Genomic DNA, 72,089 nt, shown 5'->3' with positions numbered 1-72,089 from the left:
ACTGCTTTGAGCTACCATACGCGGCCTTTATACAAACTATGGTACCGCGGCTCTCGTATAAGTGGTTGGATGTGCTTTCGATAAAGTTTTGGGAGAGTTACAGGCAAACGTGACTGGGCGCGTTGACGTTCCCGATACAGCTCAGACACGCAATAAAACAGGGACACCTGTAGCGGGCGATGAATTAATTGCTTGCACTGTGCCCACAAGACGCGAGGGAGACGAGAGCAGGGGAAGCCGGTCATCGGATTCAAAAGGTGAGCGTAATCAGATGTGTATTAAGGGGGACGACCGGGGATTATCGGGGTCGTATTACATGAGAGAGAGGCTAAGAAATATAACTGAGCCACATACAACCGTTGTGATGTCTAAATGGGGTTCAGTGACTACCGCCAAGAACTCTTGGCAAAGCCGTGAGAAGCGGGAGACCGAAAGTCGGTTTTACACTATGCCCGATAGAAACACTGTGAAAGTGGGGGCACGATGTAGATGAGCTCAGGACGGTATGACCACTGAGGCCGAGCTCATTGGCGCTTGCTTAATTTAGTACAAGCGAGCTGTGATGCACTGTTATTTGGTTAAGCGTAGTGCACGTAGAATTATTTTCCTTCTCACTCGAGACTAGACCGAGAGTGAATGGCGGTCTCGGGGAAGGTTTTAGGACTATGTGGCATCTGGGGTATAAACTAGATGGCTTAAATAAATAGGCATCAGATAGCCATCAAGAGTAACTACTCCTCTTTCTTTCTTCCTTTTCCCGTATATATGGCACTACGGACGCAGCCACGACTAAACAATACCCCTTGATCCAAGAAAAAGAAACATATATAAGTGCATGGTGATATTAACACAGTGGGGAATCTTAAAGTAGTTGTGAACTTTTAATAGACCAACTAGTTTATTAGACTGGGGATTTGAGCATGGAAATAATATTGAACCCTTTTCAATAGGTGGTTTTAATTAGAAGAAACTTGATAAGAAGTCTTACGCCCAGTGGGGAACAGAATGAAATGAATTGCAGTGTCATGATGATAAAATGTACTCCAGGTTAAAAATATTTCCTGGTAATGGCCCCCATGAGGGGGCTTATTTATGAGCCCTTGCGTCACTTTTGCGCCGCCGGTGCGTCCCTTTTTGTGACGCACCAGCGGCGTAAAAAATTAGCCTTGTTGCATCATATTTACAAAGTGATGCATTTAGGTAGATGCGTCACTTTGTAAACTCCTGCACTACATTATACCTGCGTCAGGTATAATGTATGCAGAGTGGGCGTTTCCATGTAAGTAAGCATCGTAGAAGTGACGCAGTGAAATCTACGAGATTTCAGTGCGCCACTTCTAGGGTAAAAATGTGTCAATATCTTACGCCTGCCTCACAGCAGGCGTAAGACTGACGCAGGCCCTTTCACATGGGGCTTGCCCCACGTGAAAGGACACATTGCTGGAGTTGCGTCACTTTTGTGACACACTCCAGCAATGCGTCACTTCTGCACCTACAGATACGTCAGGAATACTGACGTATCTGTAACTCCTTGCGATATGATGCGTCATACTGTAAATATGATGCATCAATCGTGTCGCAAGGAGGGCGCACTGAGAAATGACGCATCGCTGCTTTCACGCAGCGATGCCAGTGGCTAGGTAGGGGGGGGGGGGGGCGGTCCGCCCCAGGCGGCACAATTTTGGGGGCGTCCACGAAGCACTGGTGGATCGTTGCGGCGGCCTTTATCATTTATTTGGGGACACTGTGTCCACAAATTATAAAGGCAGCCACGGCCACAACGGGCCACCAGTGCCGCGTGCGGCCCAGTTTGAAAGTGCGTGCTGCGTGCTGCACGCACCTGACCTGCTGACTGTTGCTTACTGCTAGTGCGCCAGCGGCCAGCGGCAGTAACCCAGTACTTCCAAAATTACGGCCACGACGTCCCACGTTTGTATTTGCTGAGCTCAAATTACTCAAGGTGGGTAGTCATACCTTTACTAATTAGGCCATAACTTACACATAGTAGTACACAGTGCTGCTTGGTATCACAAAATGTTTACAATATGACTAGGCTGCCATATATGATGTAGTTTTGCCCAATGTGGCTTAATGTTGGCCAGTATGACGCCCTACAGCCCAATATAATACAGCACTACACAATATGACACAGTAAGAGCTTTTAATGCACTGTGCTGCCTATTATCAGACAATATTGTGCAGTATGACACAGTAGTGCCTAATGTTACAATTTGCAGTCTATTACAAAACTCGCAATGTAGAAAACCTGTTGGACCCACAAAGAACAGAGGGTAGAAGTGGAAAGAGAGCCCTTTGGAATGCTCACTCCCTGTGTAACTGTAAGTGTGTGTGCTATGTTTCCTCCTGTCCCCCTGTGAGTCTGTTAGTGTTACCTCTTCATATTTGTAAGTGCAATAATGCTCACCCTGCCTCTATATGTGTATGTGGACATTGGGGTCTGCATAGTTCTGTGTTTGAATGTCAGAGTTTTGGCCCTGTGTGTGTATTCACCATACATATAGGTGTGGGTGTGGCAGTGTATATGAGGGATGCATATCTGACACTTTGCTATTTTGTATACGCTGACTGTAGGTGAGTTACCGTTCACCATGCATGTCGGTGAGTTAACTAATGACTTGTTCTAACACGTAAACTTTAATGAGACAAATGAGAGCTGGCTGAGACATTTTGGAATTTTTCAAACATTAAAACATAGAGAGCACATTTGTCACAAGTGAAATCAGTGTCTTTTGCTTCTCATGTTTTCCAGTTTTTTTTATTTGTCTATGGAAATCAGGTCACCAGATGCTGCTTGACTCTAAGCCACCACGACACAATACTCCTATCCTAACCTATAGATTTTGCGAATTATTATATTGAGCCAAACAGGACAACAATTTCTCAAATGTATGGATGATAAAAGACCGGGCTAGAGCATTGTTTCTTAAAACTAAACTCTCAACATTGAGACACTTAATGTAAACCTCCAAGATAGTGATTATATCTGTAAAAGACTCCTGTGTGAATAGAAATGGCTAACGTGAGACTCTGTCTTTGTGAAATTCTCTGTGATACTTCCCCTCTCTGAGATGCTGCCAGTTTGAGACTCTTAAATCGTGATGCTGTTATCTGCCTTTATGGGATTCGTTGTCAGTCTGGGACTCTGCCTGCGTGAGATTCGTGCGTATGAGTACAACACTTTTCATATATATCTGTCTCTGTGAGTATGATTGTGTGTTCTGGAGGTAGAGACAGGCTTTACCTGAAGGTGACTCTTGTATGAGGCACTTAACTTGTGTGACACTGTGTTTAAGAGGTGTGAGACTTTGTTCTTGCAAGAGTCTCAGTGTAATACAGTGGCGTAGCTAGGGGGGGCGGTGGGGGTGGTCTGTCCCAGGCGGCACAATTTTGGTGGCGTCCGCGCAGCACTGGTGGCCCGTTGCGGCCCCCTTTATCATTTATTTGGCAACAGCAGCCACGCCCGCAACGGGCCACCAGTGCCGCGCGCGGCCTAATTTGAAAGTGCGTGCTCCGTGCTGCGCGCTGCGTGCACCTGCCCTGCTGACTGTTGTTTACTGCTAGTGCGCCAGCGGCCAGCAGCAGTCACCCAGTGCTTCCAAAATTGCGGCCACGACGTCCCGCGTTTGTATTTGCTGAGCTCAGCTCTTAACTGTTGGCCCGCAGGTCTGTCCCAGCCTCCAGGGCCATCAATCAATCTTGTAGTGCGCGAGCGCTACCAATGACGGCCCTTGCGACATTAAATGGTTTAAATATTTTGGCCAGCCCTGCCCTCGCTATGAGAACGACGTAGCAGTCACGTGCTTCACCGCAACGCGTTCTCGCGCTCATTCTGGCCTGGAGCAGTCGTTGCAGTGCTGTTCTCCGGGCGATTTGCTGGCTCTGGAGACTGGTGTGGCTGTTGATTTAAGTTCAAACCAACCACCCCTGCCTGGCGTAGAGACCCTGGAGCGAGTCACGAGTGAGGTGGGGATATTTAGTGAGTGGCAGAGTGGCAGCATAGCTGCCAACAGGGCTTTAAGTGGAATGAAAAAACTGGGGGGTCTCTCAAAGGGGGGTTGCCAATTTAGTTAAGGGTGTGGATTTAAAACACTAACGCTAAAAATCTGTGTTTAGCATTGTGTGCCGCCTGACTTGTATTTTGCTGTTTCTGTCATTGCATCCAGATATGTGATACAACAAGTAACATCATACCTAGAACCAGGCCCGGTTCTAGAGGGTGGGCCAGGCCCACCCAAGGATTGCCCTGGCCCACCCTAGGCCATTGTGAACTGGAAAATGTGCGTTTTTCATCCTAATGTCTCACAGTGCCTTGAAGCCCCAGTGTGCCCTGCTGTGTTGTTTTATTTAATTATTACCCATTGCCATGCTCTAGTCTCAGGCCTGGGGACAGGTGTGAAATCAGCAGGGATAATAGCTGCTATGATGTGCAAATGAACCGCACAGCCATCCTGAACACTTTCACTCACACTAAAGAGGCTGCCGGCTCCAATCACAAGGTACCAGGGAGTAGCAAAAAGTGATATGACAGAAACGCTTTGCAAAGGATTTCCTTTTCTCAAAAAGGTTAGTGAAAATTTGTTTATAATTAGCATATACATTTACTCAGGTTTTTAAAAAATGTCTTCCTACTCTGAGGCCATTACTAACTTGCAGTATTACATTAAAATAAATTAATTAATGGAAAAAGTAAAAATAAAAAGTTTTATCTTTCTATTGGCTAAATGAAAAGACATTCTACTCATCATTAATTCGCACCACAATAATTTGTGTGTCGATTGTTACAAGTGATAGAATGATTCCTTGAGCAGGGACCTATGGGCGGGGCCACTTGAATTATGTGATTGTGCAGGCGTGGCATTTTTCGCATAGCTATGGATTTGCCGCATTTGCCGCATAATCCATTTTCTTCTGCATAATCTGCAGATTTTTAAAGAGGTTGTTTTTAGCTCAAATGGTTCAAAAGTTATAAAATTGCATTGACATGTGGTGGCGCTGAGTGGAAGGTTCTTTCCTAAGGTTGACTGGTCACCTTCTGATTGCTTAAATCAACTAACACACATCTGTGCACATCATCAATAGTCTCTTTTATCCATGTGCATTATGCATGTAAGGACACGACTTCTTAATCCAAAGGAATCACGTAGTGTAGACAACTTCCACCTTCTGATTGCTTATTGCTATATTCAGGTGTTAAACTGGTCCCAATGAAGTGCAAACTCTGTCTAGTGTTAGCAAGCGTAAAAATATCAAAATAATGAACTAATACATCCCATAATGTGATGCATTATGCTGCATAGTTTGCTTTTTCTTGTTACACAATTTAGTCAACATTGCTACATAATTTGACCCATGCTTCAGCCTGAATTTTCTGCATCTACATTTTAAAGTTGTGACAAGCAAAGTCCTTCCCCTTTCCCAAAGCTAGAAGGGCAACAGAGAAAGCGAAGTCAGTAGCTCTTTGGGTGGTAGTTATTGTCTTAAAAATGTCATGTATGTGCATGTAACTTGCATGATCGAGGTAACCATTAGCGGCAATACTACGTGTCTCTCGGATGTCTTTCAAGTGCTTGCCGTCCTTTTTCCCCAGCACCCCCTTCCCCCACCAGGGGCGGCAATCTGAGGGATAGCCCCGGGCACCACAACCTCTAGCTACGCCCCTTAGTGATGAGTCATTTCTCATGAATGAGGCCCGTGGTGTTTATCCTTGGCCTACAGGGTAGTTTTAAATATTGCTCATCTTTGGCACCAAGTGAAGATCAGTGAAAGGCAATCCTTGACGGCCTGAATAGGTAATATCCTTTAAAATCATTTTTGTGAGTATTAATTAGATGTGAGATTCTGTAATTATCATGTACGGATCCCTAAATAGCCTGTCTGCTATACTCAGCAGATTTCAAACTTGGGATTAAATACCCCTTAACAGATTCGGAGGATTCTCACAGATGTGCATTTGCACGGGTGAGTCGCAATAATGATATATGATTGAAAGCGGGATGAAAGATAGAATGATGGTTCTTACAGTGATTGAGTGAATGGTTGGAGCATTACAAAGAATATTGAGAAGACAAAAGAATATGACGTCATAATCACATAGCTGTGATACAACGTGTATTTACATAGTATGAAGTATCTGTTTATTAACATTATGTGGTTTTGTGATTACTGGTTTAATGCGCGGATAGTGAATTGATTGTGTCATAGTGAATTGATTATGTCATTGATTATTGTTTTTAATTCTTTCATTGTTCATTGCTTTATGAATTTAAATTGAGATGCAGTTTTTCACAAAAAAAATTTGTAGAAAAGATAGTAAATAAAAAGAATGTTTCGCTTTTATCTTGTATTAGGTGAGACTAAAACCGTTTTTAAGAAGAAACGCGTCAACACTTCACTTACTGTTAAATTTGGAAGGTTCAACAGTTTTCTGGTGACAGGGAATTAAGATCTATGCCCTCTGCTGTGCTAAGAAAATCCAAATTAACATCCACAAAACATAGGGGCAGATTTACAAGCCCCGTGCGCCACTTTTGCGCCGCCGCTGCGTCACTTCTGTGACGCAGTGGCGGCGTAAAAGTAGCTCCATGCTGCGACGGATTTACAATGTGACGCATCTAGGGAGATGCGTCACGTTGTAAAGCCCTGCGCCACATTAAACCTGCGTCAGGTTTAATTTATGCAGGGTGGGCATTCCGTCGGAAAAAGCTTCGGAAAAGTGACGCAGTGAAATCTACAAGATTTCACTGAGTCACTTTTTCGACGCCGCTGCGTCAAAACCCTGCGCCTGTTTGAAGCAGGCGTAAGGCATGACGCAGCATGTTAGGTATGGGCAGCCCCTGAGCATTGCTGGAGTTGTGTCGCGCTTGCGACACAACTCCAGCAATGCACTGCCCTTACTCCATCAGATGCGTCACGCATCTGTTTATCCTTGCTCCACAATGCGCCGCATTGTAAATGTGACGCATCTGTGGAGGCGCAAGGGTAAACTTGCGTGCCGCATCTTACCTGGCACATCCCTGCTGATATGCAGGGATGCGCCAGTCCTTGCAAATCTGCCCCAAAGTTTATTGTCTATGTCTTTTCTCCTGGAGGACTGTTGTAGCCAGATGATATGGATAATAGTCTTTTTTCTTTGTAAGTGCTTTAATATGCTGGGAATGGCACAAGAGGTGCGTTGGATGTGAATGTAACTTTGAGGCGCTATTGGCCTTCATATCGATTGAAACCAAAGGGAAAACTTTTTCTTTTATTCTATGATAAGAAAACAAACCCCAACACGGAAAAAGTTGCGATGGGCCCATCCACGATAAAAAAGGCTTCAAAAATCTCCCCAGGTTTGCAATTTACACAGGTCAGGCGGGAAAAACTATAAAAGTGAAAAAAAACAACATAAGACAAACCCCAACGAAGCACAATGGAAACAGAAGGAGTAAGTCCAGGGGACAACCAGACCCCCCCAAGCACCCTGGTGGAACAGCCTAGGACATCGGGGGTCAGGGAAGGCCAAGGAGAAGAAGTGTAGGAAGAAGTGATTCAGTCCGCAGAAAAACATGATCCTGATAACGGAGGTGGTAGAACACCATCAACAACTGTTCATCACCTCCACTGTGTCATTGGCAACTAAAAAAGGAATATGGCAGTCCATTGTGGACAAGGTGAACGCAGTCGGAATGCGGAAGAGGATAATAGAACTTCTGGCGGATATCACCAACTCCTGCGAATACCTCGCCCTCTCAATTTGCAATAACTCCACCAAACTGTGCAACCTGCACATCTATTACCACCCCACAGGCATGAACGACTCCTTCACTGACCTCCTCATGGAACTTCCCACAGCAAAGAGTTCCTCCAACGCTAAAGACATTTTCCTCAGTGATTTCAACCTACACTGGAATGACCCCAAGGATCCTCATGTCAACGCCATTAAAGACCTCCTGACCGATCAAGCCCTGACCCAATCTTGTTTACTCCCAACTCACTCGAAAGGGGCCACTCTTGACTGGCTTATCTCTAGGGAAGCAACGGTCAAGCTTATCTCTATAGACCCCTGTGACTGGTCTGACCACCACACCATTGCCTTCCTACTACCTAGCACCCACAAGACAAGGGCTCCACAGCCGGTGCTTCCTAAACGCTGGGTTAGAGACACTAAGAACCTAGACCACAAGGAACTCGAGGCTCGATGCATATCTGACGTCCCCCTCGCATATCACAACGGTCAGTGACCTCACAATCACTATTCTGCAACTATGCCAACATTCTGGATGACCTAGCCCCACTAAAACTAAAAAGAACTTAAATCAAAGATAGAAACCCCTGGTTCACTGGATCCCTTAACATTGAGAGGAGATCCCTGCGACAATCCAAAAGAATCTGGAGACAGCACCCCTCTGCCGCTCATCTAAAACTTCTCCACCATGCCAGAAATACATACAGCAAGAATATCCTCATCTCCAAAAAATTATTCTTCAGATCGGAACTGGGGAACGCTCAGAACAGGCCCCACAAACTCTTCAAACTGTTCAAACACCAATCCAACAAACTGGCCAAAACATCGAATGAAAACCCCAAGTCGCTAATTTCATTTGCGGAATTCTCCTCATTTTTTGCAGACAAAATTAAAACCTTAAAAAACAAACTTAGTTCCGCCTCATACGCTCTACCCCCCCTGGCCTGCCTCCTCTACCTACGCCGCCCCAACAGGCTTCACCTAAGAATCAAGCACACTGGACCGACTTCACACTCTACGACGAAGACTCTCTCTCCAAAATCCTATCTACCTTAAACCCCAACAACCATTTCAACAACCCGCTCCCCTCTAACTGCCTAGCTACCGTTGCCCAATCCATTATTCCTAGCTGAATTGCGATAATTAACGCCTCCCTCCGGCATGGATCAATTCCTGACTCTCTGAAAGTGGGCAAAGTCCTCCCAATTCTGGAAAAGCAGTCTCTGGATCCAGCCTCCCCTAACAATTTCAGACATATTTCCAACATCCCTCTCTTTGCTAAAGTACTGGAGAAGTATGTGCAACTGCAGCTAAGTCTTCACATCAACAACTTCCACCTACTCGATGACTTCCAATCTGGATTCAGACCGGGACACAGCACTGAAACCACTATGCTCCACAACGTCGATGATGCCCTCCAAGCCATTGACCAAGTCAAAACCTGTCTCCTAATCCTACTAGATCTATTCTCGGCCTTCAACACGGTCCACCATGGGAAGCTACTCAAACGTCTCAAACTCAAGATGAGACTAGATGGCCCCGTCCTTGAATGGTTTAGATCCTTCCTCCAAAACCGATCTCAGAAATTCCTAATCAACGGCAACCTGTAAGCTCACTCTTCAGTCAGGGTTGGAGTCCCTCAAGGTTCAACGCTGTCCCCCACCTTCTTCAACATTTATTTAGAACCACTTGCCAAAGTCCTTCGCACCGCAAATATATCCTACCATATGTACGCTGATGACACTCAGATCTACATCAATATCTCATCTCTCGAGGATGTTCTCTCCCTGAATGAGGCCCTGAAGCAGATCGTCCAATGGCTCTCCTCCAATCAACTCAAACTCAATGCAAACAAAACAGAATTTCTTCTAATTTCCCCTCCAAAAACCGACCCTGAGATTCATATATGGAGTAAGGCCATCACAGCCTTAAATTGTCCACCGACCATTGTGGACTCAGCCAAATCACTGGGAATAACCTTGGATTGCAACTTGAACATGCGAGACCACATCAACTCGAAGGCCAAATCTGCCCGATTCCACCTGAGCTACCTATGGAAACTGAAACCCTTCCTTGACGCTCCCGACCTAAAAATGGCAGTCCAAGCACTAATCATTTCTAGAATGGAATATGGCTGTTCCACCCTCTCTGGTTTACCCAAGATCTCCCTAGAACCCTTAAAAGCCTGCCTCAATGCGGCCGCCAGACTACTTACCGGCACAAGGAAATTTTATCACATTTCTCCACACCAGAAAGTGCTGAACTGGCTTCCTCTCGAGGCCAGAATTAATCTTTAGCTGGCATGCATCACGCACAAGGCATTACACTCAAACTCCCCTGCATATCTTGCACAGAAACTTGTGATATCTGGAGGAATCAGAAACTCATGGTCCGCCAGAAACCTCCTACTCCAGCCTGCACGCTTTCGAAAAAAAAAATATATAATTGGAAGTTCGCTGGGGCTGCGCCAAGAATATGGAACTCGGTCCCACCGGCCATCAGAAAAATCCCCTCTCTTGCACGTTTCAAAAAGGAGGCCAAATCCTTCCTTATGAGCAAATTCCCCGTCTAAAACCCTGTCCTTCAACGTCCACAGAGGCTACTGCCTCCTTCTATCGACCTCTCGCCCCAACAAGAAACCTGGGACCTGTCTTCAGCAACTGTAATGTTAACTGTACTTTCTGTCCTTCCATCCCCCTTGTACTCAGCATCCCCCACCCTCCCAATCTATGGTATACTCGTGTGATTCCATGCCTTTTGTACAAATCTATTACTATGTAAAGCGCTCCGATACCCTAACGGGTCAAGTTTGTGCTCTATAAAACACAAAAATAAAATAAAATAGGCACAGAAGTCAAAGGCACACGCCATGAAAGGGAGAAGGGGCAGCAAAATCAGAGCAGGAGGGCCGACGCACACAAAATGCTGCACACGCAGTTGAGGCCTTCGCCATTTGTAATGAGACAACTGTTAGGTCAGTAAAATACAGCAATTATTAGGCACATTGGGCCCGTCGGGGCTCTGAGCCCCGGCACCACTGCACCTTCTGCACCAATGGTAGCCACGCCCCTGGTTTTTAAGGGGATACGGGGCAGAGGCTGTGGTTTCGGTTAGGCTGTCGGTGGGGTGCATGGTTGCTGGACATGGGGTCACGGGTGGGTTGCTCGGAGGCGTGGTGCTTCAGTGGTAGGCTGGGTTGGTCTCAGGGATGTGGGGAGTCAGCAAGGGTCGAGGTCCATTGCAAAAGAAGTCTGATGGATTCAAGGATGGGGGAAGGAAGGTCCGGACCTGGCTGACACAATGACCGCGTCCGGCTTGTCCCATCAAAGCCCTGGCAGCTCCCGGAGCCCCCGCCAGGAGAGAAGGAATAGCCCTGGGAAGAAGACTCCCCTCACCGCCAACACCAGCACCATGGTTGCCGCACCAGTCGAAGGAGGCGGGGGTAGGGAGTAACTAAGAGGGTGACTTGGGAGATGTAGAAGAATGGGAGCAGAGGGCTATAGAAACACAAGAGGGGAAGGAGAGAGAGGGATACAAAGATTAGAGCAGAGATAGGAAGTGGGAGGGGGAAGGGAAAGGGGTGAAGGGTTTAGAGGAGAGGAAGAATGGAAATGTGCAAATGTGGAAAGAGGGTGTGAAAGGAGAGATAGGAATGGAGTGAGGTTTAGAGGAGAGCGGGAGGATGAGATAGAACGGAGGAGAGGGAGTCTGGGAGAGTCGCAGGGTGTCGCAGTCCCATACAAGGAGTGTTAGCTCCTCTGTCTCATGCCCCTCGGACCCCTGCACCTCCTCAGCCCCTCTGGATCTCAGGCAGCCTCGGTCAGGTGCAGGGGCGGGAGGGGGCGTGCCTTTCTTTACAGTGCTCAGCGCACCCCCGGGCCAGCCACTGCGGCAGAGAGCTGGGAAGGCGTGCGAGGGCAGTGGAAACGGGGAGAAGCTCCGGGCAAGGAGACGGACGGCTCCGGTTTGACAACTTGTATTTTTGTTACGTTACCAGTAGTTAAAAATTAAAAAACTTGAAGTGCAGCGGGGCATTTTACGCAAAAAAATCCGATAAGAGGTAACTGCTCTGCACTGCTCTCACCTGTTTTCGCGATAGTCACAGACCACCACTCACAAAGGTTGATGTTGAGGCAATACCTTTATGTGTAACATCCCTACAAAAAGGACTTGTACCAAGCAACCTTGTGCCCAGCGTTATTCCCTAAGAGCCCTCCTCAACAACACAAGACGCCTGCAGTTTGTACACATATATTTTAATTTCTATGTGCTCACTTTGAGTTTAGTTTAAAAAAAATACTACTTTATGAAAGAGGTAGGAAAAAAATAATTGCAGCCTGTGCCACGCTGTCAGCCCGCGCGACTGCTGAAGCCGGGAGCAGTAGGGTTGCAGGTCGTAGCATCGCTCTTGCTTCCTTGGTACGGTTCTCCCTAAAAACATACTGCCTGTCCATCATCGCGTGGGGCGTAGCCTGTGTCACAGAGGGTGTGTGGCCTGGGCTGCGGTATGCAGCGCTGCCCTCAGACGAAGAAAGTTTCATTTAAAACAACTCTCAGCCCCGGAGCGTGTAAGGATGACCTGGAGCCGCTGCTACAGAGCAGGACAGAGCCGGCCGCCCTGGCACCTCCCCGGAGCCATGAAAGGCTGATCCAACTTTCCCTTTAAGGACCGGAGGAACCCCTTTAAAAGTGCCACAACACAGCCGAGAGAGGAGCGCCGAAGCAGCATTGTAAGACAAGCACTGGTGCCCACACTTGCACTCTCTGCCTGCCGCGCGTGCACTGTGACAGTGTGTGGCTGCACACGAAAGTTCACGTCTGGTGCAAACTTGTACACGGAGGCTTGGGTCGTCCATGTGAGGTCCTTGGCAAAAAAAAACAAGCGCGCGCCTCAGCAGCAGGGGAGGGGGCATGCAGGATTTCCTAGCGGGAGCGTGCAACCATATGGCACCGCGCGCTCCCACTAGGAAATTGTCACATGTGCACGCGTTGCCATTGCAAGCAATGCAAAGCGTGCACGAGTTTGCTGGGAAAGCTGTGGCGATGGCATTAGGTCTCTCTCTATGCAGCGCATGCGCGCTGCGTAGGTGAGACTTAAAAAGTACATATCCCCATCACATTGTAGAGGGAAATACAAAGCCTCCTCCAGAGCTGTCCGACACTTTCTTCTCTGATGTCGAAGAGGACCACCAGACATTCAACCACAAAGCCATCCTACAGCTCGTGGACGGCCTCCGCTGCATACCTCCAGATGCAAGGTAGCCCAGCTGCCACGAAGAGACCCAACCCCCTGCACACACCACACAGCAGCCAGAACCCACCACCAGGGCTGCCTCCCAGGACCCACACAATCACCACATGGCCTTCCAAGGGCATGTACTGGTGTGCCAGGAGCAGCTGGCTAACAGGTGTGGGTGGGGTTTGACAATATGGCAGACAAACTAGATGCCATACGTGGGTGTCTGTGTCCCATCTGGGACCTCTCACAGTCGCTAACAGACACCCACAGTTCACTCCATGCCCTCCAACGAACCATGGCCGACATTGCTGGAGTCCTGACTTGGGGGCAAGCACAACTGTCTAGTCCGAGTGGCTCCAGTGATGTCGCCCGGGAGTTAGGACACATGCGGAGGTTGATGGAGAACATAGAGCTGACGCAGGCGGAAAGAGCGTCAGCCACAGCTGCACACCAGCGAAAGGTAGCTGGGTTCCAAAATAACATGAAGATCCTCCTCATGGCATTGCTTCAACAAGTCCTGGCGCTGATGTCTGCTGGTGCTACCACCACATCCACATCTCTGCCCCCTGAGGTGTCACTGCCACAGACTGCTTGAACCAGAACACCACCGCCCGCGTGTGAGGCACCTGAAACAGCAGTGGATAAAGATGTGGATTAATATGACCTCCTGGTAAGAAAAAACAAGTAGCAATGATCTCCGCCATTTGGACTGTTGCTGCCTAGTTCTGCCCTCTGCATCATCACTCTTCACTGTCCCCGATACGCTCAGCGACACTTACCTTTGACCTCGACATGGACTGCCATATTCCGATTGGTCACCAATGACAGAGCATACAGGCTGCGGACTGAGCTGTTCCCCATCCGTTGGACTGGTCATTCCCTGAAGGACTCTGGCTGGCCCTCCATGGCCCAAAAATGCAAAGTGGGGTTTGCATGGCCCTGTACTGTTCCTGTTACAACTCTCCACTGAATGTGCATTAAAAATCATTCACACAGATGTGTCATGTTCACGATCTTTCACGCGTGGAAGTATGGATGTATGTAGGGTCAGTGATTTCCCCTTACGTCCATGTTGATCATATTGAGGGACTTGAGTCACAGGGTGACACATTGCCGATTGCGGTCCGGGTGGCGGTAGCACCACAACAGGGACACCCGCATTAGTTACTTCCTCATTCAGCTCAGGACGGAACCACGCCCAGAGCCCCGGGGTCATTGTTCACACCCTTACGCTGGACTGGCATACGCCAGGCCAGGCCAGCCCACTCCGCTTACGCTTACAGGGGGGACGACAAAGCTACATGTCCCAGGTCTTCCTTGTAGTGATCTGCTGATCACAGTTCTAGTTGTCAGCATGCCACAGCCACTCCCTCATGGCTGGTTTACACCCACACCACACCCATCCAGCACAGGCGTCAACGGACATGTGACCCTGCTAATAAAAAGGCCCGGGCGCACCTGGTGGATGCCATTTCCACTCTCTATCTGGGTGTGTTTGTGTGCATATTAGCCGTGCATGGGGGCCTATGGTGTTACCACCTCGCATTCCCCAGGGTCGGAGCTTACATGATGGCGTCCGCAGCATGATACCCAATCATGGAGGGTCCATGACTTGCGGGTCAAAGACTTGGTGGCACCGGACACACTGCGGCTGGCACAGGCACACCCCCACGGGACGGTGACTTGCTGTGCACTGAGGTTGGGGCACCTTAAGTGCTGAGCGGGTTTGCAGCCTGCAATGATGCCCCATCCTGGCGGTCCAGACTGGTAAGGGTTTGTGTGAGCCCTGCTGGACGGCAGTGTAGCGGCCAGCTCGTGTGTACCGCCACGTGGCTTTGCCTTGTGGTTCACAGAGTTAGTGACACCTAAAGGGCTGAGCGGGTGTGCAGCCTGCGATGATGCCCTGTGCCCTGATATGTACTCGGCCATTGCAAAATCAAGACCAAGAATCAAGTGTGTGACCTTGTGGTTGCCAAGGTCTCGTCCAAAGATGACTCTGTGATTCTCATATTTCCAACCTTACATGCATGTTGAGTGTTGTACTTTTGCGACAGAAGGCGATTTGATTGGTTCGTGATTTTGTAAGGTTGCTGTCACGTATCTTTTTCATGGGGGGCTATGTGGTGGTGGCGGCCCTAGGTGTGGTGGCGGTGGGTTTTATGGCCCTCTTTGGTGTACGAGCTGCATGATCGTTGGCTCCATGGAATCTGTTGCTCTTCATGGGTGACTCTGGGCTGGGCTCCCTTTCGTGGTGCAGGTTGTCTTGACTTTACACCAGGTCAGATCAGGTGTTAACTTCCTGGTGCTAATTCTCCTTATCGCCTGTTTTGTGATCTCTTCACCGATCTTTCTGGTCATTGTGAATGTTGTGAAGTGGTGTGTTCGCTGCTTTTTGCACGTTAATGCCTACTCTGCATCTCATTAGCGTTAGTTGCTGGGGTCATCAGTGGCAGTGTTTTTTCTGGCTCCTTTCACGAGTAAACTGGTGATATGTGCTATTTGCACCAGCTTGTGAATGGTGCAATAGATTTATCGCCACTTTGGCTGAGATAAAGTGCTGTTAACTCAGCAATAAGTGCTTGAGAATATACCCCCTAGTGTCCAGTGATTGGTTAGTTCTATGACCCGCCCTGTAAAATCCTCTATTCTCTCCAGAAGTAAAAACCTGTGCCTCGGATGGAAGTTGTGGTCCAGCTACAGGTGGTCCGCTCGACCCCCAAGCTGTCCAGGCAACATACTGCCGGTTTATGCTGCCTGTGGTGGCCGGGGTGCACTTGGGTACTGGAGGTCTCTGGCACTGCAGAGGGGGCTTCACCAGTAGGAGGCACCCGCAGCACAGCCCGTGGGCAAGGTAAGTGATGGTGCCTTGATATTTAAGAAGAGGATGGGTGCACGAGCAGTGATTTTTCTGATTCTTTTGAGCAAAGGAAATAGCGTTGGCCATGGGTACTTAGGCTGCAGGATTTTACGTTTGTGTAGGAGTTTTGTGTGGTGTTACATACAGGTGGGTAGATTTACAATGAAAGTGACTCAGTGCATTATGCAAGTCATTTGGCTGCACAGCACTGAGTCACTTTCAAAGCACTGGGATGCGACATATTTACAACAATATGTCCCATCTCTATGCTTCCCCCAGTGCTAGCGCACAAACTGCAGCAAAGCGCAGACGTAGGCACCCTTTACACCATGGTGCAAGGTGGCCTGCGTCGTGGTGAGATTGTTTTTGTGCAGGAAGTGGCACCTTCCTGCACAAAAACAATCACTACAGGCATTTTCCTCTTTCAATGCGTGCTGTAGAATGCAGCATGCATCGCAAGAGATAATAACAAGGAAAATGACAAAAAAAAATCTCCTCTGGAGGCGTAGCATTCACACGCATTTCCAGATTGATGATTCCTGGTAAATCTGGAAATGTGTCTCGTTCCATGAGTGTTGCATGGGAACACCCACAGCAACACTCATGGAATGCCCCTTTCACCCAAAGTGCTGCATGTAAACGGGCCATATTTACAAGGACAGGAAAAGACATGCAGGGTGGCTTTTCCTGTCCCGTAAATATAGAGCAGTAAGTTACGCCACCAGTATGTCACAAAAAGTGACGTACTGGTGGCGCAGGGAGCTTTTAAATCTGCCCCTGGATTTCTATCACTCTTTGATACCTTTTGTTTGGCCGAGAAAAATGGATACCCTTTTTGATGTGCGTGGTCACATGAAAGTGGCAAAGATATATTAACACAAAGAAAATCGCTAATAGAGGTGGGTGAGCCGTGTGGCATGAGGTGGGCACCGCAAGGGGAGATTAGGTAGCGAAAGCAGGGGAACCTAAGATAGAGCTGGGCTTGTAGTGTAAGGAAGGGCAGCTGAACGAAAAGAGTTCTGCTAATCAGCAGGTAAACCCTGAAATCCGTCCATAAACACAGGGGCAGATTTACAAGACCGGTAAGCCACTTTGCACCACCGTTGCATCACTTCTGTGACTTAACAGCGGCATAAAGCCAGCGCTATGCTACGGGGTATTTACAATGTGACGCATCTAGGGAGATGTGTCACTTTATAAAGCCCTGCGCCACATGAAACCTGTGTCAGGTTTCAAGTGGGTGTTCCGGAGAAGTGGGGGGTTGTTACGGTGCAGGAACACCTCGCAAAAGTGGCATTTCACTTTGTCCCTTCTCCGACCCTTCTCCGACCCTGCTGCGTGAAAACCATGCGCCTGCTAGAAGTAAGCGTAAGGCTTGATGCACCATGATGAACATAGGAAGGGTTGGAACAGTACTGGAGTTGCGTCGCGCCGAAGACGCAACTCCAGCCGCACCAACTGAGTCGGAGGAGGTATCGCCATAATCCACAAGAGCACCATCAAGGTCTCCACAAACACCGACGACACCCAAACCACCGCCGAACACATGCACTTCAAGATCCACACGGACCCCAAGACCACCCTCAGAGGCTCTCTCATCTACAGACCACCCGGCCCACGTCCCCAATTCTGCAACTCCATCGCCGATTTCATCAGCACGCACTCACTGACCTCCACCGACTACATCCTGCTCGGCGATCTGAACTACCATCTGGAAAACAACAACGACAGCAACTCCTCCACCCTGGTCGACAACCTCGCCACCCTCGGACTGAAACAGATCGTCACAATCCCGACCCACATCGCCGGCCACACGCTCGATGCCATCTTCTCTTCCAGCCCACACATTGCCTTCAGCCACGCTTCCGAGCTCACCTGGACCGACCACCACTGCGTCCACTTCACCTTCCAGAAACGCGTCACACACCACCGCACCCCACAGATCCCCCGCCGACGCTGGGGCAAAGTCACCAAGTACCTACTAGAAACACACCTCACACTCAACCCACCGACCAGCCCCACCGACCCCGAGGATGGGGCCCGCACCCTCAGACTCTGGATGGAAGACTGCGCCAATACCTTAGCACCAGTGAGACAACCCACCGATAGAGACACCAGCCAGCTGGTTCACCCCGGAACTCCTGGCCTCCAAGCGCACCTGCCGGAAACTTGAAAACATCTGGCTCAGCGATAGAACACCCGCCAACCGCGCAGCCCACAAAGACACCATTCGCAACCATCACCACCTCATCAGGACCACCAAAAGAGCCTCATTCAAAGACCGCCTCAACAACAACGCCCACAACAGCAAAGAGCTCTTCAACATCATGAAAGAACTCTCCAATCCTAGCTCCTGCACCAACGACATTCCGCCTTCACAAGCCCTGTGCGACACCCTCGCTGCCTTCTTCCACCGCAAGATCACCGATATCCACAACCGCTTCAACCATCGGCTGAACCCTACGGACAGCCCCACGACGAACCCCACTGACCACGAACTTCTGACCACATGGACCAATGTGAGCACCAAAGACATAATCAAGACCATGAGCACCATCCACTCAGGCTCCCCGTCTGATCCTCTTCCCCACCATATCGTCAACAAAGCCAAAAGCCTCATCGCACCCCACCTGCGTAACATCATCAACCTCACCTTCGAAACCGCTACCTTCCCTGAGAGCTGGAAGCAAGCCGAGATCAACGCCCTACTAAAGAAACCCAAGGCGGACCGGAGCGACCTCAAGAACTTCCGGCCCATCTCCCTGCTCCCGTTCTCAGCGAAAGTCATCGAAAAAATCGTCAACACCCAGCTCACCTGCTACCTAGAAGACAACAGCATCCTGGACCCCTCCCAGTCAGGCTTCCGCAGTAACCACAGCACAGAGACCGCCCTCATTGCCGCCACAGACGACATCAGAATCCTACTCGACAACGGCGAGACAGCAGCGCTCATCCTCCTGGACCTCTCCGCCGCCTTCGACACCGTCTGCCACCACACACTACGCACACGCCTCCACGACGCAGGGATCCGAGACAAGGCCCTGGATTGGACCACCTCCTTCCTCTCCGACAGAACCCAGAGAGTCCGCCTCCCCCCGTTCCAATCCGGAACCACCAAAACCATCTGCGGCGTCCCGCAGGGATCCTCCCTCAGCCCGACGCTGTTCAACGTCTACATGGCTCCCCTCGCTCGCATCGCCAGACTACAAGACCTTAACATAATCTCCTACGCTGACGACACCCAGCTGATCCTCTCTCTCACCAAGGAGCCCCTAACCGCCAAATCCAACCTGCACCAGGGTCTGAAGGCCGTCGCCGATTGGATGGAGGCTAGCCGGCTCAAGCTGAACAGGGAGAAGATGGATATCCTCATCGCCCTCTCATCAAAAGACTCCAAAGAATCCAGAACGTCCCTGCACGCTTGATCCTAGAAGCCCCACGCCGAGACCACATCACCCCGCACCTGAGAGACCTGCACTGGCTCCCCGTCGACAAAAGAATCACATTCAAACTCATGACCTACGCACACAAGGCGCTCCACAAGACTGGCCCAGCCTATGTCAACAGCAGACTCTCCTTCTACGCACCCAACAGGAAACTCCACTCCGCCGACCTGTCCATGGCCACCGCCCCGCGCATCCACAGAACCAATTCCGTGGGCAGATCCTTCTCCCACCGCGCCGTCAAGACCTGGAACACCCTCCCCCTCCACCTACGACAGACAGCAGACCTCCCGGCCTTCAGAAGACTGCTCAAGACCAGGGGCCTCATTTATGAGAAATGACGCATCGCTGCGTGAAAGCAGCGATGCGTCACTTCTCAGTGCGAACACATTGCCACATTCCTGATGCGTCATATTTAATGTATGACGCATCATGTCGCAAGGAGTTACAGATACGTCAGTATTTCTGACGTATCTGTAGGCGCAAAAGTGACGCATTGCTGGAGTATGTCACAAAAGTGACGCATCTCCAGCAATGCGTCCTTTCACATGGGGCAAGCCCCATGTGAAAGAGCCTGCGTCAGTCTTACGCCTGCTGTGAGGCAGGCGCAAGATTTTGGCGCAACGACGTCCTAAAAGTGACGCAGTGAAATCTCATAGATTTCACTGCGTCACTTCTACAACCCTTCCTTGCGTCAATATGCCCCCCTTGCATACATTATACCTGGCGCAGGTATAATGTGGCGCAGGGGTTTACAGAGTGACGCATCTACCTAGATGCATCACTTTGTAAATATGGCGCAACAAGGTGCATTTTTTACGCCACTGGTGCGTCACAAAAAGTGACGCACCGGCGGCGTAAAAGTGACGCATGGCCTCATAAATGAGGCCCCTGGCTCTTCGACCACTAGCTGCAGCTCCTCCCCCCCCAGCGCCTTGAGACCCTAGCAGGTTAGTAGTGCGCTTTACAAATCCCCTGATTGATTGATTGACGCAACTCCAGCACTGCGCCATTCTTACCTCAGCAGATGCGACACGCATTTGTTTATCCTTGCGCTATGATGCACCGCATTGTAAATAATGTGCATCTGTGGTGGCGCAAGGGTAAACTTGTGTAAGGCAGCTGTCCTGGAGCATCACTTCTGATGTGAAACATTCTTTGACTGTTTTATATATATCTTCTCTGATATGTCAACGCGCTACATGTTTCAACCTGTTTTCATTAATTTACTAACATTTTATTCAATCGTGGAACTAAAGTTCCCTTCCTTCTTCTAAGAGTCATTTAACTTATATTCAGTGGCCCACATGCATCATTGTTACATTTTGCACTTCCTAATTTGCGAAAAATAGGGAATCGCAAATTAAGAAGTGCAAAATGCTATGCATCATTATTTTCGGTATTCATTTGTGATTCAGTAAAAATCGCAATTTTTACCGAATCCCAAATGAATACCGAATTCTTAAGTTAATTTTCGCAATTCCCATTGATTCCTATGGGCCAAAAGGCCCATAGGAGTGAATGGGAAGGCATCAGCAAATTGCGAGTGGCACTTTGAAAATTTCATGGGTGCAGGGGGTGGGTTCGCATCATGTTTCACACACACATGTCCTAAGGACATGTGTGTGTGAAACATGAATGTTGAAAAAAAAACATTTTCAGCATTTTAAACACTTTTTCCAAATTTATCAAGTGGTTCAACCACTCGGTAAATTTGGCACCCTAATTGCGAATTTGCACTTGTAAAAGTAATGATGCATTGCTTTTAAGAAATCGCACATCTGCGACTTCTTAAAAGCACCCGCAATTTTAGAACTCGCAAAAATGTTACGAATTCTAAAATTGCTTCATGCATCCCAAAAAGCACTTTTGCATTCGCAAACGGCCGATTTTAAGGAATCGCACCGTTTGCGACTACAAAAATGCTTGATGCATGTGGGCCACTGTCTTTTAGACCTACATAGGTCTCCAAAAATTGCACATTCTGGTCTTCAGCCGCCACACGCAGTGCAGCTGAAGCCAACAACACAAAGTCAAATAAATGTGCAAACTAGAGTTGTAGAACAGACCTCAACTGATTAGACCTAATTGTACTAAAGAACTAACCGATCTCTGGAAAACATCTCATCTGATTAGTCTCTTATGAATCTTAGAGTGACTCTACGGAGTTAAGGGAGATAGATGCAGAAGGATGATTATCCTACTGTACAGAATATGAAGATATTAACGTCTAATTGATGCAAAGTGAAATGTGTTTAATTAGATGCAAAGGGTTATTCATCCTTCCAATGCATTATGGGCAGCCGGATATCCGTTCACAGTTCGTCACGATACAGGAAGTGCTCCGCCTAGCGTTGCTCCGGGATAAACAAAGCAGGCGTGGTGACGTCACAGCGCTCCCCCGTCAGGCGTCTCTAGTTGTCCCTGTGTGGCTCGGACGCCGGCTGGAGTGGGACACCTAGTGTCGACGTGCGGTACTGCACCCTGGTATCCTGTGGAGCCTTTGACCTCACTTCTCAGGAGCAAAGCATCACAGAATCTATACTGTTTACATAATGCAGCCCGACCTCTGACCCCAAGATAAAAACACAGACAAAATATTGCACCACTCACAGGTACTTTAAAAACTGAAGGCCTCATTTATGAAAAGTGACGCATCGCTGCGAGAAAACAGCGATGCGTCACTTTTCATTGCGCCCTCCTTGCGACACCAATGATGCGTCATATTCACAGTATGACACATCATGTCGCAAGGAGTTACAGATACGTCAGGAGTTCTGATGTATCTTTAGACGCAAAAATGACGCAGGCGTAAGATATTGACGCATTTGCGTCCTAGAAGTGGCGCAGTGAAATGACCCTTACTTGCGTCGGAACGCCCCCTTGCATACATTATACCTGGCAAAGGTATAATGTGGCGCACAGGTTTACAAAGTGAGATGCGTCACTTTGTAAATATGGTGCAAAAAGGCAAATTTTTTACCCTGCTGGTGCGTCGCAAATACTGACGCAGCGGCAGTGCAAAAGTGACGCAAGGGCTCATATATAAGCCCCTGAGCATGTCGACAAAGTCTCTACAAATATTTTATATTTTATATTTTGACATCTCATCTATCACCACACGAACAAGCATTAGCAAAGCCAATAGGTCTGACCTAACCTTTGTGTTTTTGCCATGTTGTACACCAGCGTGGCTGCTGTTCAGCATGGCTACAAGTTAGTGGTGTAAAGGTAAGTGGATTACAGTAGTGTTGCTCAGTGTCGTGGAGTGACATAGAGTGGAGAGGAGGGCTTTGGAGTGTCGGCAAGTAGAGTGGTGTTTGTAGAGTGCTGTGTAGTGGAGTAGAGTGAAGGGGCGTACCAAGTAGGGGTGTACAGTGAAGTAGAGTGAAGGGGAGTACCAAGTAGGGGTGTACAGTGGAGTAGAGTGAAGGGGCGTACCAAGTAGGGGTGTACAGTGAAGTAGAGTGAAGGGGCATACCAAGTAGGGATGTACAGTGGAGTAGAGTGAAGGGGCGTACCAAGTGGGGGTGTACAGTGGAGTAGAGTGAAGGGGCGTACCAAGTAGGGGGGTACAGTGAAGTAGAGTGAAGGGGCGTACCAAGTAGGGGTGTACAGTGGAGTAGAGTGAAGGGGCGTACCAAGTAGGGGTGTACAGTGGAGTAGAGTGAAGGGGCGTACCAAGTAGGGGTGTACAGTGAAGTAGAGTGAAGGGGCATACCAAGTAGGGATGTACAGTGGAGTAGAGTGAAGGGGCGTACCAAGTAGGGGTGTACAGTGGAGTAGAGTGAAGGGGCATACCAAGTAGGGGTGTACAGTGAAGTAGAGTGAAGGGGCGTACCAAGTAGGGGTGTACAGTGAAGTAGAGTGAAGGCGCGTACCAAGTAGGGGTGTATAGTGGAGTAGAGTGAAGGGGCGTACCAAGTAGGGGTGTACAATGGAGTTGAGTGGAGTGAAGTGACGTGGAATGGCATAGAGGGAGTTGCATAAACTGGAGTGCTGTAGACTGGAGTGCCGTAGAGTGGCATGGCACAGAGTGGAGTAGAGGGTAGTGGCATAGAGTAGCGTGGCGTATAGTGTTGGGGCATACAGTCAAGTATGGAGAATGAAAAGACTGTAATGAAGAAGGAGATGATGTGTCAGAGATGCAGATGGAGGAATTCAGAAGTATGTTGTGAGATAAAGGTCGCAGGTGTCTAACAATGAGAGACTACAGAAGAAAGTGGTGTGAAGGGGAGAACAGGAGTGAGTGTGACACTCTAGGAAATGCCCACGCCCCAGACCTTAGTTATGGCTTAACTAAGGGGAAATTTGGAAAGACTGCCACCAGGAAATTCACCAAATGAACATGGGCGAAGGTAATCCCTGGTGGTAAAATGCCTTCATGTAGGGGCACAAAACCAAGCGCGAATCCACACTGCACCACCTGCCCATACTCATTAGGGGGCATATTTTCAAGGGCCATATCACCGCTTTGGCTGGACTTTTTCCCGCTAAAGCGGCAATATTTTTATCGCCCTATTAGCAAGCTGTCGCTAACAGCAGTTAGCGACAGCTTATAGGCGATAGCTACAGGTTTGGGGCCCGCTTGACATGTCAGCGATATTTATCGCTAATGACATGCAAAGGGGCATACCCAAACTGTTAGTGACTGAAAACAGTCACTAACACAGCTATCGCATATTAGCAAGGCAGGCTAAGCTATTAAAAAATTCGCGCTATGCGCGAATATCGCTATAACCTAACACCTGCTCAGACCAGGACTTAACCTGTTTATCCAATGGGAGGTGGATAATCAGGTTAAGTCCCCATTAGTGTTAATGTCTGATTCATGCATTGAGCCGCTATCACCGGAAATTTTATTGCAATGGAGATAAACGTTGCTAATAGCACTTTATCTCAGAGATAATTTCCGGCGATAGGCGGTGATAAAAAAAAAGGCGCTAAGCGCATTTAGCAAGAAATATCGCTACTCCTTGATAATATGCCCCCAGGTTCCATCCCTTCCCAGATCTAACCTCCATGGACTGCTGCATGCATGCTCACCTTCATTATATAAGTCTTTCTACCTAGGAAATATTTACACGCATTGAACACCTCATATCCTTTTCTTCTTTCTTTAATTGGGTAATACAGGCACAAAAGTCACAGAAGCAAGACACCTTTTAAGGAAAATCTTTTCTGAATCTGAATAATGTTTTCCGAGCTCAAGTAACGATTGTAGTGCAGGTTTTTTCATTGCATTCTGGGAACTTTAGTCCTGATTTTATAGTGTTCTAAACGAGACCCTGATTAGAACTGTTTCTCGGACATAGACAAAGGATACTCGATAGCTCTGTGATTTGGAAATGGGAAGCCAAGATTGCTTCTCCTGTGACTACTGGAGATTTATCTAGGGAATATTGGCGGGGAAGTGTTTGATAGTCTTATTCAAGACCTGCTCGTTTAGGGGAGATTTCCGACCAAAGAGGGAGTAATTCTATATGATGAATGCAAATCTCAATACATGTAGCCATATTACTAACATGCACTATTGTCCACCTTGCAGGGTAAGCAGACCGTACATGCTGCTTGCATCATACTGCGCCCCGTGCAGTCATCTTATTCTGCTGACAAATCTCGCGGTCTGAGCAATTGCTCCTAACAAATGCCTGCCAGGGCCTGTGAGGGTGGAGTGAGAAACTCCTGACCTTTCTACCTTTGTAAGGCTCATCATAATCCGCCCCACCCAAAAGAGGCTTGTCTCATGCAGCTAGTGCTGAGGGCAGCACGGAGGACCTGCACTTGTCCCAAGACCAGCACAATAGCACATTGAAGTGACCCTGCACCGTAGCCCTTCAGAGCTCGGCGTACCAAGTCACTCGTATGTTAAATCGGGTGCTCTTAGTTCGCAACAGAGATACATTCTGGGAGTCGTAGTTAAAACGTCCTATTGACCATAGTTTGTAATGGAAATCGAAACCAATGGCTGGGAAGGTGCAAAGGCCTGGGGCATGTAATCTGTTGTGATGTCCTTCCAGTCACGGTGCAGGCTACGGCTCGGTGACGTCGTCAGGACGGAGTCGGTGAGCGCAGAGCTTGCGTTGTTCGAGTCAGACGTTGCTTGATGCGGTGCCTACAGGACACCGGGTCGGTCGTGAGAGTCGGTCACAGCTCCCTGTCTCTGTAACCACTGAAACAGTGTTTCCAGCAGCAATTCACAAAGGCTGGTGAAGTCCACTGGTCCTGGGACTTCGGTCAGGGGGCAAGCTCTCTTCCAAGCCCTGGGAGATCTTTGCACAAGTTGAATGTAAAGTCCACAAAGTCCTTTCTCCTCACTTTGACAGTCAGGCAACCACTGCAGGCCAATCCCCCAAGCAGCACTTCAGCTTAGGAATAGTCTCTCCTCAGTTTCTTCAGGTTCCTCTCCTCAGCAGAGGTTTCGTCTTGTAAGTCCAGAAGTGATCTAATTTCATGGGATCAGGGCCCCAATATTTATACCCCAAAATCCTTTGTTCTCTGAGGGGAGAGGGGCCTGTGCTCAGTCCAAACCAGTTCTGAAGCACTCTGTTTACCACACTTCTCTTTTCCTTTCACAGTGCAGGGCAGAAACATCAGACACCCCAGAGGAGGTGGAGCCAGCCTTGTGGAAGGCAAGTACAGTCCTGCAGCACTTTGTTGACAGTCTTCCTTCTCTTCTTTCAGTGTGCAGGGCAGAGACAGCAGACGCACCACAGGGGGTGGGGCCGGCATTATAGCGGGAAGGCCCAGCCCTATTCAGGTCCCAGGTGCAACTCCTCCCTCCCATCTAGATGCAGATCTCTCTATTCACCACCGGGCTGCCCCAACCTGTCTCCTGGAATCCCCCAGCCCTGTCACTCGCAAAACCAGACAAAGGAATATACAACCTTGCAGAGGCGGGCTGAAATGGCTAGGCAAGCAAATAGCTACTTTCTAAAAGTGGTCTTTGCAAGCACAGAATATTAAAATAAACTGCACTAAAAGATGTACTTTAATTATTCTGAGTCCAGGCATACTAAACTCGAATTTCTACCATGTTCCCAGAGTCTGTTAGGATTATAGAACGCAACAATTCTAACAGCCCATTCTGGCCTATGGAGAACAGGTAGCCTTGCAATATTGAAAAACGAAAATTGCTGTAATTCACTAGTAGGACATGCCACACACATCAGGGCTTGTCCTACCTTATACTTACAATGCATGCTGCCCTTGGGCCTACCATAGGGGTGACTAATATGAAGAAAAGGGAAGGTTTAGGTACTGGCAAGTGGGTGCACATGCCCAGTCAGCATGACAGTACCAGACTGCACACAGGCTCTGCTATGACAGACCTTAGACACGTTTTTCCAGGACTCTTCTGTGGGTGGCACAACCAGTGCTGCAAGCCCACCAGCAGCATTTGGATTACACGCCCTGGGCAAACTCAGTGCACTGTGCTAGGGTCTGACAGTAAACCAAACATCCAATCATGGAACCACTAATCAATCTATTAATTTACAGTAGGGAGCACTCACACTGTGGCACTGGACAGCAGTGGAATAACAAGAACAAAACCTCTCACTAGTATTCAATTCTATTTAGGTCATAGATCCTACATTAATTCAAATAATAACATTGTCCCGAAACAGAAGTTATTAAACAAACGTAATTGCTCTTTTCCCTGCCTCCCTCTCCAAGTATTAGTCTTCAGGGACCCTCTGTTGTATTTGTGAAACTGGACAGCAGTGGCACAGTGCCCAAAGCATCTAACACCAGCAAACCACATGTGGCAACAGCAAAAAATGGAAGGGAGACCAATGCCAAGGGTGCCAGGTCTAACAGTCCTATACTGCACTTCAGGCCAGGCTGAAGTGTCTAGGTCATTGCCAAGCAAGCATTCAGCAGGGAGGTCTGCACTGATCACAACCTTCTTAAGGCCAGTTACCCCTCCCCTGGAGAAATTAACAACTGTCATATTATGGGTGGTACTGATGTTGCTAGCACTGATCACTTGGTAAGTCTCACCAAGTATGACTTGTCCAGGGTCCACAAAGTCTGGTATCACCATTGTGACACTTGCCCCTGTGTCCCTGTAGGCCTCAGCCTTTTTCTCATTAATCAAAGGTGTTTGTCTGTACTTGCCGAGGTTACTGGGACTCAAAGAGGAAGTCAAATCCATGCCTCCATCACAGATAAAAACAGCTTGAGTTGGCACTCTGACTAGGCCATCTCAGATCCCAGAGTTAACCCTACTACACCCTTATGTTGGGAACCACCACTTGTAGCTGTACTAGGGGGAACAGTTGCCTATGGGGAAATGGTGCCTGGAGCTGTCTCCTTTCTGGTGCAATCACTTGTCCAGTGACTATTATTTTTACAAACCTTGCACCATGGTTTCTTTGGGCCTTCTTTCTTTTTAGATTGGGGACCCAAACCATTAGAAGCTTTTAGGGGACCTTGTGAAGACTTCTGGTCTTTACCTTTCTCCCCACCCTTTTGATCTTGCTTCTTGTGGTCACCACCTTGGTTCTGTAGCTTCTGCTTCACCCTGGTTCTTACCCATTTGTCTGCCTTCTTTCCCAATTCTTGGGGAGAAGTCAGATCAGAGTCAACCAAGTGCTGATGCAACCGCTGTTTCTGACAGTTATTAAGTATCTGTTCTCTCATGATTAGATTATACAATCCTGTATAGTCACACACTTTACTGCCAGAAACCAGCCCTCCAGAGCCTTAGTAGCACAATCAACAATGTCAACCCAGTCCTGAGTCTGTGCCTTCTGGGTGTCTCTGAACTGCAACCTATACTGTTCGGTGGTTAAGCCAAACCCATCTTCAGGACTTTGTAATTGTCAGAATCCTTTTGTCCTGCAGTGAGAAGCTTGTCTCTACCTTTGTCTGCAAAGGAGAGCCACACGATTGCTGCCCACTGCCCCTGGGATACCTTCTGTACTTTGCAGGCCCTCTCCGATGCAGTAATTCACATGTGGATGTCATCCCCAGTCTGATGGGGAGGGACAATCTTGCTTAGGTTTCTATGGTCATAAGACCTATCCCACTAGGGATATTGCTGCCACCGTGGGACTCTAGTCCCATCTTTTTTCTCTCTCTTTCAAGAGCTAGGGTCTCCCTTTCAAAGGCTACTTCTTGTCTCCTTATTCTAAGCTGGGCTTCTTTCTTTCATCCTAGCTTTGTGCTCCCTCTGCTCAGTAGATGTCCCCCTCTTGTGAGAAGAGGCAGAAGATCCTACAGATGTACCAGAATGATTGGATTCCAGTAAAGGAGACCTCTCTCTTCTTGGTCCACCACCAACCCTACCTGGGGGGACAAAGAGGGGGCACTTTGGACTTCGTAATCTCCAGGCAAGACTGGATTCTACAGGTCTAGATCTTCATCTACCTAATGGTCTTCATAATTGTCAGAGTCCTGGTGGGGCAAACCACCCAGGTTCTCTTCCTCAGATGTATCCACCCCATTACCAGTCTCAATCCTTGTGGGATCTGATGCTCTTAAGAAGTCATCAAGCAACAACACTCTATAAGGCCTTGGGTATTGGGACTCTGTCCTGGCTTCAATTTTCTCTTGGAACACAGACCCCTTAACTCTTGGAAAGGGAATGTGTCATACTTAGATGTCTGTACTTGACTGATATCAGGGACAGACCCACTGGGTCCCTCCTTTGAAGACATGACTAATGAGGTGTGGTGTGTGCACCTACCTACACTACTTGGTTTCCTACTAAACCTCTCTTGAGTTGTTAGTCATGGTCTGCTAGGCACTTGAGACTTACAACTCTAAGTTCAGTAGAACTTACTGTATTATAAGCTTGTATTATATGTACCAATGGTACCGTTAGTGATTTTTCAAATGATATTCTCAAGATTATCTGGTAAAACAATGCAATCTGGAATCCCACATGCTGCACACCAATGTGAGAAGCTGGCCTGGCATATGATGTCCACTATTCTAGTGGGCACCTTGCACCAGTCCAAACAACCCTTATTGATGGTAGGTTGTCTAAACCTACCATCAATAAGGGTCGTTTGGACTAGTGCAAGGTGCCCACAAGAATAGTGGACATCATATGCCAGGCCAACTTCTCACAGTCCGGAAGAGCCCGAGCCGGAGAGAGTAGTACCAGAGAGGGATGCAACGCTGGTATTGCACTAGAAGAGGTCACCTTATCGGTCCTGAACCTGTCCCGAAATCTCTATTACTCTGATGACCCGGTCCTCACACCATTCTAGGTAAATATAATTCTGTGTGATAATGTCCTCGTATTTGCTCTCTATTTCTCTCCTTCAGGTACTGTCATCACAAGAGTTATTTACTGTGAATTGATTTTCTCTTAACCTGACTTTCTTTCCTAATGCAGACAATTTGGTGTATTTATGTGTATTTTGACTTGACTCACAAATTATTTGATTCAGATAAATCTTTAAAAATCCTCTTGAGGGGAGGAGCCTAGCTCGCGACCGAGATGGCCGCGCTTTAGCTCGGCTCCGTTCGCCCGCCTGTGTTTCCACATTTATCCTGCTGTTATCCTGCCCCGGGAAGCCCTCTTTTCTGTGTGATAGTGCTACGACGCTCTGCAGGCACTTACCTCTTGTTCCGGTTGTCCTGGCTGCTGTGGATCCGGTGCAGTGCCCCCGATCGTTTCGGGGCCTCGGAGGCGGACTGGCCTGGATCTTCTTGCCGGCTCCCGGACCGGACAGAGCCTGCGGATCTGCCCTTCGGGGCGTGGTGGAGGTGGTCGGAAGGCCGTGGTTCGTGTGGGCCGGAGGTCCTTCCTGGCCGATTCCCGTGGGGCGGAGGCCTTTGGTGGAGGCGCTGCCTTCCATTGCCGGGGTTCCTCGTATATCCGGCTTGCTCCCCCTTTGTTCTCCGGTCCGGCCATTTTGATTTTGCCGCCCGGACTCGAAGAACCGGGCCGGCGGCATTGGGTAGCCGGCGACTCCCTTTCTTCTGGTGGCCCTCCTTCCTGCCCGGGGTGCTCTGCCGCCGATCGGCGGGACTTCATTTGCTTTGCTGCCGCCCCGGCGGAGGTTGTTGGCCGCGCGGCCTTGTCGGGCTCTCAAAATGGCGACCGACCCCAATTGTTTTGGCCGGGCCTGGACGAGCACTGGGGGCCCGCCATATGGCCCGGGTGCCGGATACTGTAAAGGTTTTCCTACACTTAAGGAGGTCCTGGATACCCTGCTCTCCTGGCGAATCTTGGTGGCCGCGCCTGTCATAGCTTCGGATGTGGTTCCTCGCTGCGGGCCTCCCGGGCCCCCACGGCCGGATGTGGCTTGGCCGTCGCGGGGGGTGGCTGGAACTATCCTGGCGGAATTGGCCCCGGCTGCGACCACGTCTGTGGGTGTGCGGAACTTGATGGCACCTCCTCCTCCAGTGCTACCTCCTTTGCCTCTGGCCCGGGAGCTGGATTTTGCTTGGCTTGACCTTCATGGCTCTCCCGGTTCCTTTCTGCCGCCGCTGCCCGGCGATATCTCCTGTGCTGGCCCAGATGGGTCGGTTTCTCTGGACATATCCTTAGAACTGTGCCTGCACCGTTTGCTACACTTCGTGACCTTCCTGGATCTTCCGTGTTTCACTTCACGTGTCTTTTCTGGACTGCCGTTGGAATTCCCTGCTGTCTGCCTTCTGTTCTTCGTAGCCTGGTCCTCGCTGGTTCGGACCGTTCCCGCTTTGGACAAACAAGGACAGGGCTGATGTACACTGGCATCTACGTGCGGTAGTCTTGCACTGGTTTGGATGGTCAACGTGTCCTGGTATGGTTCTGTGTGACTGGCTGGTGCTCCTGGACTGTAACTTGCTAATCTTTGGCTTCCCGAGGACTCGGACCTTCGACTCAGGCGGGTGGCTGGGTGCGTTTACTCCTGTCTCTGGCCCTCCCCCGTGTATGTGTGTGTCTCCCATCCCTTGTTCCCTTCCCTTTCCCTTCCCGTTTTTGTCTTCGTATTCCGACTCCGCTTTGCTCCGCTATATTTCGGGTTCTAATTAGGGCGACAGGCACGCTGCTGGGGGGTAGGCCGTAGCCTTCTGCAGTGGTGCAGGGTGGGCTTTAGGGGTGGGTGGGGGGGGTCTGTCTGTATTGGGGGGTCTTTTTCCCCCCTTGTTTCTCCCTTTTTTTGTTCTATGGCTCTTGTGTATTCACTTTTTTCGGGACTCTGTCTCCTCATGTGTCCCCCTGGGGAGTTTCTGTGGCCTTTGCCTCCCGGTGTGTGTCTGATTGTGGCCCGCTGGTTATTTTGGTATCGACTTTTTGCTACGTCGCTTGCCGGATTCTGTTGTCCTGTATTGTCTCCTGGGGGTGCGTGGTTTGGCGGGAGTCCCTTCTTTCGTCCCCTTTTTCCCTCTTCCCCTTCCTCCTTCATAGGGGTTCCTCTTTTTCCGTTGGGGTGTGTATTGTATTGTCTTTTGTACTGTGGGCCTTTTTTGATCACGTCTCCTTTATTTGGGTGGGGGCGGTGATGGGTGAGCGCGGTTTGACTGATGCCATTGTCGCTGCTTAATACTCCGATTATATTTATATTCTTTGATGGGTATGTTTGTATGGCTTTCTTTTGTCATTCTGTGTTCACAAGATGGCGGCTTGCCACGGCCCCTCCCTTGTTGGTTTTTACATGGCCCGTTATTCTTCTGTTCCCCCGCCCCGCATTAGAAAATTAACCTTTTATTCTCCTGTTTTTGCTGAATGCTCGATGGCCTTTGTCGTTTCTCCTGTGCTCCTGGTGTCATATCCTGTGGAGACCTAATTCTCGTTTGCTACGTTTTCTACCATGTGGTGGCCGGCCCGTGGGGTTGTAGGCCCGTATTTGTGAGCTTTCTTTGTACAATAAAGGTTTTAAAAAAAAAAAAAAAAATCCTCTTGAGTCTGTGGTCTTTTGAGAATACAGTTAATGCATTTTTCTCTCCTATACTAATCTACTTTCAGATCTACCAACACAAAGGTAGTTTACCCTGGGAGGCGGGGATGATAAAAGTATTAGTGAAACAAGCTGTTTAGGATGATTCAAAATTGATGACCAGCGGATATTTGCTAGCTCACTGTATGAATGAATATGGGCCCAGGTGAGTGTGCGCATGTGTGACCAGAGCTGGTAAAACCCACTGCTTCACTACCGCCACTTGGCGTTGCCTCGCGGTTCACAGAGTTAGTGGCACCTAAAGGGCTGAGCGGGTGTGCAGCCTGAGATGATGCCCTGTGCACTGATATGTACTCGTCCATTGCAAAATCAAGACCCAGAATCAAGTGTGCAACCTTGTAGTTGCCAAGGTCGCAGGCCCCGGCCTTGGAGCTTGCACCGGTACGTGGTGGGCCCTCTTGGAGACAAGCTGGTGGCGGAAGGTGAGCAGTGAGACCTGGGTGCGGAGGGGCGGGCAAATACCGTTGGGCGGCAAGAGGGGCTGGGGTGCAGCAGCCTGGCTGCGCAGGGAGTCCGGAAAGTGATGAAGGTGTGTGTAGTTGTATGTACTCTGCAATTCCTAATTCTGGGCTCTGTTTCAGATGGGATTGCTGGTGGACTGCACTGAGTATCGACACGTGGTTTGAGACACACCTGTGTCGGAAAAGTGAGCAATGAGGCCTTGGTCCGCAGTGTCAGCACTCACTCTCCCTCTCTCTCTCTTTCTCTCTCTTTCTCTCTCACTCTCTCTCTCTCACTCACTCTGACTCACTCTCTCTCTCTCTTTCTCACTTTCTCTCTCTCTGGGGCATATTGTCAAGAACAGTGTTTCTTAATAGTATGCCCCTCTGTCCTTTGATGGGCGCATGACGCACCTTCTTATCTTCAATTTTGTTTTGCAGGTTGTGACTCATAGATTGTCCAGAGATGACACACCATGGCTCTTTGTAATATTATTTTTGTGTTTATTTTGAATAAAATGTTTTGTTTGGTGATCCAAAGATGACTGTGTGATTCTCATTTTTCCAACCTCACATGCATGCTGAGTGTTGTACTTGTGTGACATCAGCCGATTTGGTTGGTTCATGATTTCGTAAGGTTGCTGTCACATATCTTTGTTGGGGGATAAGAGGGGGTGGCGGCCATGGGTGTGGTGGAGGTGGGGGTTGTGGCCCTCTTGGGTGTCCGAGCTGCATTATCGTTGGCTCCATGGAATCTGTTGCTCTTCATGTGTGGGACTGGGCTGGGCTCCCTTTCGTGGTGCAGGTTGTCATCCGACTTTACACCAGGTCAGAGCAGGTGTTAACTTCCTGGTGCTAATGCGCCTTATCGCCTGTTTTGTGATGTCTTCCCAGATCTTTCTGGTCGTTGTGAATGTTGCGAAGTGGTGTGTTTGCTGCTTTTTGCATGGGAACGCCTCCTCTGCATCTCATTAGCGTTAGTTGCTCGGGTCATCCGTGGCAGTGTTTTTTCCGGTAAACTGGTGACATGTGCTGTTTGCATCATCTTGTGAATGGTGCAATAGATGTATTGCCAATTACCTTTACCTCAGTGATAAGTCCTTGAAAATATACCCCCTAGTTTCCATTGATTGGTTAGCTATATGACCCGCCCTGGAAAAGTCACTATTCTCTCCAGAAGTAAACACCTGTGCCTCGGAAGGAATGATTAATCCTTTATCGAAGTTGTGGTCCAGCTAGAGGTGGGCCACTCAACCCCAAGCTGTCCAGGCTACAAATCACTACATACTGCCGGTTTATGCTGCCTGTAGTGGCCAGGGCACACTTGGGTACAGGAGGTCTCTGGCACTGCAGAGGGGGCTTCACCAGTAGGAGGTACCCGCAGCGCAGCCCGTGGTCAAGGTAAGTGATGGTGCCTTAATATTTAAGAAGAGGATGTGTGCATGAGCAGTGATTTTTTCTGATACTTTTGAGCGAAGGAAATAGCATTTGCCGTGGGTACTTAGGCAGCCGTTTTTTACATTTGTGTAGCAGTTTTGTGTGGTGTTACATACAGGTGGGCAGATTTACCATGAAAGTGACTCAGTGCATTCCGCAAGCCATTTGGCTGCGCCGCACTGAGTCACTTTCAAAGCACAGGGATTCAACATATATACAACAATATGTTGCATCTCTATGCTTCCCCCTGTGCTGGCGCACAAACTGAAGCCATGCACAGGAGTAGGCACCCTTTGCACCATGGTGCAAGGATGCTTGCGTCGTCGGGAGATTGTTTTTGTGCAGGAAGGGGCACCTTCCTGCACAAAAACAATCACTACAGGCATTTTCCTCTTTCAATGCGTGCGTGTAGTTGTCCCTGTATAGCTCGGACGCTGGCTGGAGTGGGACACCTAGTGACGAAGTGCGGTACTGCACTCTGGTATCCTGTGGGAGCCTTTGACCTCACTTTTCTTGTGCAAAGCATTACAGAATCTATACTGTTTCTTAATGCAGCCCGACCACTGACCTCAAGATAAAAACACCGACAAAATATTGTACCACTCACAGGTACTTTAAAAAATGAGGGCCTCATTTATGAAAAGTGACGCATCGCTGCGAGAAAACAAATATTTTGACATCTATTCTATCACCACACGAAAAACCACTGACATAAGCAACGACTATAAGTACAAAGGAGCATATTTACAAGGGAAGTGGCGGAGTGAGGCGTTAGCCTTCCTGGCTTAACGCCTCACTCCGCCACTTCAGAAACGCAGGGCTGCATCATATTTACAACAATATGGAACAGCCCTGCATTTCCAACCACACTATTGTAACACTTAGCAGCCTAGTGCCAACAAAGGCACCCCTGCACCATAGTGCATAGCTGCCCAAGGTTTCAGATTGCCATTTGTGACATTTTCAGAATTTCAGTGTAGTTATGGGTAACATTTCAACGAGTATGAGTGACACTTTCTCTAATGCGAAATCAAGCAATGAAGATGAGGGAAACATATAAATATTAGAACTTAAAACTGCTGCAAAGCACCAGAAATGGAAGAGCTTGACATTGGAGTTTTAAGTGGAATGAAAAAAAGTGGGGTCTCTAAAAGGGGCATGCATAACCTATGGGGCAGATTTACAAGCCCCTTGCGCCTTTTTTACGCCGCCGTTGCGTCACTTTTGTGACGCAGCTGCGGCGCAAAAGATGCCCCATGGTGCGGGGTATTTACAACGTGACGCATCTCCCAGATGCGTCACGTTGTAAAGCCCTGCGCCAGAAGGAGGAGTTCCATCACAGGGGGAGGGGGCGTTCCGGTGCAGGAACGCCTCGCAAAAGTGGCTGAGTGAAATCTATAAGATTTCACTCAGTCACTTTTGGGCCCATGCTGCGTCAAAACCCTGCACCTGCTTGAAGCAGGCGTAAGGATCGACGCAGCATTGTGGAGTTAGAGCCCACCAAGCCTTGCTGGAGCTGCCTCGCGCTTGCGACGCAACTCCAGCAATACGCCGCTTTTACGGCACAGATGCGTGACGCATCTCTGCCGTTATTGCCCCATGGTGCGCCGCATTGTAAATGCGGCGCATCCAGGGTGGCGGAGCTGCGGCGCACAATTACTGGCGCATCCCTGCTGATATGGAGGGATGCGCCAGTAATTGTAAATCTGCCCCTATGTGATTAGGCATATGGCTTAAACACAAACTACATTTTTCCACTAGCAGCACTTTGCTGGAAGAATTACTTCTAAAACAATTTTATTGCCACCTGATATCCCACTCCACACCTGGGGCAGAAATATGCATGGTGCAATCACAACAGAAAGCCCCGTCTTCAAGCAATGCCTACAAATTCCTGCAGTGCTACATTGGTAAAATGAAAGAATGAATGAACATGTCAAGTTCACAGGGCTTTAACCCCTTGGACGCTCATGACAAGCGGTGCTCGTGTGCTCATGACGAGCTGAGCTCGTCATGACCGTTAGAACGCTCACACGCGGGGCTAATTCCCCTGCTGTGCGAGCGTTCTACAGGAACAGGTGTTGTCATGACGAGCTGAGCTCATCATGAGCACACGACCACCTTTGCTCATGACGACCTGAGCTCGCCATGAGCACGGGGGCGCTGTGCACGCCCCCCTCCCCGCAGCACAGCGGGGGAATGAGCCCCGCATGCAAGGGGTTAAAGACATTCCTATTCACCATTGAACTCAGCTGGGACACGTACGGATGCCATCAACTGGAAACAATAGTTGTTAGATTTGGGGGTCTCTATTTGGCACAGGTAGGTACTTGTGACAAGTAGGGACCCTCTCCACTAGTCAGGAAAAGGGGGCTTACACTCCCAAAATAACCCCGGCTCTCCCTCTAGGCTGCGTGGCGTGAGCAGTCAAGGCTTATTTCGGAGGTGTTGTAAGTTAAGCAGTTGTGACCCCATACAGTAACCCAGTGACAACACTACAAATGGACACCACAAAGGGTTTATATAAAAAATAAGTAAACTTTATATAGAGTTACCACAAGACCAATAAACGACAAAAATACACACTATGATAACTTTAAGATGGTAGATTTAAGCTTAGTTCAGTTCAGTTCTTAGATGCAACACTCTGCATCAATGTACCTTAAGTTGCGTTGCGCTTCCACGACAAGCAATGTTGCAGCAATGGGAAATGCGGCAAAGTTCAGGTGCAAAGAAATAAAGACGTGAAGATCTTCCAGATGCGGCAAGCTTCTCGGGGATGCGAGAAGCTTTCGGTTCGATGCGTGGACTGCAGTGGCGACACCCTTACGATGCGACGGCAACAGCTCCAACGGCGACGCTCTTCTCCACGATGCGTGAAGCTCCCGCCCGATGCGACAACTACAGCAGCGACATCCAATATGCGACGGCAGCAGCTCCGACTGTGGCGCGCTTCTCGGGGATGCAAGATGCTCTTGGTCGATGCGGTGCAGTGCAGCAGTTCCAGCGGCGACACCCTCCATTCTCCGGAGTTGCGACGGCGACACGCTCCAACCTCATTGCGAGATTCTTCTCCTGATGCGGTGCAGTGCGACAGCTCCAGTGGCGACACCCTCCTTCTTCGGAGTTGCGACGGTAGCAGCAGCGACGGCGACACGTTTCCTCTTCGTTGCGGCACGCTTCTCTCCAATGCTGTGCAGTGCGACAGTTCCAACGGCGACACCCTCCTTTCTCCGGAGTTGCGACGGCAGGCACAGCGACGGCGACACGCTTCTTCTGGTTGAGTCTCGCTTCCAGTTCCTTGCGACACGCAGTTCCTCAGAAGGCCCAAAACAGCAGCAGGCACTTCCACAAGAATTCTGGGGAGCTGGGGGGTGAAGATTGTTGTCCCTGAGACTTCAGCAGGAGGCAAGCTCTTTTCCAAGCCCTTGGAGATCCTTTACAAGTTGAAAGCAAAGTTACTCAAAAGTTCCTTTCTCCTTCCTTTGGCAGTAAGTCAGCCACTGCAGGCCAATCCCCCAAGCAGCACTTCAGCTTGGGAATAGTCTCTCCACAGTTTCTTCAGGTTCCTCTCCTTAGTCAAGGTTTCTTCTTGTTGTTCAGAGTGATCTAATTTCATGGGAGCAGGGTCCCAATATTTATACCCAGAAATCCTTTGTTCTTGGAGGGGAGAGGGGCCTTTGCCTAGTCAAAATCAGTTCCTAGGCACTTTGTTTACCAGACTTCTCCTCTCCTTTCACAGTGCAAGGCAGCAACATCAGATGCCCCACTGGAGGTGGAGCCAGCATTTTGGAAGGCAAGTACAGTCCTGGAGTACTCTGTTGACAGTCTTCCTTATCTTCTTTCAGTGTGCAGGGCAGAGACATCACCGCTCCCCAGGAGGTGGAGCCAGCATTGTGGAAGGCAGCACAGCCCTAGTCAGAGTTCAGGTGCACTCCTCCCTCCCATCAAGATGCAGATCTCTCTATTCACCATTGGGTGACTCAGCCTGTCTCCTGGAATTCCCCAGCCCTGTCACTCACAGAAACCAGACATAGGAATACACAACCTAGCAAAGCAAATACCTACTTTCTAAAAGTGGTATTTGCAAACACAGATTATTAAAATAAACTTTACTAAAAGATGTATTTTATTATTCTGAGTCCAGGCATACTAAACTCGAATTTCTACCATGTTCTCTGAGTCTGTTAGGATTATAACATGTAACAATTCTAACAGCCCAGTCTGGCCTATGGAGAACAGGTAGCCTTGCAATAGTGAAAAGCGAAAATGGCTGTAATTCACTATTAGGACATGCCACACACATCAGGGCTTGTCCTAACTTATACTTACAATGCACCCTGCCATTGGGTCTACCATAGCGGTGATTAATATGAAGAAAAGGGAAGGTTTAGGGACAGGCAAGTGGGTGCACTTGTCCAGTCAGCATGACAGTACCAGACTGCACGCAGGCTCTGCAATGGCAGACCTTAGACACACTTTACAAGGCCGCTTCTGTGGGTGGCACAACCAGTGCTGCAGGCCCACCAGCGGCATTTGGATTTACACGCCCTGGCACACTCAGTGCATTAGACTAGGGTTTGACAAGTAAACCAAATAGCCAAACATGGAATCACCAATCAATACATTCATTTACAGTAGGGAGCACTGTGGCACTGGGTAGCAGTGGCACAGTGCCCAAAGCATGTAACACCAGCAAAAATAAATGAGGCAACAGCAAAAATGGAAGGGAGACCCACGCCAATGGTGCCATGTCTAACAATAGTGCTCTAGCAAATCCCCTTGACATAGAAGAACAATATACTGCCAAGACCGAAAACTGTGGGGAGGGTAATAAAATGGGGAAAACAGACTTTGTTTTAGGTATTTGTAAAAGGCAATTGGGGTCAGTCTATTAAAATACTAGCCAAACAAATGTTACCAATCACTAGAGTCAAGTACCATTTATTTCACTTGCTCGAGGTGTTTAAAATATGTGCTAATATAGAGGTGCTGAATTGAAACAATAAAACTGTGGGGTATTTTCTCAAGAATGGGTGTTAATAATCACTAGTTTTACTTAGTTTTACTTATCGCAACTTTGCATATCGCACTTTATCTCAGGAAAATAACGCTTTGTTAACGTACAATTCACAACACTGCGGGACCATGCGATAGTCCCACGATAAAGCGTAAAATGTCTGCGTAAAAGTCACCAGGAAGGCGATAAAAAAACAATGACATCATTTTTATTTGGGAAGTAGAGGTCACCATTTTGGAAGAGTTTCTGGAATGGTTGAATCTCGGTGACTCCAACCTTAAGTTCACAGCAGTATATGATAACCATGCTGTCCATTCTTTGGACATAACTATTAAAGATGTTGAGGGAACATTGGAAGTAGAACTTTTTACTAAGTCTACTGATAAGAATACTCTCTTACATTATAAGAGTTATCACCCCCGGTCACAACGTGAAAATACACCGTTTGGCCAGTTCCTCCGGTTGAAAAGGAACTGCACAAATATTGAGGATTATTACAAACATGGGGAGTGCCTAAATAGCAAGTTGAGGGATAGGGGTTACACCAAACAAATTATCAAACATGCTTTTAAACGTGAACGTTTCTACAACAATGAGAGTATGCAGAACCCTGACCCCAATGCCAGGAAACAAAGGAAAGAAACTGAATAAAAACGTGTTTGTGAGTCAATTTTAGAATACCAGTAATAGACTGAAGAACGTCATCAATTCCAATTGGAATATTCTGAAGGAGGGCAATGAGATTAAAATTCCCAAACCAATCTTTGCCTTCAAACGTAATGACAATTTACGTAAAAATCTAGCGCATACCTATCGAGAAGTGGGCCAGCACGACCAAAGTACCTCAACAGGAGACAGGGCATGGGAAACCACAAATGTGGAAATTGCTCAATATGTGAAAACTGCCTGTAACCAAGACACTGATCTATAATGATTACATCATGACAGTTAGGAGCCTCAACAATTGTAGGAGTTGCAATTTAATATATTTGCTGCTATGTCCCTGCGGTCTCGCATATGTGGGGGAGACGGGAAGGGATCTTAGGCTGAGTCGACTGGAACATAGGTCAGCTCTGATGACCAGGAAGGCTAAGGCCCCCCTGGTTGATCATTATGTGAGTATGAGCCACAAACACATGGTATTTACTTGGTTCATTATTGAAAAAATCATGTGCCCAAGAAGAGGGGGCAAAGTGGAAACTAAGAGAAAGAACAGAGAGCAGTGGTATATTTCAACCATGGATACCCTCACCAAGTGGTTAAATACTAAAGAAGACTGGATGGGAATTGTGCTATAATAGGCTCTATATGATTTATATCTTAGTTAGAGTATAGGAATGATCCTTTTCAGACTATACTTCATGTGATAGACGAAGGTGCTGGAAAAAACTGTGACAAGAGATAGTGGCCTGATTCCCATCAGAGGACGTTAGTGCTAAGAGTTGAACTTCAAATTTATTTTGTAAACAAAGTCACCTGCAAGACAGGACGTTATAGATAGTGGGGCACTTTCCTTTCTGTTTTTTTTTAATAACCCCTGGATATTAATCCCCTTTTCTTCTTGCGTTAGACATGGCGTTGCGCATATATTGTATTATTGGGGGCGTGCATGTTGTAGATGCCGTCGCAGTACCGTTGTGAGCAGCAATAGGTGGCTTTTATACAAACTATGGTAATAAGGCTCTCTTATAAAGGGTTAATGGTGGTTTCAATAAAGTTTTTGGTAGAGCCATAGGTGTCGCGTCAATATAACTGTAATGCGGGCTGAGAATACTGCAGATGCCCCGCAGTACTGCTTTGCGCTACCATACGCGGCCTTTATACAAACTATGGTACCGCGGCTCTCGCATAAGTGGTTGAATGTGCTTTCGATAAAGTTTTTGAGAGTTACAGGCACACGTGACTGGGCGCGTTGACGTTCCCGACGCAGCTCAGACACGCAATAAAACAGGGACACCTGTGGCGGGCGATCAATTAATTGTTTGCACCGTGCCTACAAGACGCAAGGGAGACGAGAGCGGGGGAAGCCGGTCGTCGGATTCAAAAGGTGAGCGTAATCAGATGTGTATTAATGGGGACAACCGGGGATTATCGGGGTCGTATTACATGAGAGAGAGGCTAAGAAATATAACGGAGCCTCATACAACCGTTGGGATGTCTAAATGGGGTTCAGTGACTACCGCCAAGAACTCTTGGCAAAGCCGTGAGAAGCGGGAGACCGAAAGTCGGTTTTACACTATCCCCGATAGAAACACTGTGAAAGTGGGGGCATGATGTAGATGAGCTCAGGACGGTATGACCACTGAGGCCGAGCACATTGGACCTTGCTTAATTTAGTACAAGCGAGCTGTGAAGCACTGTGATTTGGTTAAGCGAAGTGCACGTAGAATTATTTTCCTTCCCACTCGAGACTAGACCGAGAGTGAATGGCGGTCTCGGGGAAGGTTTTAGGACTATGTGGCATCTGGGGTATAATCTAGATGGCTTAAATAAATAGGCATCAGATAGCCATCAAGAGTAACTACTCTTCTTTCTTTCTTCCTTTTCCCGTATATATGGCACTACGGACGCAGCCACGACTAAACAATACCCTGTGATCCAAGAAAAAGAAACATATATAAGTGCATGGTGATATTAACACAGTGAGGAATCTTAAAGTAGTTGTGAACTTTTAATAGACCAACTAGTTTATTAGACTGGGGATTTGAGCATGGAAATAATATTGAACCCTTTTCAATAGGTGGTTTTAATTAGAAGAAACTTGATAAGAAGTCTTACGCCCAATGGGGAACAGAATGAAATGAATTGCAGTGTCATGATGATAAAATGTACTCCAGGTTAAAAATATTTCCTGGTAATGGCCCTCATGAGGGGGCTTATTTATGAGCCCTTTCGTCACTTTTGTGCCGCCGGTGCGTCTCTTTTTGTGACGCACAAGCGGCGTAAAAAATTAGCCTTGTTGCATTATATTTACAAAGTGATGCATTTAGGTAGATGCGTCACTTTGTAAACTCCTGTACTACATTATACCTGCGTCAGGTATAATGTATGCAGAGTGGGCGTTTCCATGTAAGTAAGCATCGTAGAAGTGACGCAGTGAAATCTACGAGATTTCAGTGCGCCACTTCTAGGGTAAAAATGCGTCAATATCTTACGCCTGCCTCACAGCAGGCGTAAGACTGACGCAGGCCCTTTCACTTGGGGCTTGCCCCACGTGAAAGGACACATTGCGGGAGTTGCATCAATTTTGTGACACACTCCAGCAACGCGTCACTTCTGCACCTACAGATACGTCAGGAATACTGACGTATCTGTAACTCCTTGCGATATGATGCGTCATAGTGAAAATATGATGCATCAATCGTGTCGCAAGGAGGGCGCACTGAGAAATGACGCATCGCTGCTTTCACGCAGCGATGCCAGTGGCGTAGGTGGGGGGGGGCGGTCCGCCCCAGGCGGCACAATTTTGGGGGCGTCCACGCAGCACTGGTGGATCGTTGCGGCCGCGGCGGCCTTTATCATTTATTTGGGGACACTGTGTCCACAAATTATAAAGGCAGCCACGGCCGCAACGGGCCACCAGGGCCGCGCGCGGCCCAGTTTGAAAGTGCGTGCTGCGTGCTGCACGCACCTGACCTGCTGACTGTTGCTTACTGCTAGTGAGCCAGCGGCCAGCGGCCAGCGGCAGTAACCCAGTGCTTCCAAAATTGCGGCCACGACATCCCACGTTTGTATTTGCTGAGCTCAAGTTACTCAAGGTGGGTAGTCATACCTTTACTAATTAGGCCATAACTTACATATAGTAGTACACAGTGCTGCTTGGTATCACAAAATGTTTACAATATGACTAGGCTGCCATATATGATGTAGTTTTGCCCAATTTGGCTTAATGTTGGCCAGTATGACGCCCTACAGCCCAATATAATACAGCGCTACACAATATGACACAGTAAGAGCTTTTAATGCACTGTGCTGCCTATTATCACACAACATTGTGCAGTATGACACAGTAGTGCCTAATGTTACAATTTGCAGTCTTTTACAAAACTCGCAATGTAGAAAACCTGTTGGACCCACAAATAACAGAGGTTAGAAGTGGAAAGAGAGCCCTTTGGAATGCTCACTCCCTGTGTAAGTGTAAGTGTGTGTGCTATGTTTCCTCCTGTCGCCCTGTGAGTCTGTTAGTGTTACCTCTTCATATTTGTAAGTGCAATAATGCTCACCCTGCCTCTATATGTGTATGTGGACATTGGGGTCTGCATAGTTCTGTGTTTGAATGTCAGAGGTTTGACCCTGTGTGTGTATTCACCCTATATATAGGTGTGGGTGTGGCAGTGTATATGAGGGATACATATCTGTCACTTTGCTATTTTGTATACGCTGACTGTAGGTGAGTTACCGTTCACCATGCATATCAGTGAGTTAACTAATGACTTGTTCTAACACGTAAACTTTAATGAGACAAATGATACCTGGCTGAGACATTTTAGAATTTTTCAAACATTAAAACATAGAGAGCACATTTGTCACAAGTGAAATCAGTGTCTTTTGAATCTCATGTTTTCCAGTTTTTTTATGTGTCTATGGAAAGCAGGTCACCAGATGCTGCTTGACTCTAAGCCACCACAACACAATACTCCTATCCTAACCTATAGTTTTTGCGATTTATTATCTTGAGACAAACAGGACAACAATTTCTCAAATGTATGGATGATAAAAGACCGGGGCTAGGCATTGTTTCTTAAAACTAAACTCTCAACATTTGTGACACTTAATGTAAACCTCCAAGATAGTGATTATATCTGTAAAAGACTCCTGTGTGAATAGAAATGGCTAACGTGAGACTCTGTCTTTGTGAAATTCTCTATGATACTTCCCCTCTCTGAGATGCTGCCAGTTTGAGACTCTTAAATCGTGATGCTGTTATCTGCCTTTATGGGATTCGTTGTCAGTCTGGGACTCTGCCTGCATGAGAATCGTGTGTATGAGTACAACACTATTCATCTATATCTGTCTCTGTGAGTATGATTGTGTGTTCTGGAGGTAGAGACAGGCTTTACCTGAAGGTGACTCTTGTATAAGGCACTTAACTTGTGTTACACTGTGTTTAAAAGGTGTGGGACTTTGTACTTGCCAGAGTCTCAGTGTAATACAGTGGCGGAGCTAAGGGGGGGCGGTGGGGGTGGACTGCCCCAGGCGACACAATTTTGGTGGCATCCGCGCAACACTGGTGGCCCGTTGCGGCCCTCTTTATCATTTATTTGGCAACAGCAGCCAGTGCCGCGCGCTGCCTAATTTGAAAGTGCGTGCTCCGTGCTGCGCGCTGCGTGCACCTGACCTGCTGACTGTTGTTTACTGCTAGTGTGCCAGCGGCCAGCAGCAGTCACCCAGTGCTTCCAAATTTGCAGCCACAACGTCCCGCGTTTGTATTTGCTGAGCTCAGCTCTTAACTGTTGGCCCGCAGGTCCGTCCCAGCCTCCAGGGCCATCAATCAATCTTGTAGTGCACGAGCGCTACCAATGACAGCCCGAGGCGACATTAAATGGTTTAAATATTTTGGCCAGCCCTGCCCTCGCTATGAGAACGACGTAGCATTCATGCGCTTCACCGCAACGCATTCTCGCGCTCATTTTGGCCTGGAGCAGTCGTTGCAGTGCTGCTCTCTGGGCGATTTGCTGGCTCTGGAGACTGGTGTGGCTGTTGATTTAAGTTCAAAAAACCACCCCTGCCTGGCATAGAGACCCTGGAGCGAGTCACGAGTGAGGTGGAGATATTTAGTGAGTGGCAGAGTGGCAGCATAGCTGCCACCAAGGATTTAAGTGGAATGAAAAAACTGGGGGGGTCTCTCAAAGGGGGGTTGCCAATTTAGTGAAGGGTGTGGATTTAAAACACTAACTCAAAAAATCTGTGTTTAGCATTGTGTGCCGCCTGACTTGTATTTTGCTGTTTCTGTCATTGCATCCAGATATGTGATACAACAAGTAACATCATACCTACACCCAGGCCCGGTTATAGAGGGTGGGCCAGGCCCACCCAAGGATTGCCCTGGCCCACCCTAGGCCATTGTGAACTGGAAAATGTGCGTTTTTCATCCTAATGTCTCACAGTGCCTTGAAGCCCCAGTGTGCCCTGCTGTGTTGTTTTATTTAATTATTACCCATTGACATGCTTTAGTTTCAGGCCTGGGGACAGGTGTGAAATCAGCAGGGATAATAGCTGCTATGATGTGCAAATGAACCGCACAGCCATCCTGAACACTTTCACTCACACTAAAGAGGCTGCCGGCTCCAATCACAAGGTACCAGGGAGTAGCAAAAAGTGATATGACAGAAACGCTTTGCAAAGGATTTCCTTTTCCCAATAAAGTTAGTGAAAATGTGTTTATAATTAGCATATACATTTACTCAGGTTTTTAAAAAATGTCTTCGTACTCTGAGACCATTACTAACTGGCAGTATTACATAAAAATAAATTAATTAATGGAAAAAGTAAAACAAAAAAAGTTTTATCTTTCCATTGGCTAAATGAAAAGACATTCTACTCATCATTAATTCACACCACAATAATTTGTATGTCGATTGTTACAAGTGATAGAATTATTCCTTGAGCAGAGACCTATGGGCAGGGCCACTTGAATTAAGTGATTGTGCAGGCGTGGCATTTTTCGCATAGCTCTGGATTTGCCGCATTTGCCACATAATCTCTGTCTAGTGTTAGCAAGCGTAAAAATATCAATAAAATGAACTAATACTATCCCAGAATGTGATACATTATGCTGCATAGTTTGCTTTTTCTTGTTACACAATTTAGTCAACATTGCTACATAATTTGACCCATGCTTCAGCCTGAATTTTCCGCATCTACATTTTAAAGTTGTGACAAGCAAAGTCCTTCCCCTTTCCCAAAGCTAGAAGGGCAACAGAGAAAGCGAAGTCAGTAGCTCTTTGGGTGGTAGTTATTGTCTTAAAAATGTCATGTATGCGCATGTAACTTGCATGATCGAGGTAACCATTAGCGGCAATACTACGTGTCTCTCGGATGTCTTTCAAGTGCTTGCCGTCCTTTTTCCCAGCACCCCCTGCCCCCACCAGGGGCGGCAATCTGAGGGATAGCCCCGGGCACCACAAGCTCTAGCTACGCCCCTGAGCGATGAGTCATTTCTCATGAATGAGGCCTGTGGTGTTTATCCTTGGCCTATAGGGTAGTTTTAAATATTGCTCAACTTTGGCACCAAGTGTAGATCAGTGAAAGGCAATCCTTGACGGCCTGAATAGGTATTATCCTTTAAAATCATTTTTGTGAGTATAAATTAGATGTGAGATTCTGTAATTATCATGTACGGATCCCTAAATAGCTTGTCTGCTATACTCAGCAGATTCCAAACTTGGGAATAAATACCCCTTAACAGATTGGGAGGATTCTCACAGATGTGCGGTTGCACGGGTGAGTCTCAATAATGATATATGATTGTAAGCGGGATGCAAGATAGAATGATTGTTCTTACAGTGATTGAGTGAATGGTTGGAGCACTTACAAAGAATATTGAGAAGACAAAAGAATATGACGTCATAATCACATAGCTGTGATACAACGTGTATTTACATAGTATGAAGTATCTGTTTATTAACATTATGTGGTTTTGTGATTACTGGTTTAATGCCCGGATAGTGAATTGATTGTGTCATAGTGAATTGATTATGTCATTGATTATTGTTTTTAATTCTTTCATTGTTCATTGCTTTATGAATTTAAATTGAGATGCAGTTTTGCACAAAAAAAATGTGTAGAAAAGATAATAATTAAAAAGAATGTTTCACTTTTATCTTGTATTAGGTGAGACTAAAACCGTTTTTAAGGAGAAACGCGTCGACGCTTCACTTTCTGTTAAATTTGGAAGGTTCAACAGTGTTCTGGTGACAGGGAATTAAGATCTATGCCCTCTGCTGTGCTAAGAAAAGTCCAAATTAACATCCACAAAACATAGGGGCAGATTTACAAGCCCCGTGCGCCACTTTTGCGCCGCCGTTGCGTCACTTCTGTGACGCAGTGGCGGCGTAAAAGTAGCTCCATGCTGCAACGGATTTACAACGTGACGCATCTAGGGAGATGTGTCACGTTGTAAAGCCCTGCGCCAAATTAAACCTGCGTCAGGTTTAATTTATGCAGGGTGGGCGTTCCGTCGGAAGAAGCTTCGGAAAAGTAACGCAGTGAAATCTACAAGATTTCACTGAGCCGCTTTCCGACGCCACTGCGTCAAAACCCTGCGCCTGCTTGAAGCAGGCGTAAGGCATGATGCAGCATGTTACGTATGGGCAACCCCTGAGCATTGCTGGAGTTGTGTCGCGCTTGCGACACAACTCCAGCAATGCGCCACAATTACTCCATCAGATGCGTCACGCATCTGTTTATCCTTGCTCCACAATGCGCCGCATTGTAAATGTGGCGCATCTGTGGAGGCGCAAGGGTAAACTTGCGTGACGCATCTTACCTGATACATCCCTGCTGATATGCAGGGATGCGCCAGTCCTTGTAAATCTGCCCCAAAGTTTATTGTCTATGTCTTTTCTCCTGGAGGACTGTTGTAGCCAGATGATATGATTTATTTTTGTGTATGTGTTTTTATGCAATAGTTTTCGAAATTACAATGAAATATTGTGCTATGATATTTGTTTTTAATTAAAAAAAATAATAGTCTTTTTTCATTGCAAGTGCTTTAATATGCTGGGAATGGCACAAGAGGTGCGTTGGATGTGAATGTAACTGTGAGGCGCTATTGGCCTTCATATAGATTGAAACCAAAGGGAAAACTTTTTCTTTTATTCTATGATAAGAAAACAAACCCCAACACGTAAAAACTTGCGATGGGCCCAACCACGATAAAAAAGGCTGCAAAAATCTCCCCAGGCCTGCAATTGACACACGTCAGGCGGGAAAAACTATAAAAGTGAAAAAAAACAACATAACACAAACCACAACGAAGCACAATGGACGCAGAAGGAGCAAGTCCAGGGGACAACTATACCCCCATAAGCACCCCGGAGGAACAGCCTAGATCATCAGGGTCATGGAAGGCCAAGGAGAAGTGTAGGAAGAAGTGATTCAGTCTGCAGAAAAACATGATCCTGATAACGGAGGTGGTAGAACACCATCAACAACTGTTCATCACCTCCACTGTGTCATTGGCAACTAAAAAAGGAATATGGCAGTCTATCATGGACAAGGTGAATGCAGTCGGAGTGCGGAAGAGGATAATAGAACTTCTAGCGGATATCACCGACTCCTGCCCTCTCAATTTGCAATAACTCCACCAAACTGTGCAACCTGCACATCTTTTACCACCCCCCAGGCATGAACGACTCCTTCACTGACCTCCTCATGGAACTTCTCACAGCAAAGAGTTCCTCCAACGCTAAAGACATTTTCCTCTGCGATTTCAACCTACACTGGAATGACCCCAAGGATCCTCATGTCAACGCCATTAAAGACCTCCTGACCGATCAAGCCCTGACCCAATCTTGTTTACTTCCAACTCACTCGAAAGGGGCCACTCTTGACTGGATCATCTCTAAGGAAGCAACATTCAAGCTTATCTCTATAGACCCCTGTGACTGGTCTGACCACCACACCATTGCCTTCCTACTACCTGGCACCCACAAGACAAGGGCTCCACAGCCGGTGCTTCCTAAACGCTGGGTCAGAGACACGAAGAACCTAGGGGCATATTACCAACAACTAGCGATAATTTTTGTCTCTAACTTGTTTAGAGACAAAAATTATCGCCGCACATCGGCGATTTTTATCGCAGATAAACCTTGCTATTAGCAAGGTTTATCGCAAATGCGATAAAAAACGTCCGCAATGCATGAATATCGCTGAAAAGTCAGCGATATTTATGCATTATCGAGCAAATGCTCTTAGCCATGTTATCCACCTCCCATTGGATAACATGGTGAAGAACTGCTCAGGGCAGGTGTTAGCTTTTGGAGATATTCGCGCTTAGTGCGAATATCTCCAAAGGTTGGTAATAGGAGATAGCGATGTTAGCGACTGTTTCCAGTCGCTAACATCTTGGCACGCCCACTTTGCATGTCATTAGTGATAAATATCACTGGCATGCAAAGCGGGGCCCAAGATGGTCTATATCTCCTATTAGCTGTCACTAACTGGTGTTAGCGACAGCTTGGTAATAGGGAGATAATTTTATCTCCGCTTTCTTGGCTTTTAAAGCCAAAAAAGCGGAGATAAACCCCCTTGATAATATGCCCCCTAGACCACAAGGAACTCGAGGCTCAATGCAAATCTGACCTCCCCCCCGCATATCACAACTGTCAGTGACCTCACGATCACTATTCTGCAACTGTGTCCAACATTCTGGATGACCTAGCCCCACTAAAACTAAAAAGAACTCAAATCAAAGATAGAAACCCCTGGTTCACTGGATCCCCCAAAATTGAGAGAAGATCCCTGCGACAATCCAAAAGAATCTGGAGACAGCACCCCTCTGCCGCTCACCTAAAACTTCTCCGCCAGGCAAGAAATACATACAACGAGAACATCCTCAACTCAAAAAAGAATTCTTCAGATCGGAACTGGGGAATGCTCAGAACAGGCCCCACAAACTCTTCAAACTGTTCAAACACCAATCCAACAAACTGGCCAAAACATCAAATGAAAACCCCAAGTCGCTAATTTAATTTGCGGAATTCTCCTCGTTTTTTGCAGGCAAAATTAAAACCTTAGGTAACGAACTTAGGGGCATATTACCAACCAATAGAGATAATTTTTGTCTCTAACTTATTTAGAGACAAAAATTATCGCCGCAAATCGGCGATTTTTATCGCAGATAAACCTTGCTATTAGCAAGGTTTATCGCAAATGCGATAAAAAACGGCCGCAATGCATGAATATCGCTGAAAAGTCAGCGATATTCATGGATTATCGAGCAAATGCTCTTAGCCATGTTATCCACCTCCCATTGGATAACATGGCTAAGAACTGCTCAGGGCAGGTGTTAGCTTTTGGAGATATTCACGCTTAGCACGAATATCTCCAAAAGTTGGTAATAGGAGATAGTGATGTTAGCGACTGTTTTCAGTCGCTAACATCTTGGCACGCCCACTTTGCATGTCATTAGTGATAAATATCACTGACATGCAAAGCGGGGCCCAAGATGGTCACTATCTCCTATTAGCTGTCGCTAACTGGTGTTAGCGACAGCTTGGTAATAGGGAGATAATTTTATCTCCGCTTTCTTGGCTTTTAAAGCCAAAAAAGCGGAGATAAAGCCCCTTGATAATATGCCCCTTAGTTCTGCCTCATACGCTCTACGCCCCCTGACCTGCCTCCTCCACCCACGCCGTCCCAACAGGCTTCACCTAAGAATTAAGCACACTGGACCGACTTCACACTCTACGACGAAGACTCTCGCTCCAAAATCCTATCTACCTTAAACCCCAACAACCATTTCAACGACCCGCTCCCCTCTAACTGCCTAGCTATCGTTGCACAATCCAATATTCCTAGCTGAACTGCGATAATTAACGCCTCCCTCCAGCATGGATCAATTCCTGATTCTCTGAAAGTGGACAAAGGGGCATATTACCAACGTTAAGCGATATTTATCGCTAACGATGCTTAGCAACGAATTTTTTAACGCTAAGCATCGTCAGAAATTATCGCAGATAAACCTTGATATTACCAAGGTTTATCGCAAATGCGATAAAAAACGGCCGCAATGCACGAATATCGCTGAAAAGTCAGCGATATTCATGCATTACCGAGCTAATGCTCTTAGCCATGTTATCCACCTCCCATTGGATAACATGGCTAAGAACGTCTCAGGGCAGGTGTTAGTTTTTGGAGATATTCGCGCTTAGCGCGAATATCTCCAAAAGGTGGTAATAGGGGATAGCGATGTTAGTGACTGTTTCCAGTCGCTAACATCTTGACACACCCACTTTGCATGTCATTAGTGATAAATATCACTGACATGCAAAGTGGGGCCCAAGATGGTCGCTATCTCCTACTAGCTGTTGCTAACTGGTGTTAGCGACAGCTAGGTAATAGGGAGATAATTTTACCTCCGCTTTCTTGGCTTTTAAAGCCAAAAAAGCGGAGATAAACCCCCTTGATAATATGCACCACAGTCCTCCCAATTCTGGAAAAGCCGTCTCTGGATCCGGCCTCCCCTAACAATTTCAGACCTATTTCCAACATCCCTCTCTTAGCTAAAGTGCTGGAGAAGTGTGTGCAACTGCAGCTAAGTCTTCACATCAACAACTTCCACCTACTCGATGACTTCCAATCTGGATTCAGACCGGGACACTGCACTGAAACCACCATGCTCCACAACGTCGATGATGCCCTCCAAGCCCTTGACCAAGTCAAAACCTGTCTCCTAATCCTCCTAGATCTATCCTCGGCCTTCAACACGGTCCACCATGGGAAGCTACTCAAACGTCTCAAACTCAGGATAGGACTAGATGGCCCAGTCCTTGAATGGTTTAGATCCTTCCTCCAAAACCGATCTCAGAAATTCCTAATCAGCGGCAACCTGTAAGCTCACTCTTCAGTCAGGGTTGGAGTCCCTCAAGGTTCAACGCTGTCCCCCACCTTCTTCAACATTTATTTACAACCGCTTGCCAACATCCTTCGCACCGCAAATATATCCTACCATATGTACGCTGATGACACTCAGATCTACATCAATATCTCATCTCCCGAGGAGGTTCTCTCCCTGAATGAGGCCCTGAAGCAGAGCGTCCAATGGCTCTCCTCCAATCAACTCAAACTCAACGCAAACAAAACAGAATTTCTTCTAATTTCCCCTCCAAAAACCGACCCTGAGATTCATACATGGATTAAGGCCATCACAGCCTTAAATTGTCCACCGACCATTGTAGACTCAGCCAAATCACTGGGAATAACCTTTAATTGCAACTTAAACATGCGAGACCACATCAGCTCGATGGCCAAATCTGCCAGATTCCACCTGAGCTACCTATGGAAACTGAAACCCTTCCTTGATGCTCCCGACCTAAAAATGGCAGTCCAAGCATTAGTCATTTCTAGACTGGAATATGGCTGTTCCACCCTCTCTGGTTTACCCAAGATCTCCCTAGAACCCTTAAAAGCCTGCCTCAATGCGGCCGCCAGACTACTTACCGGCACAGGGAAATTTGATCACATTTCTCCACACCGGAAAGTGCTGAACTGGCTTCCTCTCGAGGCCAGAATTAATCTTTAGCTGGCATGCATCACGCACAAGGCATTACACTCAAACTCCCCTGCATATCTTGCACAGAAACTTGTGATATCTGGAGGAATCAGTAACTCATGGAACGCCAGAAACCTCCTACTCCAGCCTGCACGCTTTCGGAAAAAAACATATATAATTGGGAGTTCGCTGGGGCAGCGCCAAGAATATGGAACTCCGTCCCACCCCCCATCCGAAAAATCCCATCTCTTGCACGTTTCAAAAAGGAGGCCAAATCCTTCCTTATGAGCAAATTCCCCGTCTAAAACCCTGTCCTTCAACGTCCACAGAGGCTATTGCCTCCTTCCATCAACCTCTCGCCCCACCAAGAAACCTGGGGTCTGTCTTCAGCAACTGTAATGTTAACTGTACTTTGTGTCCTTCCATCCCCCTTGTACTCAGCACCCCCACCCTCCCAATCTATGGTATACTCTCGTGATTCCATGCCTTTTGTACAAATCTATGAGTATGTAAAGCGCTCTGATACCCTAATTGGTCAAGTTTGCTCTCTATAAAACACAAAATAAAATAAGCACAGAAGTCAAAGGCACACGCCATGAAAGGGAGAAGGGGCAGCAAAATCAGAGCAGGAGGGCTGACTTACACAAAATGCTGCACACACGTAACAGGCAGACCACATCAAGATTGACTACAATGTGGTACAAACCACAACACGCACACAACAGAACACAGGACACAACGGGTGCCGCTTCTGTGTAGAAACTGGCCAATCACATTTGGCATTGCAGGGAAATGTGAGATGATGATGTACAAGAATAAGCCCACATCCTTGATGGTGTCGGAATGTCCGCTGTCCCGCATCAAATAGGCAGCTCCTCCCAAACAGTCACAATGTACACTGTCACGCAGTCTGAATGTAAACATGTACAATGTGTCAACATACATGTTAACACAAAGTAAAAAAGCATTGGCATAGCCAATATGTCTCGGTTTTGGGACTTTATAAGTGATATGGAGTAAGTGTAAGAGTGACAGTGGGATAAATGACTGGATTAAACTGTGAAGAAGCACCATAGAACATAAGGACTGCCGGGGGAATCTAAGGACATTTTGCGAAATTAGAGGAAGTATATGGAAGGAGCAGTTCACAGTTTGTTAGATTGCAGGGTTAAGCAGGATCAACCAGAAGAGTGGAAATATTGCAATAGTTTGGAGGATCGGAGTATCGGTAACAGAATGTAAGAGAACGAAGTTGAGGCCTTCGCCGTTTGTAATGAGACAACTGTTAGGCCAGTAGAATACAGCAATTATTAGGCACATTGGGCCCGTCGGGGCTCTGAGCCCCGGCACCACCGCACCTTCTGCACCAATGGTAGCCACGACCCTGGTTTTTAAGGGGTTACGGGGCAGAGGCTGTGGTTAGGCTGTCGGTGGGGTGCATGGTTGCTGGACATGGGGTCACGGGTGTGTTGCTCGGAAGCGTGGTGCTTCAGTGGTAGGCTGGGTTGGTCTGAGAAATGTGGGGAGTCAGCAAGGGTCGAGGTACATTGCAAGGGAAGTCTGATGGATTCAAGGATGGGGGAAGGAAGGTCCGGACCTGGCTGACACAATGACCGCGTCCGGCTCATCCCATCGAAGCACTAGCAGCTCCCGGAGCCCCCGCCAGGAGAGAAGGAATAGCCCTTGGAAGAAGACTCCCCTCACCACCAACACCAGCACCATGGTTGCCGCACCAGTCGGAAGGAGGCGGGGTAGGGAGTAACTAAGAGGGTGACTTGGGAGATGTAGAAAAATGGGAGCAGAGGGCTATAGAAACACAAGAGGGGCAGGAGAGAGAGGGATACAAAGCTTAGAGCAGAGATAGGAAGTGGGAGGGAGAAGGGAAAGAGGTGAAGGGTTTAGAGGAGAGGAAGAATGGAAATGTGCAAATGTGGAAAGAGGGTGTGAAAGGAGAGATAGGAATGGAGTGAGGTTTAGAGGAGAGCGGGAGGATGAGATAGAACGGAGGAGAGGGAGTCTGGGAGAGTCGCAGGGTGTCGCAGTCCCATACAAGGAGTGCTAGCTCCTCTGTCTCATGCCCCTCGACCCCCTGCACCTCCTCAGCCCCTCTGGATCTCAGGCAGCCTCGTTCAGGTGCAGGGGCGGGAGGGGGCGTGCCTTTCTTTACAGTGCTCAGCGCACCCCCGGGCCAGCCACTGCGGCAGAGAGCTGGGAAGGCGTGCGAGGGCAGTGGAAACGGGGAGAAGCCCCGGGCAAGGAGACGGACGGCTCCGGTTTGACAACTTGTATTTTTGTTACGTCACCAGTAGTTAAAAATTAAAAAACTTGAAGTGCAGCGGGGCATTTTACGCAAAAAAATCCGATAAGAGGTAACTGCTCTGCACTGCTCTCGCCTGTTTTCGCGATAGTCACAGACCACCACTCACAAAGTTTGATGCTGAGGCAATACCTTTATGTGTAACATCCCTAAAAAAAGGACTTTTACCAAGCAACCATGTGCCCAGCGTTATTCCCTAAGAGCCCTCCTCAAAAGCACAAGACGCCTGCAGTTTGTACACACATATTTTCATTTCTATGTGCTCACTTTGAGTTTAGTTTTAAAAAAATACTACTTTAGGAAAGAGGTAGGAAAAAAATAATTGCAGCCAGTGCCACGCTGTTAGCCCGCGCCACTGCTGAAGCCTGGAGCAGTAGGGTCGCAGGTCGTAGCATCGCTCTTGCTTCCTTGGTACGGTTCTCCCTAAAAACATACTGCCTGTCCATCATCGCGCGGGGCGTAGCCTGTGTCACAGAGGGTGTGTGGCCAGGGCTGCGGTATGCAGCGCTGCCCTCAGACGAAGAAAGTTTCATTTAAAACAACTGTCAGCCCCGGAGCGTATAAGGATGAGTTGGAGCCGCTGCTACAGAGCAGGACAGAGCCGGCCACCTTGGCACCTCCCCCGGAGCCATGAAAGGCTGATCCACTTTCCCTTTAAGGACCGGAGGAACCCCTTTAAAAGTTCCACAACACAGCCGAGAGAGGAGCGCCGAAGCAGCATTGTAAGACGGGCACTGGTGCCCACACTTGCACTCTCTGCCTGCCGCGCGTGCACTGTGACAGTGTGTGGCTGCACACGAAAGTTCACGTCTGGTGCAAACTTGAACACGGAGGCTTGGGTCGTCCATGTGAGGTCCTTGGCAAAAAAAAACAAGCGCGCGCCTCAGCAGCAGGGGAGGGGGCATGCAGGATTTCCTAGCGGGAGCGTGCAACCATATGGCACCGCGCGCTCCCACTAGGAAATTGTCACACGTGCACGCGTTGCCATTGCAAGCAATGCAAAGCGTGCACGAGTTTGCTGGGAAAGCTGTGCCGATGGCATTAGGTCTCTCTCTATGCAGCGCATGCGCGCTGCGTAGGTGAGACTTAAAAAGTACATATCCCCATCACATTGTAGAGGGAAATACAAAGCCTCCTCCAGAGCTGTCAGACACTTTCTTCTCTGATGTCGAAGAGGACCACCAGACATTCAACCACAAAGCCATCCTACAGCTCGTGGACGACCTCCGCTGCATACCTCCAGATGCAAGGTAGCCCAGCTGCCACGAAGAGACCCAACCCCCTGCACACACCACACAGCAGCCAGAACCCACCACCAGTGCTGCCTCCCAGGACCCACACAATCACCACATGGCCTTCCAAGGGCATGTACTGGTGTGCCAGGAGCAGCTGGCTAACAGGTGTGGGTGGGGTTTGACAGCATGGCAGACAAACTAGATGCCATACGTGGGTGTCTGTGTCCCATATGAGACCTCTCACAGTCCCTAACAGACACCCACAGTTCACTCCATGCCCTCCAACGAACCATGGCCGACATTGCTGGAGTCCTGACTTGGGGGCAAGCACAACTGTCTAGTCCGAGTGGCTCCAGTGATGTCGCCCGGGAGTTAGGACACATGCGAAGGTTGATGGAGAACATAGAGCTGACGCAGGCGGAAAGAGCGTCAGCCACAGCTGCACACCAGCGAAAGGTAGCTGGGTTCCAAAATGACATGAAGATCCTCCTCATGGCATTGCTTCAACAAGTCCTGGCGCTGATGACTGCTGCTGCTACCACCACATCCACATCTCTGCCCCCTGAGGTGTCACTGCCACATACTGCTTGAACCAGAACACCACCGCCCGCACGTGAGGCACCTGAAACAGCAGTGGATAAAGATGTGGATTAATATGACCTCCTGGTGAGAAAAAACAAGTAGCAATGATTTCCGCCATTTGGACTGTTGCTGCCTGGTTCTGCCCTCTGCATCATCACTCTCCACTGTCCCCCGATACGCTCAGCGACACTTACCTTTGACCTCGACATGGACTGCCATATTCCGATTGCCCAGTCTCAACCTAAGAACGGGGAGAAATAAAGAAATGTCTCCTCGTTTGTTAACATCCAGCATAGCACAGAGAAATGCCACGTAGGGACCTGAATCTGTCCATACGTCAAAACCATGTGCCTGCTAGAAGTAGGCGTAAGGCTTGATGCACCATGATGAACATAGGAAGGGTTGGAACAGTACTGGAGTTGTGTCGCGCACCTGACGCAACTCCAGCCGCACCAACGGAGTCAGAGGAGGTATCGCGATAATCCACAAGAACACCATCAAGGTCTCCACAAACACCGACGACACCCTCACCACCGCCGAACACATGCACTTCAAGATCCACACGGACCCCAAGACCACCCTCAGAGGCTCTCTCATCTACAGACCACCCGGCCCACGTCCCCAATTCTGCAACTCCATTGCCGATTTCATCAGCACGCACTCACTGAACTCCACCGACTACATCCTGCTCGGCGATCTGAACTACCATCTGGAAAACAACAACGACAGCAACTCCTCCACCCTGGTCGACAACCTCGCCACCCTCGGACTGAAACAGATTGTCACAATCCCGACCCACATCGCTGGCCACACGCTCAATGCCATCTTCTCTTCCATCCCACACATTGCTTTCAGCCACGCTTCTGAGCTCACCTGGACCGACCACCACTGCGTCCACTTCACCTTCCAGAAACGCGTCACACACCACCGCACCCCACAGATCCCCCGCCGACGCTGGGGCAAAGTCACCAAGTACCTACTAGAAACACACCTCGCACTCAACCCACCGACCAGCCCCACCGCCCCCAAGGATGGGGCCCGCACCCTCAGACTCTGGATGGAAGACTGCGCCAATACCTTAGCACCAGTGAGACAACCCACCGACAGAGACACCAGCCAGAGAGCCAGCTGGTTCACCCCGGAACTCCTGGCCTCCAAGCGCACCTGCCGGAAACTTGAAAACATCTGGCTCAGCGATAGAACACCCGCCAACCGCGCAGCCCACAAAGACACCATTCGCAACCATCACCACCTCATCAGGACCACCAAAAGAGCCTCATTCAAAGACCGCCTCAACAACAACGCCCACAACAGCAAAGAGCTCTTCAACATCAGGAAAGAACTCTCCAATCCTAGCTCCTGCACCAACGACATTCCGCCTTCACAAACCCTGTGCGACACCCTCGCTGCCTTCTTCCACCGCAAGATCACCGATATCCACAACAGCTTCAACCATCGGCTGAACCCTACGGACCCCCCCACGACGAACCCCACTGACCACGAACTTCTGACCACATGGACCAATGTGAGCACCAAAGACATAATCAAGACCATGAGCACCATCCACTCAGGCTCCCCGTTTGATCCTCTTCCCCACCACATCGTCAACAAAGCCAAAAGCCTCATCACACCCCACCTGCGTAACATCATCAACCTCTCCTTCGAAACCGCTACCTTCCCTGAGAGCTGGAAGCAAGCCGAGATCAACGCCCTACTAAAGAAACCCAAGGCGGACCGGAGCGACCTCAAGAACTTCCGGCCCATCTCCCTGATCCCGTTCTCAGCGAAAGTCATCGAAAAAATCGTCAACACCCAGCTCACCCGCTACCTAGAAGACAACAGCATCCTGGACCCCTCCAAGTCAGGCTTCCGCAGCAACCACAGCACAGAGACCGCCCTCATCGCCGCCACAGACGACATCAGAATCCTACTCGACAACGGCGAGACAGCAGCCCTCATTATCCTGGACCTCTCCGCCGCCTTCGACCCCGTCTGCCACCACACACTACGCACACGCCTCCACGACGCAGGGATCCGAGACAAGGCCCTGGATTGGACCACCTCCTTCCTCTCCGACAGAACCCAGAGAGTCCGCCTCCCCCCGTTCCAATCCGGAAACACCAAAACCATCTGCGGCGTCCGGCAGGGATCCGACGCTGTTCAATGTCTACATGGCTCCCCTCGCTCGCATCGCCAGACTACACGACCTTAACATAATCTCCTACGCTGACGACACCCAGCTGATCCTCTCTCTCACCAAGGACCCCCTAACCGCCAAATCCAACCTGCACCAGGGTATGAAGGCCGTCGCCGATTGGATGGAGGCTAGCTGGCTCAAGCTGAACAGGGACAAGACGGATATCCTCATCCTTGGGCCCGACCCCTCAGCGTGGGGCGATTCCTGGTGACCAACAACACTGGGAACCCCCCGGTACCAACCAACCACGCAGGTAACCTAGGAGTCATCCTCGACTCAAAGCTCAGCATGACCAACCAAGTCAACGCAGTCTGCTCCTCCTGATTCCACACCCTCCGTATGCTCCGCAAGATCTACAGATGGATCCCGGCGGACACACGAAAAACCGTCACCCACGCCCTCGTCAGAAGTCGACTCGACTACGGAAACGCCCTCTATGCCGGAGCCCCGTCCAAACTCATCAAAAGACTCCAAAGAATCCAGAACGCCCCTGCACGCTTGATCCTAGAAGCCCCACGCCGAGACCAGATCACCCCGCACCTGAGAGACCTGCACTTGCTCCCCGTCGACAAAAGAATCACATTCAAACTCATGACCCACGCACACAAGGCACTCCACAAGACCGGCCCAGCCTATGTCAACATCAGACTCTCCTTCTACGCACCCAACAGGAAACTCCACTCCGCCGACCTGTCCATGGCCACCGTCCCGCGTATCCACAGAACCACTTCTGTGGGCAGATCCTTCTCCCACCGCGCCGTCAAGACCTGGAACACCCTCCCCCTCCACCTACGACAGACAGCAGACCTCCCGGCCTTCAGAAGACTGCTAAAGACCAGGGGCCTCATTTATGAGAAATGACGCATCGCTGGTATGGGCAGGTGGTGCAGTGTGGATTCACACTTGGTTTTGTGCCCCTACATGAAGGCATTTTACCATCAGGGATTACGTTTGCCCATGTTCATTTGGTGAATTTCCTGGTGGCAGTCTTTCCAAATTTCCCCTTAGTTAAGCCATTAGTAAGGTCTGGGGCGTGGGCGTTTCCTAGAGTGTCTCACTCAATCCTGTTCTCCCCTTCACACCACTTTCTTCTGCAGTCTCTCATTGTTAGACACCTGCAACCTTTATATCACAACATACTTCTGAAATCCTCCATCTGCATCTCTGACACATCATCTCCTTTTTTATTACAGTCTTTTCAGTCTCCATACTTGACTGTATGCCCCAACACTATACGCCCCGCTACTCTATGCCACTACCCTCTACTCCACTCTGTGCCATGCCACTCTACGACACTCCAGTCTACAGCACTCCAGTTTATGCAACTCCCTCTATGCCATTCCACGTCACTTCACTCCACTCAACTCCATTGTACACCCCTACTTGGTACGCCCCTTCACTCTACTCCACTGTACACCCCTACTTGGTACGCCCCTTCACTCTACTCCACTGTACATACCTACTTGGTATGCCCCTTCACTCTACTTCACTGTACACCCCTACTTGGTACGCCCCTTCACTCTACTCCACTGTACATACCTACTTGGTATGCCCCTTCACTCTACTTCACTGTACACCCCTACTTGGTACGCCCCTTCATTTTACTCCATTGTACACCCCTACTTGGTATGCCCCTTCACTCTACTTCACTGTACACCCCTACTTGGTACGCCCCTTCACTCTACTCCACTGTACACCCCTACTTGGTACGCCCCTTCACTCTACTTCACTGTGCACCCCTACTTGGTACGCCCCTTCACTCTACTCCACTACACAGCAATCTACCAAACACCACTCTACTCGCCGACATTCCACAGCCCTCTACTCCACTCTATGTCACTCCACGACACTGAGCAACACTACTGTACTCCACTTACCTTTACACCACTAACTTGTAGCCATACTGAACAGCAGCCACGCTGGTGTACAACATGGCAAAAACACAAAGGTTAGGTCAGACCTATTGGCTCTGCCAATGCTTGTTCGTGTGGTGATAGATGAGATGTCAAAATATTTGTAGAGACTTTGTCGACATGCTCAGGGGCTTATATATGAGCCCTTGCGTCACTTTTGCACTGCCGCTGCGTCAGTATTTGCGACGCACCAGCAGGGTAAAAAATGTGCCTTTTTGCACCATATTTACAAAGTGACGCATCTCACTTTGTAAACCTGTGCGCCACATTATACTTGCACCAGGTATAATGTATGCAAGGGGGCGTTCCGACGCAAGTATGGGTCATAGAAGTGACGCAGTGAAATCTATAGGATTTCACTGCGCCACTTCTAGGACGCAAATGCGTCAATATCTTACGCCTGCGTCATTTTTGCGTCTAAAGATACATCAGAACTCCTGACGTATCTGTAACTCCTTGCGACATGATGCGTCATACTGTGAATATGACGCATCATTAGTGTCGCAAGGAGGGCGCAATGAAAAGTGACGCATCGCTGTTTTCTCGCAGCGATGCGTCACTTTTCATAAATGAGGCCTTCAGTTTTTAAAGTACCTGTGAGTGGTGCAATATTTTGTCTGTGTTTTTATCTTGGGGTCAGAGGTCGGGCTGCATTATGTAAACAGTATAGATTCTGTGATTCTTTGCTCCAGAGAAGTGAGGTCAAAGGCTCCACAGGATACCAGGGTGCAGTACCGCACGTCATCACTAGGTGTCCCACTCCAGCCGGTGTCCGAGCCACACAGGGACAACTGGAGACGCCTGACGGGGGTACGCAGTGACGTCACCACGCCTGCTTTGTTTATCCCGAGAGACACTTCCTGCATCGTGACGAACTCTGAACGGATATCCGGCTGCCCATAATGCATTGCAAGGATGACAAAACCTTTGCATGTTATTAAACACATTACACTTTGCATTAATTAGACGTTAATATATTCATATTTTGTACAGTATGATAATCATCCTTCTGCGTCTATCTCTCTTTACTCCATGGAGTCACTCTAAGATTCATAAGAGACCAATCACATCAGATTTTTTGTAAAGAGTTAAACAATTTGAAGATTTCTTCTTCTTTCCTTTGACGGCATACTTCCTTACTCTATTCTACATTTTAGAAGAAGGAAGGAGACTTTAATTCCACGCGTTGACATATCAGAGAAGATCTATCTAGAACAGTCAAAGAAAGTTTTACATCGGAAGTGATGCTCCAGGATAGCTGCCTCACACAACTTTACCATTGCGCCACCACAGATGCACATTATTTACAATGCGGATAAACAAATGCGTGTCATCTGCTGACAAGAATGGCGCAGTGCTGGAGTTGCGTCAATCAATCAATCAGGGGATTTGTAAAGCGCACTACTTACCTGCTAGGGTCTCAAGGCGCTGGGGGGGGAGGAGCTGCAGCTAGTGGTCGAAGAGCCGGGGGCCTGCGTCACTTTTACGCCGCCGGTGCGTCACTTTTTGTGACGCACCAGTGGCGTAAAAAATGCGCCTTGTTGCGCCATATTTACAAAGTGACGCATCTAGGTAGATGCGTCACTCTGTAAACCCCTGCGCCACATTATACCTGCGCCAGGTATAATGTATGCAAGGGGGGCGTATTGACGCAAGGAAGGGTTGTAGAAGTGACGCAGTGAAATCTATCAGATTTCACTGCGTCACTTTTAGGACGTCGTTGCGCCAAAATCTTGCGCCTGCCTCACAGCAGGCGTAAGACTGACGCAGGCCCTTTCACATGGGGCTTACCCCATGTGAAAGGACGCATTGCTGGAGATGCGTCACTTTTTTGACATACTCCAGCAATGCGTCACTTTTGCGCCTACAAATACGTCAGAAATACTGACGTATCTGTAACTCCTTGCGACATGATGCGTCATACATTAAATATGACGCATCAGGAATGTGGCACAATGGAGTTGAGTGGAGTGAAGTGACGTGGAATGGCATAGAGGGAAATAAGGAAAAAAGGAGATGATGTGTCAGAGATGCAGATGGAGGATTTCAGAAGTATGTTGTGATATAAAGGTTGCAGGTGTCTAACAATGAGAGACTGCAGAAGAAAGTGGTGTGAAGGGGAGAACAGGATTGAGTGAGACACTCTAGGAAACGCCCACGCCCCAGACCTTACTAATGGCTTAACTAAGGGGAAATTTGGAAAGACTGCCACCAGGAAATTCACCAAATGAACATGGGCAAACGTAATCCCTGATGGTAAAATGCCTTCATGTAGGGGCACAAAACCAAGTGTGAATCCACACTGCACCACCTGCCCATACTCACTAGGGGGCATATTATCAAGGGCCATATCACCGCTTTAGCTGGACTTTTTCCCGCTAAAGCTGCAATATTTTTATCGCCCTATTAGCAAGCTGTCGCTAACAGCAGTTAGCGACAGCTTATAGGTGATAGCCACAGGTTTGGGGCCCGCTTTGCATGTCAGCGATATTTATCGCTAATGACATGCAAAGTAGGCGTACCCAAACTGTTAGTGACTGAAAACAGTCACTAACACAGCTATCGCCTATTAGCAAGGAAGGCGAAGCGCTAAAAAAATTCGGCTAAGCACGAATATCGCTATAACCTAATGCGTGCTCAGACCAGGACTTACCCTGTTTATCCAATGGGAGGTGGATAATCAGGTTAAGTCCCCATTGGCGTTAATGCCTGAATATCACTGGATTTCCAGCAATATTCACGCATTGAGCAGCTATCGCCTGAAATTTTATCGCAAAGGAGATAAACGTTGCTAATAGCACCTTATCTCTGCGATAATTTCCGGCGATAGGCGGCGAAAGAAATGCGCTTAGCGCATTTAGCGATAAATATCGCTACTCCTTTATAATATGCCCCTAGGTTCCATCACTTCCCAAATCTAACCTCCATGGACTGCTGCATGCATGCTCACCTTCATTATATAAGTCTTTCTACCTAGGAAATATCTACACGCATTGAACACTTCATATCCTTTTCTTCTTTCTTTAATTGGGAAATAGAGGCACAAAAGTCACAGAAGCAATACACCTTTTAAGGAAAAACTTTTCTGAATCTGAACAATGTTTTCAGAGCTCAAGCAACCAATGTAGTGCAGGTTTTTTCATTGCATTCTGGGAACTTTAGTCCTGATTTTATAGTGTGCTAAACGAGTCCCTGATTAGAACTGTTTCTCGGACAAAGACAAAGGAAATCCATAGCTCTGTGATTTGGAAAGGGGAAGCCAAGATTGCTTCTCCTGTGACTACTAGAGGTTTATCCAGGGAATATTTAAGAGGAAGTGTTTGATAGTCTTATTCAAGACCTGCTCGTTTAGGGGAGATTTCCTATTCTTTGGGGCATATTATTAACAAATAGCGATATTTATCGCTAAGTAGGCTTAGCGGCAATTTATTTTTATCGCCGAGCATCACCGGATTTTATCACAAGGATAACGTGCTATTAGCAACGTTTATCTCAAAAGCAATAAAATTCCCGGCGATAGCGGCAAAATCCGAGAATATTGCTGAGAATACAGCGATATTCACGCATTAGCGCTAACAGGGTCTTAGCCATTATATCCACCTCCCATTGGATATAATGGCTAAGAACTGGTCTGAGCAGGCGTTAGTTTTTGGAGATATTCACGCTTAGCGCGAATATTTCCATCGCTACGCCTGTGTTAGTAATAGGCGATAGCGATGTTAGCGACTGCTTTCAGTCGCTAACAGGTTGGGTACGCCCCCTTTGCATGTCATTAGTGATAAATATCGCTGACATGCAAAGCGGGCCCCAAACCGCTCGCTATCGCCTACAAGCTGTCGCTAACTGCTGTTAGCGACAGCTTGCTAATAGGGCGATAGAATTATCGCCGCTTAGTGGCCGAAAACGGCAGCTAAAGTGGCGATAATTTCCTATTGCCCCCCTTGATAATATGCCCCTTTATTTTTGCTTTTGCTACAAACTACTGACCTCTGTTAAATGGGGCACTTAGACGCTCAGTATCTTGCAGCTATAATTCCAAAGAGGGAGTAATTCTATATGATGAATGCAAATCTCATTACATGTAGGTCATATTGCTAACATGCACTGTTGTCCACCTTGCAGGGTAAGCAGACCGTAGATGCTGCTTGCATCATACTGCGCCCTGTGCAGTCATCTTATTCTGCTGACAAATCTCGCGGTCCTAGCAATTGCTCCTAACAAATGCCTGCCGGGGCCTGTGAGGGTGGAGTGAGAAACTCCTGACCTTTCTACCTTTGTAAGGCTCATCATAATCCGCCCCACCCACAAGAGGCTTGTCTCATGCAGCTAGGGCTGAGGGCAGCGCGGAGGACTTTCACTTGTCCCAAGACCAGCACAATAGCACATTGAAGTGACCCTGCACCGTAGCCCTTCAGAGCTCGGCGTACCAAGTGACTCGTATGTTAAATCGGGTGCTCTTAGTTCGCAACAGAGATGCATTCTGGGATTCATAGATAAAACTTCCGATTGACCATAGTTTGTAATGGAAATCGAAACCAATGGCTGGGAATGTGCAAAGGCCTGCGGCGTGTAATCTGTTGCGGTGTCCTTCCAGTTGCGGTGCAGGCTACGGCTCGGTGACAGCGTCAGGACGGAGTCGGTGAACGCAGAGCTTGCGTTGTTCGAGTCAGACGTTGCTTGGGACAGGACACTGGGCCGGTCGTGAGAGTAGGTCACAGCTCCCTGCCTCTGTAGCCACTGAAACAGTGTTTCCAGCCGCAATTCACAAAGGCTGGTGAAGTCCACTGGTCCTGGGACTTCGGTCAGGGGGCAAGCTCTCTTCCAAGCCTTTGGAGATCTTTGCACAAGTTGAAAGTAAAGTCCACAAAGTCCTTTCTCCTCTCTTTGGCAGTCAGGCAACCACTGTAGGCCAATCCCCCAAGCAGCACTTCAGCTTGGGAATAGTCTCTCCACAGTTTCTTCAGGTTCCTCTACTCAGCAGAGGTTTTGTCTTGTAAGTCCAGAAGTGATCTAATTTCATGGGACCAGGGTCCCAATATTTATATCCCAAAATCCTTTGTTTTCTGAGGGGAGAGGGGCCTGTGCCCAGTCCAAACCAGTTCTGAAGCACTCTGTTTACCAGACTTCTCCTTTCCTTTCACAGTGCAGGGCAGAAACATCAGATGCCCCACAGGAGGTGGAGCGAGCATTGTAGAAGGCAAGTACAGTCCTGGAGCACTTTGTTAGACAGTCTTCCTTCTCTTCTTTCTTCTTTCTTCTTTCAGTGTGCAGGGCAGAGACTTCAGACGCACCACAGGGGGTGGAGCCGGCATTGTAGAGGGGAGGCCCAGCCCTATTCAGGTCCCAGGTGCAACTCCTCCCTCGCATCTAGATGCAGACCACTCTATTCACCACCGGGCTGCCCCACCCTGTCTCCTGGAACCCCCCAGCCCTATCACTCGCAAAACCAGACAAAGGAATAGACAACCTAGCAGAGGCGGGCTGAAATGGTTAGGCAAGCAAATACCTACTTTCTAAAAGTGGTATTTGCAAAAACAGAATATTAAAATAAACTTCACTAAAAGAAGTACTTTATTATTCTGAGTCCAGGCATACTAAACTCGAATTTCTTATCATGTTCTCTGAGTATGTTAGGATTATAGAATGTAACAATTCTTACACCCCATTCTGGCCTATGGAGAACAGGTAGCCTTGCGATAGTGAAAAACGAAAATGGCTGTCATTCACTATTAGGACATGCCACACACATCAGGGCTTGTCCTACCTTATACTTACAATGCACCCTGCCCTTGGGCCTACCATAGGGGTGACTAATATGAAGAAAAGGGAAGGTTTAGGTACCGGCAAGTGGGTGCACTTGCCCAGTCAGCATGACAGTACCAGACTGCACGCAGGCTCTGCAATGGCAGACATTAGACATGTTTTACCAGGCCGCTTCTGTGGGTGGCACAACCAGTGCTACAAGCCCACCAGCAGCATTTGGATTACATACCCTGAGCACACTCAGTGCACTGTACTAGGGTCTGACAGTAAACCAAACATCCAATCATGGAACCACTAATCAATCCATTAATTTACAGTAGGGAGCACTCGCACTGTAGCACTGGACAGCATTGGCACAGCGCCCAAAACATCTAACACCAGCAAAAACACATGAGGCAACAGCGAAAAATGGAAGGGAGACCCACGCCAAGGGTGCCAGATCTAACAGTCCTATACTGCACTTCAGACCAGGCTGAAGTGTCTAGGTCATTGCCAAGCAAGCATTCAGCAGGGAGGTCTGCACTGATCACAACTTTCTTAAGGCCAGTTACCCCTCCCCAGGAGAAATTAACAACTGCCATACTATGGGTGGTACTGATGTTGCTAGCACTGATCACTTTGTAAGTCTCACCAAGTATGACTTGTCCAGGGTCCAAAAAGTCTGGTATCACCATTGTGACCCTTGCCCCTGTGTCCCTGTAGGCCTCAGCCTTTTTCTCATTACTCAAAGGTGTTTGTCTGTACTTGCCCAGGTTACTGGGACTCACAGAGGTAGTCAAATCCATGCCTCCATCACAGATCAAAACAGCTTGAGTTGGCACTCTGACTAGGCCAGAGCCCATCTCAGATCCCAGAGTTAACCCTACTACACCCTTATGTTGGGAACCAACACTTGTAGCAGTACTAGGGGGAAGAGTTGCCTATGGGGCAATGATGTCGGGAGCTGTCTCCTTTTTGGTGCAATCACTTGTCCAGTGACTATTATTTTTACAAACTTTGCGCCATGGTTTCTTTGGGCCTTCTTTCTTTTTAGATTGGGGACCCCCACCATTAGAAGCTTTTTGGGGACCTTGTGAAGACTTCTGGGGCCTTATTTATGAAGGCCTTGCGCCACCGGTGCGTCACTTTTTCCCATGTTAAAAGTGACGCACCGGTGGCGCAAGGCCTTCATAAATAAGGCCCCTGGTCTTTACCTTTCTCCCCACCCTTTTGATCTTGCTTCTTTTGGTCACCACCTTGGTTCTGTAGCTTCTGTTGTGAGAAGTTGGCCTGATATATGATGCTCACTAGTTCTAGTGATCACCTTGTATCAGTCCAAACAACCCTTATGGTGATTGGTTGTAAGTCAACCTTATAGACCAGCTATCCTAATGGTAGCATGGACAAAGCAGTCTTAGGCTAAACTCTTTTGGCATGTAAAGCCAGCTGTTTTACCACAATATAACCCCTTGAATACCAGATGAAAGGACACCACACAGGTTGTTATGAAAATAAACAATATATTTATTAATAACAAACACCTCTGAACTCTTTATGAGATCAGAGGGCTAAGCACATGACAATCTCTTAGGAAAAATACGATAAGTTGCACAGAATTACAATGGTGCCCTAGGGGCACGGCAAACCATATACTAAGCAAATGGTATAAGGAAATCGATAGAAGAAATGGAGCTGTCCAGAGGCTGTAGGATCGTTGGGACTACACTATCCTAACCTTAGGTAAGTAATAAGAGGCCCACGGGATGCGTGTGCAGAGTGTGAACTCACACGCGAGATGCGTAACAACGTCTATGGACAGTACAGTTCAAGTTAAAGGTGAGTACGGACAATCCTGACTAGTTAGGGCTAAAACGACTGTGAATCTGGACACTAGGAGAGTCAAGCTACCCTTGAGCACTGAAATGCTCTTGTTACCTCACCCACGGGCTGCGGGTGCATAGGTGCGAAGTCGTGTCGGGTTTCTGCGTTGAAGTCTATGGAGCCTGAAAGAAAAGATGCTGCAGGCGACCAGGAGGAAGATGTCCGGTGTGATCCAAGGGTGGATCGGAGATGCTGAAGACCTGAAAGCAGAGGGTACAATGTTCAAAGTCACTAGCCAGTGACTGGAGTGGAACCAGGAAGGAACCAGATGTCATTGTCGCAATCAGGTGAAGAATGGACGCTTGTCTCTGCAGCCACGTGGACCAGGAGGTGTCTTCGATGACCAGGATGGAGGCACGAGCTGTCCCACGCAGGCTCTCACTGTCGGCGGTGTCGGATCCAGATTTGGAGTCAACAGGCCTTGGCAAAGGCAACCCACGCGGTGAGTGGAAACGGCGTCTGGAGTGGACCAGGAGGGTCCAGGTTGCTCCTCTTTTGGAAGGGAGCAAGGGCCAGTCTGGAGCAACCAGACCAGCAGTGTAGATTTCAATGTTTGTTGTCTAGGAGGTCACTAGCCAGCCGGCAAGTGACCAGACAACACATCGAGCAGCAAACAAGCAGAAGGGCCCCACTCAGATCTCTTGGAGGCTGGAGGGCTGATCTTCGGTGCAAGGGCTGCTCGGGGCTGGGGCTTCTCAGTCCCCAAAGCACTTGGTCGAGTTTACCTCGGGAGTCGTGCTGGAAGCGAAGTGCAGTTTCTTTCAAGATGGCCGGTCCCACGTGTCTCATCGCACCCACGGGTCTCAGCTGGGCTGCAGATGTGAGTTGAGGTCGGAGAGGTCTGGGAATCCAGGTCTCGTCGGCTCTGAAGTATGGATCCTCAAGGGAAGACAACAAAGTGAAGCCGGTGGACGCTTGATGGTGCCTGCAGTTGCAGGGTGGACACTCCTTGCCCACAAGGGAGATTTCTTCAGTCTTCTGTGGAGCAGAACGTCGAAGTCCAGAGTTTCTTCTTGTAGAGTAGTTCAGGATTAATCTAATTTGGAATGGGACCAGCTCCTACCTTTATCCTGCTAAAGGGGGCTGTACTGGTGACTAGGTCCCTCCCCTGGGTGGGACCAGGAAGGGGGGTGGTTACACCCCCTATCCTTTGTCCGGTTTCGCGCCAGAGCTGGGGCAGGGATGCCCCAGCAACTGGTTTGAACCGGTGTATGCACAGGACACCTTGTATGCCCCAGGCATGTCTCATTCCTTTCAAGCCTATCCTACCCAATACACAAAATCCTGTCTGGGGTGGTGCTAGCACCTCCCAAGGCAGGAAACCCTTTGTCCAAGCCTCCCTCGCTGGAAGGACACCCAGCAGCAGGAGGTCAGACTTGTGTCTGTGGTGGCAGCATCCATTTTGTGATGCCAAGGCTCGAGTTAACTTTAACCGGGGTTCAAAGTTACATACATGTCGTGTCCCTCTAGAAGCGTGGAATGCTACCCCCGTCACCAGAATTGACGAGGGGGTAGTATTCCAATTCGTATGACACCTTACTCGACATGTTTTGATAATGCTATACCAAAGTTAGCATTCAACCGCGAGGATTATAATGCACTTAAGAGTATATGGTATAGCGTTATCATGGAACAGCTATAAGGACTTGGTTCCGCAAGCTGCAGACAGGCTCAGCTCATGCCAGAGCACCATCTCACATAATTCCAAGCACTCTGCCTTCAGGATTGATAGGCCTGCCATAGGAGTGACTGATAGGAATATATGTGTCCATTTTGGGGTTAGATATAGGTAACTATATCTACATCAAAGGGTGATTACACCACCTTGCCCCAGCTGTCTTACCAGCAAGTTGTGTCTGTTTAGATGGCCAGCCAGGGGTAGCATAATACATGCTTCAGCCCCTGGTAGGCCCTGGGTACACCTATGCCCTGGGTTCCTAAGGTACACTGTACAGGGACTGATAAGGTGGCCCAGTACCAATTGGTAAATGCACCTAAAGTACATGGATGTCAATTTAGAGAGAGAACAGCTAGGCTGTGGGTCTGATTAGCAGGCCCACAGCCAGGGAAAGTCATAAACCAGTGAAGCAAAAAGCAAAAATCTGGGGTGACCATAGGATTGCAGACCCCACTCTCCTACACTGCTTCACCCTGGTTCTGACCCATTTGTCTGCCTTCTTTCCCAATTCTTGGGGAGAAATCAGATCAGAGTCAACCAAGTGCTGATGCAACAGCTGTTTCTGACAGTTAATAAGAATCTGTTCTCTCATGATTAGATTATACAATCCTATATAGTCACACACTTTACTGCCCAGTAACCAGCCCTCCAGAGCCTTAGTAGCACAATCAACATAGTCATCCCAGTCCTGAGTCTGTGCCTTCTGGTTGTCTCTGAACTGCAACCTATACTGTTCGGTGGTTAAGCCAAACCCATCTTCAGGACTTTGTAATTGTCAGAATCCTCTTCTCCTACAGTGAGAAGCTTGTCTCTACCTTTGTCTGCAAAGGAGAGCCACACGATTGATGCCCACTGCCCCTGGGGTACCTTCTGTACTTTGCAGGCCCTCTCCGGTGCAGTAATCCACTTGTGGATGTCATCCCCAGTCTGATGGAGAGGGACAATCTTGCTTAGGTGTCTATGGTCATAAGGCCTATACCTACCACTAGGGATATTGCTGCCACCATGGGACTCTAGTCCCATCTTTTTTCTCTCTCTTTCAAGAGCTAGGGTCTCCCTTTCAAAGGCTACTTCTTGTCTCCTTATTCCAAGCTGGGCTTCTTTCATCCTAGCTTTGTGCTCCCTCTTCTCAATAGAGGTCTCCCTCTTGTGAGAAGAGGCAGAAGATCCTACAGATGTACCAGAATTATTGGACTCCAGTGAAGGAGACCTCTCTCTTCTTGGTCCACCACCAACCCTACCTGGGGGGACAAAGAGTAGGTTGTCTAAATCTAACATCAATAAGGGTCGTTTGGACTGGTGCAAGATGCCCACTAGAATAATGGACATCATATGCCAGGCAAACTTCCGACAGTCCGGACGAGCCCGAGCCGGAGAAACTAGTACCAGAGAGGGGTGCGACGCTGGTATTGCACTAGAAGAGGTCACCTTATCGGTCCTGAACCTGTCCCGAAATCTCTATTACTCTGATGTGCCGGTACTCACACCATTCTAGGTAAATATAATTCTGTGTTATAATGTCCTTGTATTTGCTCTCTATTTCTCTCCTTCAGGTACTTTCATCACAACAGTTATTTACTGTGTATTGACTTTATCTTAACCTTACTTTCTTTCCCGATGAAGACAATTTGGTGTATTTATGTGTATTTTGACTTGACTCACAAATTTATTTGATTCAGAAACATCTTTAAAAATCCTCTTGAGTCTGTGGTCTTTTGAAAATAAAGTTAATGCATTTTTCTCTCCTATACTAATCTACTTTCAGATCTATCGACACAAAGGTAATTTACCCTAGGAGGCGGGGTTGATAAAAGTATTAGTGAAACAAGCTCTTTAGGGTGGATCAAAATTGATGACCAGGGGATATTTGCTAGCTCATTGTATGATGAATATGGGCCCAGGTGAGTGTGCGCATGTGTGACCAGAGCTGGTAAAATCTGACGCATCACTACCGCTACGTGGCATTGCCTCGTGGTTCACAGAGTTAGTGGGACCTAAAGGGCTGAGCGGGTGTGCAGCCTGCGATGATGCCCTGTGCACTGATATGTACTTGACCATTGTAAAATCAAGAACCGGAATCAAGTGTGCGACCTTGTGGTTGTCAAGGTCGCGAGCCCCGGCCTTGGAGCTTGTACCGGCAAGTGGTGGGCCCTCTTGGAGACACGCCTGTGGCGGAAGGTGAGCAGTGAGGCCTGGGTGCGCTGGGGCAGGCAAATACCGTTGGGCGGCGGGAGGGGGCT

Source organism: Lissotriton helveticus, chromosome 8, assembly GCF_964261635.1.
Source record: "Lissotriton helveticus chromosome 8, aLisHel1.1, whole genome shotgun sequence".
Classification (NCBI taxonomy): Eukaryota; Metazoa; Chordata; class Amphibia; order Caudata; family Salamandridae; genus Lissotriton; species Lissotriton helveticus.
This window is presented reverse-complemented; position numbering follows the sequence as displayed.